This window comes from Brassica napus, chromosome C6 (genome assembly GCF_020379485.1).
Source record: "Brassica napus cultivar Da-Ae chromosome C6, Da-Ae, whole genome shotgun sequence".
Classification (NCBI taxonomy): domain Eukaryota; kingdom Viridiplantae; phylum Streptophyta; class Magnoliopsida; order Brassicales; family Brassicaceae; genus Brassica; species Brassica napus.
In genome coordinates this window covers 13002578-13073991 of record NC_063449.1, presented here as the reverse complement: position 1 = coordinate 13073991, position 71414 = coordinate 13002578, and the positions used below count along the sequence as shown (strand labels likewise).

The 71414-nt window shown below is 37.5% G+C and overlaps 5 protein-coding genes across 11 annotated transcripts; 4 read left to right on the top strand and 1 right to left on the bottom strand.

Annotated features, from left to right (window-relative positions):
- Positions 1 to 18267: 18267 nt before the first annotated feature.
- Positions 18268 to 20975, bottom strand: LOC106390660 (probable choline kinase 3). Of its 5 annotated transcripts, none has more exons than XM_013831173.3 (8): positions 20893 to 20975; positions 19761 to 20150; positions 19346 to 19467; positions 19080 to 19281; positions 18894 to 19011; positions 18748 to 18795; positions 18562 to 18662; positions 18268 to 18474 (listed from the first exon to the last, which is right to left on the bottom strand). In XM_013831173.3, exons 2-8 carry the CDS (start codon positions 20112 to 20114, stop codon positions 18358 to 18360), a joined length of 1062 nt encoding a protein of 353 aa, XP_013686627.1. In that variant the 5' UTR covers positions 20115 to 20150; positions 20893 to 20975; the 3' UTR covers positions 18268 to 18357. The 5 variants fall into 5 exon arrangements, with proteins under 5 accessions (XP_013686627.1, XP_013686622.1, XP_013686624.1 ...); XM_013831168.3 differs by lacking the exon at positions 20893 to 20975 and adding an exon at positions 20714 to 20886 and having other exon boundaries at positions 19761 to 20176; XM_013831170.3 differs by lacking the exon at positions 20893 to 20975 and adding an exon at positions 20714 to 20886 and having other exon boundaries at positions 19761 to 20160.
- On the top strand, positions 20975 to 23833 carry LOC106390661 (probable S-adenosylmethionine carrier 2, chloroplastic). 3 transcript variants are annotated; one of them, XM_013831176.3, is made up of 12 exons: positions 20975 to 21007; positions 21275 to 21329; positions 21670 to 21768; positions 21847 to 21929; positions 22086 to 22162; positions 22241 to 22331; positions 22559 to 22612; positions 22702 to 22797; positions 22934 to 23023; positions 23117 to 23230; positions 23321 to 23401; positions 23521 to 23833. In XM_013831176.3, the coding sequence occupies exons 1-12, from the start codon at positions 20990 to 20992 to the stop codon at positions 23635 to 23637; spliced, it is 975 nt and encodes a 324-aa protein (XP_013686630.2). In that variant the 5' UTR covers positions 20975 to 20989; the 3' UTR covers positions 23638 to 23833. The 3 variants fall into 3 exon arrangements, with proteins under 3 accessions (XP_013686630.2, XP_022566075.1, XP_013686629.1); XM_022710354.2 differs by lacking the exon at positions 20975 to 21007 and adding an exon at positions 21076 to 21165 and having other exon boundaries at positions 23328 to 23401; XM_013831175.3 differs by lacking the exon at positions 20975 to 21007 and adding an exon at positions 21077 to 21165.
- A 6325-nt stretch (positions 23834 to 30158) lies between these two features.
- Positions 30159 to 34880, top strand: LOC106393607 (zinc finger BED domain-containing protein RICESLEEPER 2-like). Its single transcript, XM_022709455.2, has 6 exons — positions 30159 to 30512; positions 30758 to 30933; positions 31026 to 31124; positions 32683 to 34312; positions 34397 to 34721; positions 34807 to 34880. Exons 1-6 carry the CDS (start codon positions 30159 to 30161, stop codon positions 34878 to 34880), a joined length of 2658 nt encoding a protein of 885 aa, XP_022565176.2.
- Positions 34881 to 35684: 804 nt separating this feature from the next.
- On the top strand, positions 35685 to 37912 carry LOC106393608 (zinc finger BED domain-containing protein RICESLEEPER 2-like). The gene is made up of 3 exons (XM_013834294.1): positions 35685 to 36738; positions 36803 to 37636; positions 37836 to 37912. The coding sequence occupies exons 1-3, from the start codon at positions 35685 to 35687 to the stop codon at positions 37910 to 37912; spliced, it is 1965 nt and encodes a 654-aa protein (XP_013689748.1).
- Positions 37913 to 60802: 22890 nt separating this feature from the next.
- On the top strand, positions 60803 to 62824 carry LOC106392433 (tryptophan aminotransferase-related protein 3-like). The gene is made up of 5 exons (XM_013833248.3): positions 60803 to 61189; positions 61290 to 61587; positions 61675 to 61973; positions 62052 to 62332; positions 62427 to 62824. Exons 1-5 carry the CDS (start codon positions 60903 to 60905, stop codon positions 62687 to 62689), a joined length of 1428 nt encoding a protein of 475 aa, XP_013688702.2. The 5' UTR covers positions 60803 to 60902; the 3' UTR covers positions 62690 to 62824.
- The last annotated feature ends 8590 nt before the right edge of the window (positions 62825 to 71414 follow it).

The following is a 71414-nucleotide window of genomic DNA, read 5'->3' as shown; positions in this document are numbered from 1 at the left end:
GCAAAGTTAGATGTGGTTCATGAGCAATGGTCAGAGGAGTAACCGGAGTTCACAGTTCCAGAAACCTTTCAGCAACAACAGCAGAGGCTATGGAAACTCATTTTACCAGAATCCACCACCACAGACTCAGGAAAGCAAGATTGAAGCAATGCTTGACAGAGTTCTGGAAGGACAGCAACAACTCACTGTAGACTTCAATGGGAAGATAGATTCCGCCTACAACAGTCTGAACACAAGAATTGAGACCTTAGGGACTCAGGTGAGGAAGCTTGAACTGCAAGTGGTTCAGACTGGATACACTGTAAAGAGGCAAGAAGCCTTGGTTAGAGAGGCAGGAGTTGAGAAATCAAAACACCACGTAAATGCCATCATAGATGATGATTTCTGGCAAGTGGTGAAGCATGAGAAGCTTGGAGAAGGAGACTTCGAAGTTGAAAGCTCTATGAGTTTCGGCGGATAACAATGGTGTCGACCGATCTCAATGGATGCACATCGCTCGACAGACCATGACGAAGATCGATCGACAGATTACTCTAACCATCGTTCGACGTCATCTGCTAAATCGAATGCGGAGTGTAGTGCAGTTCGGATCATGACTCATGAGGAATTCGCAGAAAAACATCCTCACCCAGCAGTCGACCGACAGAGAGAGACTGATATCGATCGACCCCCTCACCTCTCATCGATCGACGGGCACCTCTCACCTACCGAGTGCGATTACCATTTATTGATAGTGACCGAATCAATGCACTCAGACCACCACCTAAACCTTTAGCAAACCCACCAGAACCTACAACCAACCCTTCAGACACTACACCAGAGCCTATGAAAGTTGATGAGGCAACTGAAGGAAGAAGGTTAAGGAAAAGAAAGGAGAAGATTCTTATGAACCTTAAGAGGGAAGCTAATGAGAAGGAGATAGATGGTTTCACTAAGAGAGTCCTCAGAATCCCAGTGGAGAAACCTTTTGATGAAGTTTATTACACACACCGGTTGTGGATGTTCTTCAGAGAGACTAAGGAGACTGAGGAGGACAGTAGGAGAATGTTTCATCATGTCAGGGAAAGGATGAAACTAAGGATCACATTGAAGAAGAAGAGTGATCCTGGGAAGTTCGCAATACCATGTGTGGTGAAGGGTATTGAATTTCCTCATGCACTTTGTGACACAGGAGCATCAGTCAGCATACTACCTAAGGTTATGGCATACTAGCTTGGTCTGAAAATAGAGCCTTCATCAGAATCTTTCACCTTCGTGGACCTTTCAGAAAGAAGCTCAGGAGGCATCATAAGAGACCTTGAGGTACAGATTGGTAATGCCCTTGTCCCAGTAGATTTTCATGTCCTGGACATCAAGCTTAACTGGAACTCTTCACTTCTGCTTGGAAGAGCTTTCCTGCTAGGAGCTGTATGTGACATGAACACCAACAGATTGTGTCTGACACTGATAAATCCAGACGTCCACTATGACCTAGTTTGAGTTGTGAGACAACAGGTCAACCTCGTGGAGCTTGGAAATGATCTTGGCTACATTGCAGCATGCCATTGTGGAGCAGAGTATAAATAGAGTACTCAGAATCGATCGACACTCACACTGCGTCATCGATCGATTTTAATGAGTCACCAACGACCGATGAACACTATCCCACGTCGCTCGACGGGAATCAACCGGTAGACCACTTCACATTACCAGATCAGTATTATACAGACTTTGCCTTTCAACAACCCAACAAAAGAGGATGTGATGACTATTCAATAGGCAGTTGGGCAGACAGTGGATTCCATGAAAGTTTTGCAGTAGAGACTGTAATTCCTTCATCCAATGAGGATCTTACTGAGGAGTATGATGAGGATTACTAGAAGGAAATAGCTATAGAGATTGCTATGCAGGATGAAAGTTATTCAAGCCATTCCTTCAACAACGCGTCTCCACCATCGATCGACAGAGTCTACTCAGCATCGGTCGATACCCACCCTCATCCAACAAAACGATCTTATGCATCGATCGATACCACACCAGGTACATCGATCGATATTAAAGCCGCCGCCTTTGAAAAGGAAAAAGGGAATATTCCAATTCCAAGTAGGTTTACCAATACCTATATAAGGAGTTTTGCACCCCAGATTACTTCTCACCACACCATAGCAGAAAAGATGAATGCTCCCACAAACAAATCAGAAGGAACATCAAGAAAGAGCATTCGATCCAAAAACCCTAATTCAGCAGACAAACGTCTACCATCGATCGATACTCCAGTATCAACATCGATCGATTCTCATTCTAAACCTAAACTTTCTTTATTTACTAAGAAGAATATGAGTATTTATTACGGTTTTCTAACTCCTGATGAATTTGGTATTTTCAGGGACCCAGATGGCCATGCAAGAGCTATGGATGGGAGAATTCTACAAGTATCCAGAGAGGACATAGCATATATTCTTCAGTTGGCCAATGGACCATGCAACTTGTTTGTGTAGTAACACAGCATTCCAGACAACATCCCAGCTGTTCCAGACGAACATCCAAGGGCCGACACAACAAAAATTAGTTCACACCAATCGTGCCAACCAGTAGGCCAAACATCGATCGACAAGGATGCTCTTACATCGTTCGACAGGGCACCTCCACCATCGATCGACAGACGTTACGAATGTGGACGTCGCGCTTATGACATCTATGGAGCCAGAAAGTTCAGATGGGAACAAAAGGACAAATATGGTGTCTACAGAGATGAGTCTGGATATGCAAGAAGCGTAGCTGGTGAGATGATCCTTGTTACCAAGGACAACATATGAAAAATTCTGGAGAGAGCATCCCTATTTGAGGAGAGTCACATATGTCTTCCAGAACATGCCACTTCTTTCACACCTACAAAACTGGCAGAGATCTACACCAAGGATGAGATTAATGAGATGGTGACTGGTATTTGTGGAGTTCAAGAAAAACTAGGAGATGAACTCAAGACATTGGTAGATGACACTTACCAACCTTTGGACAGAGGTTACAATGAGCTTTTCAGAAGTATGGCAGAGATGAGGACAGAGATTGAGAGTATGCAGCACATTCTTGAGAAAGAAGCTACGACATCACCATCGATCGACGCCAACAAAGCAACATCGATCGATGTCAAGCCACAAACATCCCAGATTCCTGCAGAACCGGAAAGTTTGGCAGAGAAGAAGGATGAATGGGAGATCGCATACATCAACACGAAGATTAACGGCGTATACAACCCTCTCAACAACAACGTGGACTGGTTAAGCACGAGAATTGATCTGCTACAGGAAGATTTGGACACCATTCGCAAGAAGAACCAACAACCAGCCACATCGATCGATATCTGCACCATCACATCGATCGACAGCAAGTTCGCAGCCATGGAAGATAGGTTACAAACATACGAGGATATGCACGACCGTTTCACCTCACCTATCATGCGATACTTGGACACCTTGTCTACACAGATGATGAATGTCCAGAGGGACATTGGCACGCTTTTTGATCAACATGATTTTCAGGAAGAATGTTCAACATCGATCGATAGGTTCCGCAGGGCATCGCTCGACGTCAAGAAACCTACAGAACATCTTCCCTACACAGCAGCAGAAGTTGATCATATCACATCAAAGCTTTACACAGCTATAGACACCATGGAGGACCGGTTTGAGAAGCGGTGTGATGACATCTACTTTCCATTCGACGTCAGACTCAGTTGACTGGATAGCCATGCAGAGTGGTTACAGAAGGAAGTCACAGCCATTCAGAGGTAATTCGTATCTCAACACCAGATATCAGCATCGATCGACAGAGAACGCTCCAAATCGATCGACAGTAAGGCACCAGCATCGACCGATAAACACTTGGTCGCATCGATCGATACCACGTCTACACCAGACGCCGAACAGCTGATACAAAACAAAATGGAGTCAATGCATGAGGAACTGAACGAGCTATCAGCATACGCCTACGACAAAGATAGGATGGCATCAGTTCAGCATTGAAAACACCCAAGAAAGGCTACAGAACATCTCAAATGCAATACATAAGATGGATGAGAGATGGACCAGAAATGATGAGGCCACAAGAAGTTTCATTGCAGCTTGGTCCAGAATGTGCAGAGATGAGGCCAAAAATGATGCTTGTTTCCCAACAAGTAGCTGTCTTTCCACCAACTAGCCACACAGCTCCACAGTCAAGCTAAATGACTATAACAAAATGCTGAGTGGGAGGCAACCCACTATTAGGTAATTTTAATTGGTTTTCTTAGTTACTAGTATTTACTTTCGTTTTCATTCTTTCAGATTTATTGCAAGACCCAAGTAGGATGATCACCATATTGACCGTGGATGAGACGTCGACATCGATCGATCTACAATCACATACGACGATCGATGCATACCGACGCACATCGATCGATTCCCACTCCGGTCAGGTTTATCTTCCTAACTTGTTACACTGAGTACTTATGATTTAGTTTCCACCATAACTCCGACCGTGTTACACTGGGACAGTGTAATTTAAGTGTGGGGGGGGGGGAGGTTTACTGATATAATTTATTCTAATTCTTATAAAAAGATTTTTAATAAATTATGCTTAGCTATGTGAAAGGGACTATGATCTTATTATTGATTTATACTTGAATGTCTAACCACTCTTTAGCATCATTCTAGATTTACTGATTGCAGATAGTACTAAAGATGCTAAAGTGGATCAACCTGTCAACTATACACATTTTCCTTGATTGTTTGAAGGAACCAAAGCTGACCACCAATACTAAACCTGACATAATCGCTTGTCTTGGGGCTTGATATACATGGGATCATATTCTTCAGACAAGTCTGGAAGGTAATGCCTTGTATAGATTCATTTATCACATTTCCTCTCGCTATTTCGACCCTAGAGTGGTTAGTTAGTTAAAAAAAAAATCTGAAATTTATTACCTAATTAGAACTTAGGATTTATTAGGAGGAATCTGAACATGACTTGGTGGCTAAAACCATTAAGGCTTGATTCATAAAAATTCCAATAAAAGAATTCGAACAGGACTTGGAGGCGGCAATCTTCAAGGCTCGCTTCACAAAGAATTCTTGGATATAGGTCAAAAAGAAGTGAACAGAGCTTGGTGGCAACCACCATTAAGTCTTGATTCATGGAAGCCTGTCAAATCTTGGTCACTGATCTTGCAATATAAGCAGGCTTTGACTCAAGAGAGAAATTAGAGAAAGAGAATTTAGGAACTAACTTTTACCTGCAGTTCCAGATACTTGTCTGAAAATCCTTGCATCCTGTGATCGATACTCCCAAGGTAAAGCATTCACTTTTATATTTATGCTAAGAAATGAGGTTAGTAGAGGGGAATGTCAGATAGGATTTGCTGAGTTGTAGACTAGTTGAATTTGGTTGCTAAGCTAGGATAATGCATAATGTGCTTTTGTGATTAGGACCTTTTAGATGTGGTTTACGAAATTGTAGAGGTGATGATTTCTGTGTTTTAAATCTATAAGTCCCTGCTGTTTTCAAACCTCTTTCAGAGAGACTGCCTGTTTGTTTTGCTTGAGGACAAGCAAAAGGGTAAGTCTGAGGGAGTTGATATACCATGGATTTGACCCATTTTCATCTATGGTATATAAGTATTTTACTATCTATATATTATATATTCTATCCTATTAGGTATGTTTTCAGGTTCAGGAGTATCTTGGAGTAAAGTGATGATTATGGAGCATTTAGGAGCTTAAAAGAGATTTCATCCGAGCTGACCATTAGAGGTCGATACGAAGAAGAAGCAATCGTTCGACCCACATCCAGTGCCGTCGATCGATACAGAAGAGAAGCCTCGACGATTGAAGATCATGATCGATCGATGTACATCTTGTACCATCGATTGATGTCGAGACGCGAGATGCACGACTTGGTTCCAGCCGACTTTAAACCCAAGGCTTCACCAAATTACAAGATTACCCATGACGAGTTTTTAACCTAATAGTTGTATACTTGCCTAAGTGTTAGGAGGCAATAGAGTTTTTTGGCCACCATTGTATTCTTATTTTCAGCAGAGAGTTTTAGGAGAGAAAATCATAGAGAGATTTGTGATTGGAACTCCATTGATTCATCTATTCTATTCTATGCAGTTTTTATCTATATTTTGTGTCATGAATTGCTTAGATATGTCTGAGTAGTTCACTTGTTAGATTCAGGGTTCAAATTGGTTAGAGGGATTAGCCTCAACTATAGATTTGCTGAGTTGTGATATTCATTGATTGATTGTTCATTAATGCTTGTTTGATCCTTGCTAACCAGAACATGAACCTAGGAATTAGCATGAGTCAAGCATCCTTGACCATCCTATCTTGAATCTAATCTGTCATGCTAGGACTGCTAGAGAGATTCTAACCGCTGATCTAGGAGACTAGTGAGCATTATCAACCTTTGCCTAGGGCTTATCTAGAAGCATCGATCGATAATGTCTTCTGACAATCGATCGATATTGTCTTCTGACAATCGATCGATATTGCGAAAGGTGTATCGATCGATATCCCTATAGGATCATCGATCGACACTTTCTTGTGATCAAAAGACGACAGTTGAGATCCAAGATATAATTAGTTAACCAGTGAAACATTGTCATCGCTGATCACCGTTATTAAGGAGTTGAGCTTTAATATAATTAGTTAACCAGTGCAACTGTTAGGCATCTATAGGATTATAATCTCCAACACTTGAATAGAAACCCTGCATCTAATATCTTCCAATAAGTTACACCCCCAATCATCATTCCAATAAGTTACACCCCCAATCATCTTGTTAGTCGAGCAATAGTCTTGCTCAATTAGGATTTCTATTTACTTTTAAACCATAAAACAACAAACACTTAGAATTAATAATTGACTAGATTTAATAGGTTCCTTAGCTCCTTGTGGATTCGATCCCTAAGTACTGCAACTGAACCTCTTATTTGAGAGAGTAATTCACTCCTTAGGGTAATTTGAGTGGTATCACTCGTCATATCGCTGGAGGAGTATCATATATGCTAGATATCTGGTTAGCAAAGGACTAATTAAAAGGATGGGAACCGATTCGTCTATTTCGGTATGGAATGACCCATGGATCCCAACCACTCGCTCGAGACCAGCAAACAAAAACCTTCATAATAGTCACCCGGACATCACAGTGGATTCTCTCATTAATATGGAATCCCGAACATGGAATTTGCAGGCGATTCAGACTTTGGTGGATCCCCACGATCCCAAAATTATTGAAAGTATTCCACTGAGTAGAAATCAGCTGGTAGATAGAGATGGATGTCATTTCACTAATAATGGGAAATACACAGTAAAATCAGAATATCAAGTAGAACAGGTCTATCCTGATAAGGAAAAACCACTAGAATTTTGTGGACCCACTGTGGACATATTGAAAGCATTATGTTGGAAGGTGCGGTGCCCTCCGAAAATAAAGCATTTCTTATGGCAACTTCTATCAGGGTGTATAGCGGTACTGAAAAATCTAAAAGCAAGAGGAATACAAGGGGACATTTGTTGTGCAAGATGTGGAGCTCCAGAGGAATCCATAAATCATGTTTTCTTCGAATGCCCTCCGGCACGACATGTGTGGGCTCTTTCAAAAATACCATCGAATCCTCATCTTCCCTCTCAGTTCTCTTTTTGAAAATATGGATCATCTTTTTTGGAGAGTTAGTCCAAAAATGGAGGATCACCAATTTGCATGGATATTATGGTATATTTAGAAAGGTCGAAACAACAAAGTTTTTAGTAATTTGGATGTTGATCCAAGAGATACGCTTAAACTAGCGGAACTAAAATCAACACTTTGGGCGGAGGCACATGTAACAAGTAATCAGAGGGTTGCAAATGAAGTACATGAAAGAATTGTACCAACAATACCGGGAAGATGGTGTTTCATAGATGGCTCATGGAAAGATAAGGAACAATTCTCAGGACAAGGCTTGTACAGCACTTTCGCGGGTTTTGATGGATTGCTAGGGGCACGGAATGTCAGGGCAAGTCTTTTACCTCTTCATTCGGAGGTAGAAGCGCTAATATGGGCAATGGAATGCATGAGGAATTGATACCACTCAAATTACCCTAAGGAGTGATTTATACTCTCTCAAATAAGAGGTAGAGTTGTAGTACTTAGGGATCGAATTCACAGGGAGCTAGGGAACCTAAGAAATCTAATATGATTTTTTAAGCAAAATGTTTTAGCGGTTTTAAATGTAAGTTGCAGTTTTTATCAAGAAAGTGTTTGCTCAATTGATTGGTTGAGGTTTTGGTGCTTAAAAGGAAATAGTTAGACTTAGGGTTTTTATTCAGGAAACTTGAGATTATAATCCTACAGGTGCATAATGAGTTGCATGCATGATAATGTAAAGCTCAACTACTTAGTCAACAAGTCTATCAGCTTTCGCATGTTTGGATTTGTCTATTAACTAGATCAAATGATCTCAACTATCGTATGTCGATCAATTAAAAAGTGTCGATCGATGATCCTATAGAGATATCAATCGATTCACCTTTCGCTCCGTCGATCGATTATTCAATAATGATATCGATCGACGCACTTCTAGTTAAGCCTTACGCGCGGGTTGAATGATAGCTTACTAAGCTCACTAGATCAGCTATCGTCTTACTCATAGCAAGAAACTTAGCTCAAATAGAATGTTTTCAGGATGAGAATGAAGCTCTCGCTTTTATCTATCAATCCTAGGGAAAGTTCTAGGTAGCTAATCTAGAAACAGGCATTAATGAATAATCCTAATGACAATTACCACAACTCAACAATCTATAGTTGGGGCTAATCCCTCCTAACCTATTTAAACCCTAAAATCTAACAATGAAACTACTCAGACATGGCTAAGCATTCATAACAACAATTAGGTAAGAAAACTTCATTAGAATAGTAAATAAATATTAATGGAGTTCCAATCACAAATTATAAGTTTGGATCTTCTCTCCAATCTATTAAAATCCTAGAAAACCTTGCTGTGAAAAATAATAAAACAAGAAAGCACACTTTGCCTCTAACATGGTGGGAAAGCTTATATAATTAGGTTAAAACTCGTCAGGGGTAATCTTGTAAACTGGTGAAGACTTGGGCTTCAAGTCGGCTGTGACCAAACGGGCTTTCTGCGTGCTTCGCTGTCGATCGATGTCAAGACATGAACATCGATCAATTATTCCTCTTCATTATCGATCGATGGTCGAGCTCGATGGTCATCTCGAGTGCTTGCTCCAAATATCGCCAAAATGCTCCAAAATCATCACTTATCTCCAAATCACTCATGATCCTATAAATATTCTAAATAGACTCTATAATATAATAGTTAGTAGTTAAAACATTTATAAACCATGGATAAAAGTGGGTCAAATTCATGGTCTATCAGGAATTTACGGTAATTTCAGGTCACATTTGCGACGGATTGTTCTCAATTTGTAAAGATGGTTTCGGAACCAAAAGAATGACCAGCGTTTGACAATTACCTGGAAGACATTAAGCTTCTGAAAAGAAGCTTTCTAAACTCAGAGATCGTTCATGTACCTCGGACGGAAAATCAAAAGGCGGATAGCTTAGCACGCAGTGCTAGGAAACAACCGTCTTTCGTCATTCACATTGATGCAGAGTTACCGGTTTGGTTTACAGAGTCAGTATGAGTCTGTAGATGATTGATGTCAAAAAAAAAAAAATGGTTGATATTAATTAGTTAAGATATGCATAAATTTAGGAGTGACATTCTCTTGTAAATAACTCCAAAAACTAAGAGAAAAATTCTATGAGATATTTTGCTTTAATAGTATAGATAGTTGAAAGATTGTATGACTCACATCTTGTAAAAACATTCTTGCAATTTCTTGATTCAACTGATCTCTAACTTGATTCAGCTTAGATATCTTCATCTCAACTTCGTTGTTCAACTTTTGCATTTAAAGCTTTGCAGTCATTGTTACCCTTCTACAATGAGATGTCTTATATCTTTTCATTCCAAATAAATGTGTTTAATTCTGGAATATGATGCTTATTGAATCTCATTACAAAAATTGTATTTAAATTTCCAAGTTCTTCTTTTTGGTCATAGTTTCTGCAATTTATTTACATAATTTCATAGTGGAGATTCTTATGTTTCACTTGATGAATTAATTGGTACATCCATAACCAAAACAACTACCAATACTACAATTTCACTCTAGGAGTTCATTTTCTTAACTTTTAGATATCATTACAATTTTGAAAAACTAAATAAAAAATAAAGAGTGCAAGTCGATAAAACAACTGATTAGCTTTGAGCACCATCAACATTATAACAAAAAATTAGACAACTATGTCATGTATATATATGATTCAGAAATCATGCTTAAAGATGTTTTTGTTAACTATAACTTATATGGTATTATACATGCGTTTAATTATGTTGCAAAGAAAAATAATAAAAACAAAAGTTCCATTAAATATAAATAGATTCAAGATGAAAGTTGTTATCAGTTATGAAATCCAATTAACATAATTATAGTCCACTCGAGCATTCCATCAAACCCTATTTAATAACAAACACATTACTATTGTTTGAAAATGAAAGTTTTTTTTATCGATGTCGACTTTGTCAAACTACGATCTGGAGGACTTGCTCATTTTTAAGATAGAGCCACCAAATTCCCAAACTATTACATTTCATCTTGGTATTCCTCTAACCGATTTTAACTCCGACAAATGTATTTCTTCCGATCTACTCTACCTCAACTCTCAAAGAAGAATAACCTTCCATTGAAATTGATTCTAAAATAAATAACCTCAATTTTTCCTTCTTTAACACTTCTACTAATTTTCTTAACCCAACCATAAGCATCTGATCTTTTATCCTGGGTTTTTTCGTTTGGGTTGGCCTTTAGTACTCTTACAATGACATCTTATGATGATGGTTCAACCTACAAAACTCAGCTTTTAAACTCAACTTCTTATTTTGCAGGTCAATAAACATTCTGAATTTAGTGTTGAAGTATCGTATTTGGAATTAAGGTGATATTTGAACTTGTTTGTTATCTCTTCTCATTATTATTTTATCATCAGACATCGGTTTAAGCATCTTCTCATTACAAAGTGAATTATTAAGTTGATTCAGACATGGGTTTAAGCTTCTTCTTGTTCCTGTGAATGAGTTTAAGCATATATTTGTTCATATGAATGGCTTTAAACATTAGTTTGAGTTTTTTGTCCCTTTTTTGCTCCGTTGTGACAAACTTACAAAATTTTCTTGTATTTTCTTGGAACAACAGTCAAACCATCACGTTAGTGTTTTATATCTTTGTTCAAAAACAGTGATTGTTTCTACAAGTTCATATATGTCTTATTTAACATCTTTTGTGTATTTGCAGAATTGATTTGGAATCTTTCAATACAATAGTAATCCTTGATGCTCAAAGGGATTACATGGGCATGAATGAATAATATTCTTTGAACGAAGAAAATGCAATGAGTGAGGGAGAACCAGAAATGCAAAAACCAGAACAAAGTGACACACAAGCAGCTGAAATAACTCAAGCGATACAACCACGTAAGAGACGTTTAACTTCTAAATATTGTAAAGATCTTATATCAGTTGGGGTTGAAAGTGATGGCAAGGAAAGAGGTCAGTGTAACCATTGTGGTAAGAAACTAGTGATTAATACTAAAACATATGATCATAAAGTTGATAGAGAGATGACTAGCGAGATCACAATCCATCATAATTTGCCTTTTAAATATGATGAGTATGAAAAGGATTGTCAACCCATTTGTAGACAAACTGATGTTGTTGATATGTTTTGAAAGTATGAAGTATAAAAGGAAAATCTTAGAAATGTGTTGGCAAAGCATCAGGGTCGAGTTTGTTTTCTCATTCCACTACCATGGGTTGTCTCTATCTAACTTCCTCTTTCATTGTTGATAACTGGAAGTTGAACAATAAGGTTTAGTTTTCTGTGTTCTGAACTGTCCACACACTGGTGGAGAAATTGCTCGCATGATTCTTGAATGTTTGAAGGATTGGGGTTTAGAGAAAAATGTGTTTTGTATCACTTTGGATAACACTATCAACAACGACAATATGGAGAGAATTCTTAAAGGGTACACTACAAAAAAAAAAGATTGTTTAGAATCATTTATTATGAATATTTGCATTACTTATAAATGATGTAAATAGATTTTACATCACTTAGTGAAATGACGTTGAAAATGGTGATGCAAATAATATACATCATTTTATTAATAATTGATATAAAATATTAAATATTTACATCAATTAGTGTAAGTAATACTAGGCGTATCAATTTTAAGAAATGATAGTAAAATTTACATCATTTTTTTAAATGATGTATGTATTAACATTGATTAAACTAAATGATTCTAATTATTTTGATTAATAAAAAAACATTTTTATCAAAATATTAAAATAATTTAAGTAGTTGTATCATTTATAATTGTTAATATTATTATACTAATCGATTCTAAATCATGTCAATAGATCAATTACATATTTTTACATTGGTTTATTTTCCCTAAAATAAAATCTAATGTAAAAGATAAAACTTAAATATTAAAAAATATAAGCCTAGAAAATCAGGAATAGGAAAAAGATACATTTAGAGGAAAAAAATTGTAAAACATTCAAACTTGATTGCCCATAAGACTTTCTTCAATCCAAATTCTCCATCTTCATTTACTTCTTGTTTTATGCACCTAATATATGTCCTCCATCTTCGTTAATTCTGTAGTGAATTTAACAACATTCATCAATGAATTTTCCATCAACCACTATTTCTTGAGATTTTTACTTGTCCTCTAGATATCAGATTTGACTTCATATACTCCATACGAAGAGAATATAGAAAAATAATATCTGGTTAGAGTTATCCCATCATTATCATTTGATAAAAAAGAAAATTAATCCAAATTTTGTTTTTTTACTTGAATAGTCAGTAACAATAAATATTAACAGATAAAAAGGTTTCAGAAAAGAAGAACCCATAAATGAGTATTGAAGATCACGACAGAAAAAGATATATTTTTTGTGGTGAAACAGTTATAGCTAGAGGAAAATATTTCTCTCTCTTTTGATAAAACACCACCATACAAATTTTAAGCCTTATAAATCATAAATGATTCACGTAATCTCCAGTCTTTTAAGTTTATGATTTTTGTTAACTGATTATTTCAAGTGAGTTGTTTTAAATGGAGTTTTTTTTGCTTCGTAATACATTTAAATAAACTTTAGTTATATTATATAATAGTAATAAAATATTACATATATGTGTCAATTTTTTATTGATGTAAATGAATTTGATAGTATATCAAATAATTTAAATCATGTAAATTTAAATAAAATAACATTATTTTTATTAAAATGATACTAAAGAGAAAATTGTTATTTATCAGCATCAATTTTTAATGATGTTAATTATGCATCATTTTAATCAATGATGTTAACCAAATAACAAATGCTTCAATTATTAATCGTTATAAATTTTGTATAGTTACATCAATTTTATTAAAATGATACAAATTAAACGAAACTGTATCATTTTCTTAAAGTAATGCTAAAATAACTAATAATAGCATCAGATATTACAACTGATCTAAAACTATATATATTGGTCTCATTTGAAAATAAGTAATTCAAAATTGTATCATTTATTTTCATGATGTGATTTATATGATGCAATTTAATTTTTTTTTTTTGGTTGTGGTAGCTTAAGATGATAAGTGGTAGTGGTTTGCTATGTGATGGGAAGTTTATGCATGTGAGATGACCACTAGTAAAAATCTACCGCATAGCCACAGAAGTGTCACTACAAAACCGTGGCTATAAACAAAAAGCCACGATACCGCCACGTTTTAGCCACACAAAAAAATTAGCAACGGTAAACCCAAAAACAAGCCACGAAAAAACAGTATCGCTATTAAGCCACGAACTAGCAACGAAAGTTTAGTGGGAAGTGGGATAGCCACAAATTTACCACTAAAATAATAGTGGCTAGGTTCTGTTTTTTTTGTGCCGACATCGAAGTAGTAGTGTTATGTCTAATCGCTTAACCAAATATAACATAGCCACGCTTTTATCATGGATGTATGGTAGCTATGATGTACTTTATGCAGTTCGAGCCAAAAAAATATTCGATTGACAGTGATATTTTTTTTTTAAAAAGCCACTATTGTACTGTGGCTATGTAGTGGCTAGTTTCTAATATATAAATGTTTCACGAGTGAAACATTTAGAACTTTTAATGTTCACCCAAATTTTCTAAACAAAACTATGTCTTTCTACTTTGAGTCAACGGAATGGTTGGATCAAAGGATTGATCCTGAGAGTAATTACGTTTCAGATGTATTTCTCGGAGGCATTAACGCATTTATTCAATTTGTTTGTAATCAAGCATATTACAGGACAAAGAAACTTATACGAGCGCTAGGGTTACCCGTACAAAAGATTGGTGTTTACGTGAAGAATTGTATGATATTTTGGAAAGGAGAAGATGCGAAGTTGGTCCGTTGTTGGTTTTGTGGAGAAGAACGCTACTACCCGAACAATGAAAAAGTTAAAAACAAACCAAAACAAAGAATGTTTTACATGACTATTACAGATCGTCTGAAACGTCTGTACCAACTTGAGGCGACAACTTCCAATATGCGGTGGCATAAGGAACATGTGACTCCGGAAGGCGAAATGCATCACCCATCTGATGCCATAGCGTGGAAACACTTTAATGAGGTATATCGTGCTTTTGCTGCTGAAAGCCGGAATATTTATCTTTGCTTATCAACATGGTTTAATCTGTTTGGTATGAATGGCGAAGCACATTCCCTTTGGCCCGTTATTGTAACTCCATACAATTTGCCTCCGTGAATGTGTATGAAAAGAGAATTGTTTTACCTTTCGGTGCTAATTCTCGGGCCCAAACATCCAAGAAAAAGCTTAGATATTTACTTCAGCCGTTGATTGAAGAATTACAGAGTTTATGGAGGGATGGTGTGGAGGCATATGATATTTCAAGGAAAGAAAGATTCATAATGCAAGCAATGTTGATGTGGAAGATAAGCGATTTTCCAGCGTATGGGATGCTTTCAGGTTGGACGACTCATGGTCGGTTAGCGTGCCCATATTGTCAAGATGGGACAGGTGCATTCTTGTTATCTAATGGACGGAAACATAGTTGGTTTGATTGCCACATAAGGTTTTTAGATGCAGATCATCCTTACAAGAAAAACACTCATGCATTTAGACGGGGAAAAACAATTGTAGATCCTCCTCCACCATGGTTGACCGGAGAAGAAATATTGCATGAAAGGATAAATAATATACAAGGTTTATCAAAATCTGTTGTATGTAGAGGGAATGGACATGATAACCATCCAAGACAATATTTGGTTACAGAGTTACTCACAATTGGGTAAAGAAGAGTATCTTCTGGGAGTTACTGTATTGGGAAACTCATCTTCTTCGGCTCAACCTTGATTTCATGCACATTGAGAAAAACTTCTTCGATAGCCTGATGAACACGGTGTTAAATGCTCATGGAAAAACGAAAGACAACATCAAAAGCAGATTGCATCTTCTAGAACTATGCAAAAGGAGGGATTTAGAGATGAAAGAGGATGGAACGATGCCCGTGCCAATATTTAGGCGGTCAAATGCAGGAAAATGACAATTCTTTTTGTGGCTAAAAATGACATAAAACTTCCCGATGGATTCGCCTCCAAATTTAGTCGATGTATTAACGAAAGCAATTTAAAGCTACATGGACTGAAAAGTCATGATTGTCATGTCATAATGGAATGACTATATCCATTTGCGTTTGCCGAACTCCTTCCAAAAAATGTTCACACAACAATTAGAGGTATTTATTTTTTTGTATCATTTTAAAATTTACTATAATTGATGTTATAACTTTAATGTTTTGTTTACAGATATTGCCCTCTTCTTCCGAGATATCTCCTCGAAGATTTTGAAAGAATCAGATGTTGGGCTTGTAAAGGAAAATATTTGTGTGAAGCTTTGTAACTTGGAAAATATATTTCCTCCATCGTTCTTCGATGTTATGGAACATCTTCTTCTACACCTTCCAGATGAGGTAGCCTTAGGTGGTCCCATCCATTTTAAGTGGATGTATGTATTTGAAAGATACATGTACCATTTGAAGAAGATGGTCAAAAACAAAGCACACATTGCAGGTTCGATAGTTGCACAATGGATAAACGAGGAGATTTCAAATGCATCGTCAAATTATTTTGGGCATCCGAAAATCATGAGCATTCCAGAAGGTATGAGTGATATTCGTTTCTCATACAATTATCCGGATGTACCACCCTTTTTTTACCATGAAGGGAGAATCAGTGGTCAATGCTCAACTGGTTGGTTGAATGATGAAGATAACACCGTTCTTCACACATTTATGATGTTCAACTGTGAAACATTTGCTCCGTATGAAAGGTAGTTTAATATTATGAAAATATAATATAAATACATATTTCTAGTTACATAACTAAGATTTTAATGTGTATAGGATGTTTGAAAAATATATGACGCTAAGTGTTCCTGATATTACTCCAGCTGCAATGCAAAAAGTGAAAGATACCAAGTTTACAGAGTGGTGTGGTACTCACAGAATGCTAAGAGTAAGAGGAGACATGTTTATGGACTGGGCAGTGCCCAATACATGGAGCATGCATGCGTCCCTAATGGTCTTGCCCACAACCTGGAGCTGGAGATGTGTGTGGGCGGTCTTGAAACAAGCCCCCAAGGTGTCACTGCTGATGTTGCTGAGGTGAAGCAGGATGTCAGAGATGAAGCAGGACATGGTAACAACAAGAGCTGAAATCAATCAGCTCCTCCAAACACTTTTTCCCCAACAAAAACCTACTGGACAGACTTATACTCAGCCTCAAACCCCAATTACTCCGCCTAACCCTGTCAATGGCATTTAGAAGTAGGTTGTTCATCTTGTCTTCTCTTTTGTAACAAGGTTCAACAAACTCTAGGTCTTTTGGTAGAGTCTTCTTAGACTCTTTAACTATGTTTTTTTGTAGAGTCTTCTTAGACTCTTTAAAACTCATCTACCTTGTATAATTATCTATATTTTAGTAATGTTGAATCTACTCTTTTATATATATATGAAGTTGTGTTTTCATTGAATGTGCAATGTTTAAATATTTGAATGACAATATAATTTAATAAAATTGGCAAATTAAAACTAATCAAAAGAAAATCATTTGCAAAAATATGGCTACAAAATAGTCACACTAAAGATAATGACTACAACGTGGCTACAAAATACCATGAAACAAGGAGCATTGCCTACCTCCTTCGACTAGAGCCAAGAACAAACTGAACGGATGACAAGCATACGTCAGTTACAGAAATTCCACCAGCAATCTCCAACGAGAAAGAGAATGAATGACTTAATTTCATCACCAAACATAGAAACAAGAAGCTGAACCAACTACCAACAGCAATGCCTACACACTGATGAATGGGAAAAAAAAAGAGACAAGAGCGAGTGCACAAGACATAGCAATAAATGATCCTCCAAGTTACCCAGCAACTAACAGCATAGACCAACAAAACCATTGGTAAGGTCAGCGACAAAGCTCTATCAACACCACGAACAACACATCAAGGCGTATCCATGGATCGCTACTGTCACCATCTCACCACCGAAGGTCAAACTACAAAGATCGAAGACTCTAAATACTACAACCACAAGAGCCAGTGAGCCACTACCGACATAGACCACCATCAACGCAGAGGACGTAGAGCACAGATCTAGAACATCAGAGACCTATACTCAAAGACTCAAAGTACACTCCACATATCTGGCGAGACAAACACCACCACCAAAGAACCGCCATTCTAAACTGCTACGAAGACGAGAGCAATGGCTAGAACCAACCGGAGACTAAACCATAGAAGAAAGACAAAACTCCTTCCTTGTCTAGCTTTCACGAAGAACACCAGCGATCCCCATGTCAAATAAGCAACGACGCCGGCATATGATGCCGCAAAGAGAGAAGAGGAGAAAAGGAATATGCCGTAGAGAAAAGAAAATTACATAAAAGAGAAGTGAAAGAGAAGGAAGAGCCTCCCCGGCGGTGGTGGAAGCCAAACCACCGGGGAGGCTGAGCGAAAGTTAAGGCGGCAGAGAGACTCTTGCGATTAGGTCTCAGCAGGACCACATTCTGATAACAATAAAACTAGCCAGTAAGAATCTAAAAATTGAGGTTTATCCAAAAAAAAAAAAAAAATTAGCATTGATTTTAGAAATTGGTTAGATTTGGTTACAACTTTTCATTACATCATTTTGTGTTTAAAAACAAGAGTTATTCATACATCTTATTGGTAAAGGAACACAAGAGTTGGGGTTTTCGAAGCCGGTACTGTTTGAATCTCTGTCTTGAGTACTCAGCGTAACCAAAAATGATCTTGTTCACATGTCCCTGTACAATCACATTCACATTTCAGAACAATTTTCTTATTTGGCTTGGTAACGTTATATCTGGCCTGGAAAAAGGAAAAGATCTTACAGAGATGATTCCCCATAGTCCCCAGAAGAGATGGCTTGCCAATGTGTACTTCTCAGCATCTTCCAAGAGCTGTTTTATGTCTTCTTCTCTAGGGTCCTCCCCTAACAAAATAAGCAGGCACATTCATTGGTCCACAAGACGTTTTGACTAAAAGAAGAAGGAACTAAGATTCCTTGAGAAACTGACCTGAAGATCTGAGATAGTTATGAATGAATCTCCTCCGTTCTTCTTCTCCTGCAACCCAAAACCAATCTGTCAGAACTCAGAACCACTGAGATACAAATGCATATGTTACTTGTCTATGATCCCAAATCGGGTTAACTAGTGAGTACCTGGGTACAGAGAGTAATCCAAGATATGGGGAGAGTCAGAATGGTAATTTGCAGCCATTTCACAGAAGTGATTTGCTATGTCGTATGCAACTGGGTTATAACTAGCATACTCGTAGTCCTGTTATAGAAAACTAAGGTTAGTTCATGCGTGATGATGATATTTTGTAAGGGTAATGAGAAACTTACAATGATAGTAATGGAATTGGTGTCTTCATCAATCATGATGTTACCATACTGCAAATCATTGTGACAAAACCCAATCTCCTGCTGCTTATACTCATACTGCAGCTCATGTTCCAGCAAGTTGATCTCAGCTTCAATGTTGTCTAGACCAAAATCTGCTGAATCTTCAGGTGTACACAGACTCTTGGCTTGTCCAAGCCAATTCCTGTCAATATGTTTTATGTTATTGATTTGACCACTTACTACGGAGAATCACAAAGATTAGTTACCTCATCCTATCCCAAAGTAGCACATTTCCATCACCAGGAACCTTTATACCATGAAATTCCCTTAGCTTAGCCGCAACGAGAGCAGATAATTGCTGATCACGTAGATCAACGGTCGATAAAGTCTGCTCAAAAAGTCAGAAAAATACAGTTGACATAGATAAACGCAAATCATGATCATCATGAGAATCAGTCATTATACAGTGCACAGCTAAACCGGTATACCTCAATTGGTATTTACCGGTACACTGACCCAAAATTCAAAATATTCAAGAAGAATTACAATCAAAGGGTAAATGATATCTCCTTCAAAGTCAAATTCAGACAAAACACTGTCATGTGCTTGGAGTTAAGATCAGGTTTAGTTAGTGGATTATTGAGCAAGAAAACTGGAATGTTTAAGAGGAACATTACATACCCGAGCATGGATAAACTCCTCGATCCGACCGCTGGCAAACCGACCAAGGAGTCTAGGACCGTGACCGTACCGAGAGACAATCTCGAACGTACGAATCTCGTCTTTCCTGTCGAAGAAGAGATCAACTCCGTCGCCATAAACTCGAACAAGAAGCTTCCTGTGGTGAAAATGGTTATCCTTAGTGGGCCAGTTCACCATGAAAACTTGGTTAGTCATTGCACCTTTCATGGGTTTCACCTGAATCCTCTCGAGATCTTCCACTACGTCTCCCCATTTCCCCGAGAGTGTTTGAAGTACTTTCTTTAGACTGTCTGGTGATGAAACTGGGATCAAACCCAACACTCCTATGCCCATTATTTCTTTTCTATCTCTCCGCAAGTTCTGTGATGTCTGTAAGAAGCTACGACAAAAGCTCTCTGCTTTACGAAACATTTTGGAATTTACAGATTAAGAACAAAAAAAAAAGGGACAGCTTTGATTCTAACGACAGGTTGAAGTTGAAATGATCCAGAATACAAATGAAATGCTGCAGAATTTTATTTTGTTTTCAGCCGAAATTTGAGGCTCATTGTCTTAATTAAAGCTAAAACCCTAAATATTAAAAGGATTAAAAAGTAATTATACAAAACTCAATCTCTGGCCAAATACCTAGACTTCCAAAAAGTCCAAGCTACTCTGTTTATTTTTAAAAGTTGAGTTGTAAGGTCAAACCGTGATCAACATGATATTTCTCAACAGTGTGATAAATATAATACTGAATTTATAGCAGAACAAAAAGAGTAAAAGATACAGATAAAATAACTGGTATGAAGTAAGTATATTTTATCAAAGGGTGGAATGGATAGCAAATCTAAGGCCAGGATTCAGAGAAAGACAAGTTTCTCTGATCCAGTGCATGATGAATTTCAGAATCGACCTTAAAGAAGAAAAGAAATGGGAAGATGAATCTTTACCTAGAAGATTGCAGATACTAGTTACAAAAAAAAAAAGATTGCAGATATGAGGATAACCCTGGAAATATTATTATTGGAGAAGAAAACCAAGAGAAACTCTCTTTGAAGACTAACTAAACTCAAGGACAATAGAAGTGTGGGCAGGCATGTGATAAAAACGATGAGAAGATTTCTTTTACTTTGCTTTATTTTCTTGGTGCCTTTGTTGGAGGAGATATGTCTTTGTCAGAACTCAGAAGCAACGTACTCGCACACATTCGATTCCATCTGAGCTTTATGGAGACAAATGTAAAGGTGTTTATTAAAACATAAAAGATTAGTTAGACCGGTCGTCGAACCGGTTGGCTCGGTTTGAATAATAAATTTCCACTTTTCGAGAAAGGTTTATGACAAATTCCCTCTTTCAGACTCCCACTGTCTGCCTTCGCCTTCTGTTGCTCTAGCTCGCTCGGGTAAATTTTGGGAGGGGGTTAGATCTTCATCTTCTATCGTTTGATTATCTGCTCCTGAATGCGGTATTTTTTTTTTTTTTTTTTCTTTTTTTGTATTTCTTGTAATTAGATGGATCGTGGCATTGCTTCCAGTAGCAGAGATGGATCTCAGATTGCTTCGCCTGGTAAATTTTTTCCACCTTCTACTTTAACCGGATCTCCCATACTTTGGTCGCTCTCTGTATTTTAGATTTTAGTGTTAGAATGGTGGAATCTTGACACATAAATGTTTATACTTTGAATTGAAATTTGATTAACCAGTGCATACCAAAAAAAAAAAAAATATACTAAAAGTGGTTTGATCAAACTCGTCCCATGTCCACAAACAATTTCAAGAGTATCTTCTGATCCTTGTGATCAACACAATTGGCTAGTGAACTCATGCCTTCTTCTCTAAAGAAAATCAATTTTAACTGCAACCTATACATTTTTAATTGATTGGTCATTTGTTTATGTTACTTGTAGATGGATTGGCATTCAAGAATATTAATAATCCTATCAAGAAGCAGACAATCTGTGTTAAACAAGATGATGATCCATGCCATTTCTTGCGTCTTCTTTATGGTACAGTTGCAAAACACACATCTTAATGAGACTGTTTATAAAAATACCAATTTAATCTGATCAAGTGTTGTTTTGTAGAGTGTCTAGTAGCAGGAGGATTAGCTGGTCTTGTGGTAGAAGCTGCTCTATACCCAATTGATACTATCAAAACTCGAGTGCAGGTATGTTTCTCCTCCTTTTCACAGTAGTCTAGTTTCAGGGAGAGTACCACCATGGCCCAGATGTGTTCATAATCTTTCATGGAGAAACCAGTGTTTGACTTTTTCAGTTACTATCTCTATTTTTTTTTTTTTTTTTTTTTTTTTTGACATGGGTAGGTAGCTCGAGATGGAGGGAAGATTATATGGAAAGGGTTATACTCTGGTCTTGGTGGCAACCTTGCTGGTGTCTTACCGTAAGTAATTAGTCAAAAAAGGAAATAAGAAGAAGAAAGCATGATCTAGCTGGTTAAAACGCTTGTGACTATGTGCAGTGCTTCTGCCTTATTTTTCGGTGTATATGAACCAACCAAACAGAAGCTGCTCAAGGTTCTACCTGAAAAGTTTAGCGCGGTTGCACATTTGGTATGTACAAACTTAAGAGAGTCCTATAGTAACGCATCAATATTAGTCTCTCTGACCGATTTTTTTTAGCTAAAAAGTTTCTCTTAGCATTTATTGAGAAAAATAAAGATGGATGACTTCTCAGGCTTTGTACATTTAGTTTTAAAACTTACTGATCTGAGACAGTTGCCCTTAGAATCTAATATGCTCTGTTGAAAAGGGATTTATGTCTTAGCGAGTTGAATCAGGCTGCAGGTGCTTTAGGAGGTGCTGTTTCATCTATTGTTCGTGTACCAACCGAAGTAATCTTCTTTACTTTTCTTGTTTCTTTTCATTATTCTGTATTGGTTTTATATGCTTTCTGTATATCTTGTAATGGAAACTTCAACAGGTTGTTAAACAGCGGATGCAAACTGGACAATTTGCTTCGGCCCCTGATGCTGTTCGACTTATTATAGCCAAAGAAGGATTTGGAGGCATGTATGCGGTATATATGTTCTTTCCTGACTGTTTTTCTGTTTGCTTTTCAGCAGCACTACTTGAGTTTGTAGTTGAATTAATCACATCGTGTAAGCTAAACAAACAATAAAATCTCCATCTTACTTACTTGTCCAAACATGCAGGGATTCGGATCTTTCTTGCTGCGAGATTTGCCTTTTGACGCTCTTCAGTTTTGTGTATATGAGCAGTTACGGATTGGATACAAGTTAGCTGTAAGCTTTTGTTGCTACATTCATAAGTGAAAGAAAAAACACATCTGCTTCTGCTGGCTTATGACCGTTAAGATATCGATATGTTTAGAACAGGCGAGAAGAGATTTAAATGATCCAGAGAACGCAATGCTTGGTGCAGTTGCTGGTGCTGTCACTCGAGTTTTGACCACTCCTCTGGACGTAATCAAAACCAGACTAATGGTTCAGGTATGTTAAAACGAATGAACACACACAATACTGAAAGAACATCATGTTCTTCGTAGATGGATTTCCATTTTTCGTTTTGACATTTGGCAGGGCGCAGGAAATCAGTATAAAGGGGTCTCGGATTGCCTTAAGACAATATTAAGAGAAGAAGGGTCATCAGCTTTGTGGAAGGTGAATTCATTTCTGCACTTACCACATTCAGTAGGCGTTATGGTGGAAACTTTGTGCATATGTTTCTCATATCTGTGCAAAGTTGCTGACAAGTCTGAGACTCTCTCTGTATTGTACAGGGAATGGGTCCAAGGGTTTTGTGGATAGGTATTGGAGGTTCAATTTTCTTTGGAGTACTTGAAAAGACAAAGCAGATTCTTTCAGATCAGAGCAGCCAAAAGATTCATAAGGCTTAAACTGTTAGATTCTACATCATTGATGTAGAGATCTAGATTCTTTACGTATCTTGCTTGATTTTAAGGCCATCTCTTCTATTTTTCTATCAATCTCTACCTTTATTATCCTTTTGCTCCATAAGGACTTGGTTTCTTCCGGAAGGATGCGATCTTGGTGGCTTATTTGTTTAATTTCAAGTCCAATATTATCAAAATCTATCAAATGACCAGAAAAACCTGGATATTACTTAACCCAGTCCTCATCGCCCGTAACCTCTCTCTCTCCTCATCGCCCATTATTCACTCTTCCTCATCGCCCACTCCTTTGTTCATATTGTTTTCTTTTGAATTTTGTCCGAAACACTCTTTGTTTCATTGCATTCGGAGTTGATGTTAATATTTTACGAAGAAAACAAGAAACACTTTGTTTTCTTGTAAAGTTTAACCAAACGTCGGAAATGATTAACTTAAACACCAATATGTTTTTGATTAAACGAAATAATTTTTATCATTTCGTAGACCGAGTGACCAACGACACAAAAACCACATCTTCGAGCAGGTTGATAACTTTTTTGTTAAGGCTGTAAAAACAGGCAAGTCACGAGATAGGCCACTTACGACCTAGAATGTGAAGCAGCTCAATCTTAATGACGGATTACCTTGATTGATGAGGATTATGGAAGAAAACAGGGTAATGGAAGATTTCTGAAATGTGTAAACTAAAATTTCGACAAATAAAAAAAGATTGGAAAAAATGGAAGATACGAATATGTGGGAAATGGCAACATGGCCAACTCTATACAAACAAGTCTGAGACACGAGGAGAAAGAAAAGCTGAGTCCATCATTATATTATCATAGGCCTGCTCAATTAGTTCTAAAAATCGTGGGTGTTATGACCCATAAATTTAAAACATCTTTATACTTGGCCCAACTTTTCATTGCTCAGTTTTTAATTTCGTAACAAATATACAACAAATACACTTACTATTTTAAGTAGCTGTTGAAGTATTTTGCATATTGTTTCACCTGCTCAGGTCTTGACCTAGTAATATATTATTTTCCAAGCTTTATCAGTACAGCACGACCACAATTTCTGTGTGTTCACAATGGGTTTTACTTCGGTCACTATTTTTGTAGCTTGAAGTTATGTTACCCCATAGCTTATGTTTTATCTTTTATAAGGAGAATCTCCTGTTGATTTCAATCAAAATAATTGTTTGGTTTTTTTTTGTCTTTAGTTAATTGGAATAATGTAACAAACATTTTGATATCTCAATAATACGCTTTTTTCTGGCGCAATTCTTTCAAATAACATTTTCTAAGTTTTTGTCACAAAAATAGCCCAAAAAATAAAATGATCAAAATAGTTTTTTTTTTATTCTGAAATTTTTATTATTTATTATTTATTTTTTGAAATTTTAAACCCCATTCCAAAGCCTACCTTTTAACTCTAAACTCTAATTCAAGATTATATTGAAACCAGATAGACGATTGCTTTAATGTATGCGATTGTAAGTAAAGAATAACTCTCTTATTGCCTCAAGGTAAAACTCACACAAAACCTCAAGATCTCACAAACTCATACATTCTATCATAACTCGATGAATGTATATATATATATAACAAGCTAAAACATAAAAACTAGATAACTCCTAAAACATCTCGCCATCTTTATCTTCAAACTTCGGATAGACTAGGATCTCCTTTAGCTTGTACCGCAAGTCTTTAGTCTTGATCTAACATCTTCAAGCTTAACTCAACAATCTCCCCTTTAAGCTTGAAGTTGACTTGTCCCAAATTTAGAACACCGATAAACTCCCTCATTTCTGTAAACTTGATCTTGCCAAGTGCCTTGGTAAGTATGTCAGCTTTCTGCTTGCTCCCTGCTACATGCTCAACACAAACTTGTCCTTTCTCGACGCACTCCCGGATGAAATGATATCTTCTATGGATGTGTTGGCTACGCCCGTGGAAGACTGGGTTCTTTGTGAGTGATATAGCTGATTTGTTGTCTACTCGAATGATCACCTTCTCACATTCTCTTCCGGTAATCTCACTTAGTATATCTTGAAGCCAGATTGCTTGTTTTGAGGTTTCTGTGGCAGCCATAAATTCAGCTTCGCAAGAAGACAACGCCACAGTCTCCTGCTTCTGTGAACACCAAGTGATAGAACTTTCTCCTAAATAGAAAATGTGTCATGTTACACTCCTTCCATCATCAATATCGACGTTGAGAGAGCTGTCACTGTATCCCATTAACGTTGGTATCTGATCGGTGCATCCATAATTAAGACCGTAAGAAGAAGTGCCTCGCAAGTATCTCAGAACATGTTTCAATTCAGAGTCGTGTGACTCCTTTGGATCGAGCATATATCTGCTTAGCACTCCTATGCTGTACGCAAGGTCAGGGCGAGTGTGAATTAGATACCGTAGGCATCCAATAGTTCTTCTGTACCTCTTCTCTTCAATATACTTCTCCTCAGTAGATCTTGACAGCTTCAGGTTCATATCCATTGGCACACATGTTGAATTGCACTCATCCATTCCAGCCTCAGAGAGTATCTTGGACGCATACCTTTCTTGCCTCAATGTGATCCCATCATCATGTTGCATTACTTCAATACCCAAGTAATATGTCAGCCTCCCCAAGTCACTCATTTCAAACTTGGCTTCCATCTCCACTTTGAACTCAATGATCATCGCTAAATCAGAACCTGTAACAAGCAGATCATCCACATAAACTGCTACAATGAGAAGATGATCCTTCCGTTGACGTTGGTATAAGGAAGCTTCTTTAGAACAGCGTGAGAACTTCAGCTCCATAAGAATCTGGTTTAACTTATCATTCAAGGCTCTAGGAGCTTGTTTTAGGCCATACAGAGCTTTGGAGAGTCTGTACACTTTATCCTCTCTTCCTTTGACCACAAAACCTTCAGGTTGTGAGACATAGACCTCCTCCTTTAGATCGCCGTGAAGGAATGCGGTCTTTACGTCAAGATGATGAACCTCCCAACGGTTTGAAGCAGCCAATGCGATGATGAGTCGAATTGTTTCAATCCTAGCAACAGGAGCAAACACTTCGTCGTAGTCAATCCCGTGTCTCTGGACATACCCTTTCTCAACTAGCCTTGCTTTGTACTTGTTCACACTACCATCAGGGTTACGCTTAACCTTAAACACCCATTTAAGTCCAATAGGTTTAGCTCCTGCGGGTAGATCAACTAAGACCCATGTTTGATTCTTTTCAATAGAGGCTATCTCATCTCTACAGGCTTCCAACCATACTTTCATGTCTTTAGCTTCATCAAAGTCCCACGGCTCATCGTTAATGGACATTAGAAGCCACTCACACCCTGTCTCAGCTAGAAGGATGTAATTTGATAGATACTCTGGTGTTGTTTTTACTCTTGTAGACCGCCTTAGTTGAGGTTGATCACCTTCATCGTCTAAAATCTCCACAACCTCTTTATCCGGACTAGTATCAGCTTCCTCACTTCTCTGTTCTGTCTCCACAGTATCAGCTTCTTCTTTTCCTTCCACAGTTCTCTCGAGTTATCTTAAGCCTTTGTTTCCATGTTCTCCAAGGTTGATACTAAACGTTCCAGCGTCGATCTCCTTATCTTGTTTGTTCCATCTCCACCCTTCTTCTTCCATAAATATCACATCTCGGCTTATTATGATCCTCTTACTCTTTGGATCAAACAAGCGATAGGCCTTAGTTCCAGGTTCTGTTCCAAGGTGTACTAGAGCTCGAGATCTGTCGTCTAGCTTCTTCATGTGAGGAGACTCAACTCTTGCGTACCCGACACATCCAAACACACGTAAGTGTGATAGGTTCAGTCTGCTCCCTTTGAAAGCCTCATATGGAGTCATGGCTGGCAGGGTTCGTGTGGCTGTTCTATTGATGAGATATGTGACATGTCTTACGGCCTCGCCCCACATGTAATTTGGAACCCTCATGTGTTTCAAGACACTCCTCGTCATCTCTAGTATTGTTCTGTTCCGTAGTTCAACTACCCCATTTTGTTGGGGAGAATATGGCGCAGTAAGATGTCCTTGGATCCCATTATTTTCACAGAATGTGTTGAATTCTGATGACGTAAACTCTCCACCCCTATCAGTTCGAAGAGTCTTGATGGAGATACCCGTTTCTTGTTCTATTGACGCTCTCAGCTTCTTGAACTTTCCAAATGCCTCACTTTTCTCCTTTAACAGAATAGTCCACATATAGCGTGTATGATCGTCGATAATCACAAAGACATACCTATTTCCTCCAAGCGTTGATGGTGTGATTGGACCGCAGAGATCACCATGTAGAAGTTCAAGCTTTTGTGAGGCTTGAAACGCTGTCGCTTGTGGGGAAAGGTCGTCTTGATTGCTTTCCAAGTAAGCAAGAAACGCATGTCTTCTTTATAACAGTAAACTTTGGCATTCCTGAGACCAGATCTTTGTCAACCATCAGTTTTATGTTATCAAAGTTGATGTGTCCTAACCTCGCATGCCATTTTTTGAGGCGTTGGTCGTTACTACTTGAAGACATGTTACGTTCTCAGCCTCTAGTGCCACCTTGTATAACCGGTTTCTTCCTCTACTTGTTCTCACTAGCAGCCTTCCCTCGCGATCATACACATTCAGAAGATCCTCCTTCATTCTGAGTTCACATCCAACTTCAGTCGCATGTCCCAAGCTTATGATATTGCTTCTAAGAGCTGGGATGTAGTACACATTCAACATTCTCTTCTTTGCACCATCTTTGAAGATGAAATTAATAGAGCCCTTTCCTTTTATGTCAATGCGGGAGTCATCACCAAACTTAACTTTCCCCGTGATCGTCTCATCAAGTGTGGTGAAGTAGGAGCGGTCTCCAGTCATGTGGTTACTGGCTCCATTGTCCAGATACCAAACATTGCTCTTGTCCAGACTTGTCTCAAAGGTATCAAGCTTTACTTTCTCCTCGTTAAGAAACACAACTTCATTCAACATCAACTCATCTGCTTCATGTGTGTTGTCTTCTTCTTTCGTTTCTTGTGCATCTTGTATTAGCTTGAGTAGCCAATCTGGACAGTCACTTGCATAGTGTCCTAGCTTGTCGCACCGGTAGCACGTAATCCCCGTTGCATCTCTAGCAGCACCAACTCGTCCACGACCCCTTCCTCTATTATAGAACCTTCCACCACGACCGCAGCCTCTATTATTTCCATTAAAAGGTCGTGTATACTGCTGATCCGTATTAGCATACATAAGTTTGCTCTGTTCTTCCCCTGTTTCTTTTTCCTCACCTACACGTTCTTCGTATGCCTTTAAAAGACCGATGATATCGTCGAAGCTGGTCGTTTTGAGATCCAGAACTTGCTCCAATGCAGCTACAATGTGTATGTATTTCTTGTGGGGAAGACTCTTTAGAAACTTCCTGACAAGTTTTGATTCTTCTATTTCTTCTCTGAGAGCAGCATACTTTGAGGAAATCTCAGAGATCCTTCCGGAAAAATCATCAATGGTCTCATTGTCTTTCATCTTTAAGCGGTCAAATTCCACCATAAGTGTTTGTAGGCGTGCCTCCTTGACCCTATCAGCACCCATATGCCTTGTTTTGATAGCATCCCAAACCTTCTTTGCCGTGTCCAGTTCTCCTACTTGCAGAACAAGCGACTCGGGTATGAATTGTACCAATAAGGCTAAGGCCATGTTGTTCTTTCGTCATCTCCTTCTTCTGTCTCGATTATAGCCCACGCCTTGTGTACCTTCAAGAGAATTTTCATCTTGATTGCCCATACAGTGTAGTTTGTAGAACTTAGTATAGGGCATTTTATCGAAGATGATCATGTCTCCTTTGGTTTCGTCGTAGCAACCGTAAGATCCCCCATCTTTTCAGTTGTGTGGCTCTGATACTACGTATTGAAACCAGATAGACGATTGCTTTAGTGTATGCGATTGTAAGTAAAGAATAACTCTCTTATTGCCTCAAGGTAAAACTCACACAAAACCTCAAGATCTCACAAACTCATACATTCTATCATAACTCGATGAATGTATATATATAACAAGCTAAAAGATAAAAACTAGTCTTAGAGATAAGGATCATTTTTCTTGTTGTAGATAACTCCTAAAACATCTCGCCATCTTTATCTTTAAACTTCGGATAGACTAGGATCTCCTTTAGCTTGTACCGCAAGTCTTTAGTCTTGATCTAACATCTTCAAGCTTAACTCAACAGATTAGTTAACCCAAAGGATATAATTACATATTTTACTCTTTAATAAAACCTCTTTTGTTCATTTTTTTTAATTTTTGTGAAAATAAACAAAAAGTGCTATTGGTGGATTTTTCTTTTTTCTGTCTCAAGTCTAAACAAAATAAAAAAGATTGCAACCGCGTCCTATGCTTGTATATCATAAGTGTTGTATTTTGTGACGACTAAAAGGGAGGAAAAATCAACGGTAAAGACTATGAAAAGCCTTTAGAGCCAGCTCCTTAATCTCTTAATTATAAAAGCATCATCTCATCATGGCTGTAGATATTTGCTTTGCTTCGTGTAGAAGGATGGATTCAGGACAAGCTAAGACTCCTATCGGATCTCTCTCCTCCTCCCCCACCCAAACCCCTAACTCACTCTCTCTTGCTTCACACTCCAGCCCGCGCCACTTCGAATCCACAATCCTCTCCTTCCTTTTGTTACCTGATTCTCCGTTGTTCTCCAATAGCTCCTCCTTTGACCGAGTGCTTCATGACTTTCTCTCCACATCTAGTGATGATGACTCTGCTCATGATCAACTCATTGACCGCACTCTTCAACGTGTCTCACTTCTTCTTGAATCCACTAAACGGTGCTTTCATAAGCGACTCACACTTTACAATTCCGTCTCATGGTTCCTCCCTCAAGACCTCACAATTAAGGTAACAACACGACCGTACTTAAGGAGAAGTAAACATTTCTTAACAACTTTAATAAAAAAAACATATATTTTTATAATTTGGAGATCTATATCTATGTGTACTATTTATTAAAGAAAATTGGGATCAAGACCAGTGTTTTACTGGGCTGCGCCCAGATCCGGTGCTTCGTTCACTCACAACGATCTTTGTTTCCTTTTTTTTTATTAATGGATCTCTTGGTATATTTTCCATGTCTTATGATTTAGGTGTTTTCGATGCTTGATACAAAGTCTCTAATGCAAGTTGCGGCTTGTTGCACCATGTTTAGCAAATCTGCCATGGACCCTTTATGTTATTCCCACATAGACTTGACAACAGCATCTACACATGTTGATGATGTTGTTTTGCGTACTATGATCCATCGTGCTGGAAATAAACTCAGGTTACAGCTTCTTGTATATATATTTCTTATGTTTTGTATTTGAACTTTGATTATGTGTAATTATTTCTCACTGGTTTTGTTTATGCTTGCAGATCCCTTAAAGTTGGTAATGATGGTTTTAACTATTTCCACACTTTTCCTACAAGCTCTTGTCTTGCTCCACTATTATCTTCTGATCCTGAATTCACTTGGTATGTTTTTCTTCATCACCAAAATGTTCAGTGACATTTCAGTATTTAACATGTTTGGTTGATATTATATATGTTTTTCCATTCGTCTAGGAATTTATTAACATGCCTACACATTTACAATATCGAATCCATGGACATAAGTTCCATATGTTCTGTTTTGTCAGCCAGCCCAAATCTAACCGATTTGAAAATCGCACAACTGTAAGTTGCTACTACGCTAACCTAACTGATCTTTGTATCTTTAAAATTCGTGGCCTCTCCATTTTTCTTCTGTTTCCTTATTTTTTCTGTCAATACTAGATTCTAATGATTCATTTAGGAACTCCTCCATTATAAGCCATAGCTTGTTTTTCTTGACAGATCATATGATTCATTCAATCTGGTGCTTAGAGCTGTAAACTGGGTGGACTGTCCGATGGGCGTCCATGTCCACATACATTTGGGCTTCCACTAATTATGTCCATATTTTTAGGTGGGCTTTAAGTGGTCAGAATTTGGAAACCAATTTATCTATGGGTTTTTATGGAATTGGGCAATGTGGACTTGGGCTGTCCAATAAAGGAAAATTTCTAGGGTTTTCAATTTTGGGGAAAAATTAAAAAAAAATCATCTCTCTCTTTTCACGAAACTCGCGAGTCGGCGTCTCCTTTGGCGATTGCGACGATGACGAAGCTCTCCGTTCTCCTCCTGTCCTCCGTCTGTTTTCCACTTCTCCTCCTGTCCTCCGTATGTTCTCCACTTCTCCTCCTATCCTCCGACCGTTCTCCACTTCTCCTCATGTCCTCCATATGTTCTCAACTTCTTCTCCATGACTCCGTCTGTTCTCATCTTCTCCTCCGGTCAGTTTCCATCCTTTGGGTTTGTTCATATTGATGATTTTGTTTGAGATCTGAGTTGGGTTTTTTTTTTTTTAATCTGAGATGAGTTTTGTTTGTGATCTGAGAATCTAAGATTGGGTTTTATGAGATTTGAGATAGGTTCAAGTTTACTGATCTGTACGCATTCAGTTTGTTTGTATCCGTTCTTTGAGTTTCGTTCTATCCGTTTGTATTGCGTTTGAGATATGTAACTTAATGGTTTTGTTCTTTTGTAACAGGACGCTGGAGGTTCGAGTCCTTGACACTTGACAGACAAGAGTAGCTGAAGTGAGAGAGCGTTTCTGTAGTGACACACAAGGTAACTTGTCTCTTGCAAAACTGAATGTGTGTTTTATTGATTTGTTATGGGATATGATCAGCTGATGATTTGTTATGAGATATGTAGAGGTCATCAATGAGTTTGATGTGTTTTATGAGTTTGCTTGCTACTTTTATATGATTTAAACTATGATCAGATGTGCTTCTCACTATAGCACATATTTAAAAAACGAGTTGTTATCACATTCTGTTTTGTAAAGTCTTTTATGTTCTGTAAAGTGGTCATCTCCTTTATCATGTTATCTCTTTTCTTGCCTTTTTGCTCTCCCTTAATTGATGCTTTATCTGTCACGCTTAATCTCCAGCAATTATATTACATAATAGTGGTCATCTCCTTTATCATGTTATCTCTTTTTTTTCAGGATGAACAACGAGGATACAATGAATCTAAATGACGCAGAAGACTACATGAGTGGGGATGAGCTGATGGGTGAAAACTCAGATGGAGATGAAGCAGTAGCAGTGGAGGATACTCTCACGAGCACAGCTGAAACCCGTGCCAAAAGAGGTAAACGCAGAACCTCTACATGCTGGAAGCATTTTAGTATAGTAGGAGAGAAGTATCCAGATGGTTCGAATGACGTAGTGTGCAAATTCTGCAAACACAACTACTACTTAAACCTGCGTAGGAGTGGAACATCTAGTCTTTTGCGTCATATGAAAGTATGTACTTTGAATCCTGTCCCTGGTACACCTGGATCTGGTAGGAAGATAGATCAGCTTGTGTTTCGTGAGATTGCAATAGCCTTGATTGAGCATAACCTGCCGTACTCTTTTGTTGAGTACAGAAGAGTTAGGGAAGCGCTTCATTATGTGAATCCTGGTATAGAGTTCTGGTGTAGGGTTACAGCTGCTAAAGACTGTTTGAAGGTATATGAGAAGGAGAAGCTGAAGCTGAGACAGCAGTTGGATAAAATTCCAGGACGGTTCTGCTTAACAACTGACTTGTGGAGAGCTCTTACAGTTGAAGGGTACATGTGTCTGACGGCTCACTACATAGATGGAGAATGGAATCTGAAGTCTAGGATTCTCGATTTCTGTGCATTTCCTCCTCCTCATACCGGTGGAGCTATAGCGATGAAGATAGTGGAGTTGTTGAGAGAGTGGGGGTTAGAGAAGAAGGTCTTTACTGTCACTGTCGATAATGCTTCAGCAAATGATAACATGCAGTCCATTCTCAAGAGGCAGCTTCGAAGAGATCTTGTGTGCAACGGCGAGTTCGTCCACATAAGATGCGTTGCTCACATCTTGAACCTCATAGTTCAAGATGGACTGAATGTTATTTATGGAGCATTGGAGAAAATAAGAGAAAGTGTGAAGTTTGTGAAAGTGACTGAATCAAGAGAGAGACTGTTTCAGAGTTGTGTGGAGACAGTGGGTATTGAACCCAAAGAAAATGGTGTGTTACCAGGGTTGGTTATGGATGTGGCAACAAGGTGGAATTCTACCCATCTTATGCAAGATAGAGCCATCGTCTATAGGGAAGCCTTTCGCCATTTAGCTGATATTGAGACAACATATCAATTCTGTCCAACTGAATTGGAGTGGGAAAGGGCAGTGTTGATCCGCGATTTCTTGGAACCATTTGCTGAGATGACGAATTTGATTTCTGGTTCTTCGTATCCAACAACTAACCTATATTTTATGCAAGTGTGGAATATCGAGAGCTGGCTGAGAGCAAATGAGTTCAATGAGGATGGAGTCATTAGTGAGATGGTGGCTTCAATGAAGCCCAAGTTTAATAAGTACTGGGAGGAGTATTGTGACATTTTAGCCATTGCTGCTGTGCTTGATCCGAGGTTGAAGATTGGATTTCTAGAGTATTGCTTCACAACTCTAGATGCAGCGACATGTAAGACGAAATTGGATCATATTAAGAAGAAGTTGAAGAAGTTGTTTGATGTCTACAAGAAGAACAAAAAGAAAAACATGGCTAGAACTTCAGGATCAACTTCAGGAACTGCAGCACAGACTACTTTACCAGGATATGATGTAAGCTCGTTTCATTGCATTCCTCATTAGTGTGTTTATGCTTTCTTAAGGTCTGAGCATTACTGTTTTTATTTCGGGTTGCAGGCATACTATGCTTTCTTCTCACAGAACGCTGGTGGTAATGGGAAGTCAGCCTTGGATAAGTACCTAGAAGAACCGGTTTTAGACATGATGGCCTTCAAGAGTTTGAATGTTCTCTCCTACTGGAGAGACAATGCTAATCGGTTTAAGGAGCTCGCATCAATGGCATGTGACGTCTTGAGCATACCCATCACCACAGTTGCTTCAGAATCATCCTTCAGCATTGGAAGCCGTGTATTGAACAAATACAGAAGCTGCCTTCGCCCTTCGAATGTCAGAGCACTGATTTGCGCAAGAAATTGGCTAAGAGGATTTGAGTCTTTAGACTGTAAGTTCTTGATCATTAGTCTCTGGTTATATCCTTAGATTTGTCTCTGGTCTTGTACTTGAAACTGATAATTGAATTTTCTTAGGTGATGAAGTGGATTTTGAACCCTTGGAGTTGGAGGAAGTTGGAGAAGAAGTTAATGAAACATGTCAAGTCTGAGTTCATGGGTAAGACTTGAGTCTGCTTGCTATACTTATGCTTTCACATTGCTATCTTGTGTTGTGTATGTTTGAGTCTTCTTATACATTGCTATCTTGTGTTGTGCATGGCTAATTAATAACATTATCTCTTGATTTGGTGCAGGCAAGTGACATGTATGAAGTTGAGCACTTATGGAGTTTGAACTTTGAAGTTATGTCTTTAAGTATTTATGATGCTATTTATGAACTGATGATATTTAAGTATTTATGAACTAATGCTATGTACTGATGCTATTTGTGTGATCTTTGAACTTATGTATTGTTGCACTTATGAATTTATAGATGAATTTTAATCTTATGAATTTATATTTGAATTTTTAGGCTTATAAATTGAAATTCAAAATATTCTTATATGGTCCTTAATGGACCCCATGGCAGCCCATATAAATATGGGTGTTAGTGGATTTGAGCTTTAATGAACATGGTCCTTAATGGTAATGGTCACTCTTTGTCCACAAATAGAGATGTCAGCCCAACCCGTGACCCGCGGGTTCGGCCCATGTAAACCCATCACGGGGCGGGCTTGGACAAGTCGTTTGATGTCCAGGAATTTGCGGGTTTGCGGGTGGCCGGGTCATAACCCGTCACGGGTTAGCGGGTTCGCGGGTTGTCCGCAAATTAACTAAAAACCTAAATGTCTGCAGCCTTTTTTTAACCTAATAGTTACGTAACACTAACCACGTTTCCCTGAAGTCTAAAAGCAAAAAACTGCCCGTGAGTTTTGACTGCAACGCGATCTCAAAGGCTGATTCAGAAGGGAGCTATGGATTTTGGGGGTTTCTCAAACTTGATGTCAATAGATTTTGAGACACATGGAGTTCTTGATGCTGCAAACGCTGAACAAGATCGTACCAAATATGATGGATCACAAACATCTCAGTCTCGTAGAAGAAGAATCATTGAAGTTGAAGAAGAGTCAGATGATGATGCAATGGAAGATGATTATGAACCAGTAAGAGTGAGGGTTTCTGCCAATGTTGATGGTTATCTAAATAAGAGAAAGAAACAACATGTTCAGGCTGAGGATGATAATGGCAAAGGGATGTCATCTAAGGCGCAGGAGAGAAAGAAACATGAGGGAAAGGGTGATCATGGTGGCAAAGGGAAGCCGCAAAAGAAGAAACAAAAGACTGCTGATTCTGAAGACGAGTCAGGTGATCATGATAAAGGAAAGTCACCGGCTCAGAAACAGAGGAGACAATACTCACCTGTGTGGCAAGATTTTGTAGTGGTTACAAAGAAAGATGGCTCTGAAAAAGCACAATGCAAGCACTGCAAAATTGAATATGCACATGACTCCCACAACAATGGGACTAATGTTATGAGACGACATCTACTGAAGTGTAATCTTAAGGCTACGACTGGTGATGTTCGTCAGATGGTGCTCAATGCAGAAGCAAAACTGCAAGCAAGGAAGTATGATCACACTGTTTTTCGTCAGATGGTAGCAAAGTGTATCATTCTGCATGATTTACCATTTTCATACGTTGAATATGAGAGGGTCAGATCTGTTTGGACATACTTGAATGCAGATGTGAAGTTTATCAGTCGCAACACAGCTGCAAAAGATGTTTACAAGTTCTATCAGAGCGAGACAGATATTCTGAAAAAAGAATTGGCTAATCTTCCTGGAAGGATTAGCTTTACTTCTGATCTGTGGACGGCAATCACACATGAAGGTTACATGTGTTTGACAGCACACTATGTAGACAGAGACTGGAAATTGAAGAACAAGATTCTTTCGTTTTGTGCTCTACCGCCTCCTCATACCGGTTTTCAGTTAGCTATGAAGATTCTTGATGAAATGGAAGAATGGGGTATTGATAAAAAAAGTGTTTTCAGTCACACTTGACAATGCTACAAACAATGATTCTATGCAAGATATCTTGAAATCTCAGCTTGTGCTGCGAAATGATTTGGTCTGTGGTGGAGAATTCTTTCATGTCAGATGTTCTGCGCATATCCTCAACCTTATTGTTCAAGATGGACTCAAAGTGATCGGCAATTCCTTGCATAAGATCAGAGAGAGTATCAAGTTTGTCAAAGCATCTGAATCTCGTGAGCTGCTCTTTGCTAAATGTGTTGAATCTGTACGTATTAAAGAGAATGCTGGGTTGCTTTTGGATGTTACTACACGATGGAATTCAACATATAAAATGATTGACATGGCCCTGAAGTATCAAGCAGCGTTTGGTCATCTCAAACTTATTGAGAGGAGTTACAAGTTTCACCCAAGCGAGGATGAGTGGAGAAGATTGAAGGAGATGTGTGATTTCTTGAAGCCCTTTGATGAGATTACTCGCCTCATGTCAGGATCGACATATCCTACTTCCAACTTGTATTTCATGCAAGTGTGGAGAATTCAAAACTGGCTGACACAGAATGAAACAAGTAGAGATGATGTTGTCCGAAGAATGGTTATACCGATGAAGGAGAAGTTTCAAAAATATTGGGAAGAAGTCAGCGACATCTTTGCTATGGCTACAGTTTTAGATCCACGTCTGAAACTAAAACTTGCAGAGTTTTGTTTTGGTAAAGTTGACAAGAACTCTCTGGAAAGAAAGATGAAACATTTGCGTGAAAAACTGCAGACCTTGCTTAGCGCCTATGAGAACAAGGAAACATCGAATTCTCCTTCTGCAGAGACACATGAAGCTGCTCCAGACCAAGTTGCAGAGGATGAAGAAAGTGGAAATTTCAGCAATTATGATGTGAGTTTGCTTTTGATTCTGATTTTTTAACTCTCTCTTAAATAGTGATTTAAACAACACCTTCAGAACATATAAGAAGATGAAGAAGATGACGCTTGAGGAGAATGACGCTTGAGGAAGATGAAGAATATGTTGATTACACTACTATAATGCTTCTTAGACTTCATTATAGTTAGCTAACTCATTTTGGTTCAAATATGTAGAGGAAGATGAAGAATATGTTGATGATGAGACATTACCATCCTTTGAATCCATTATCGATGAAGAAGATGACGCTTGAGGAGAATCGTTTTATTAGTGTTTCAGTTTAGCTTGTTGGTTTTCATATTTCCATTTAGAATTTAAGTTTGTTCACTGGAATTTATTTGTTGTTGCTTTTGAACTACTACAGTTTGTTGCTTTCATGTTGTTTACGTTGATTTATTGGATTTATGTTTAGAGAACTAACATGTTTTTTAACCTGCAAATCAAATGTTATAAGGAGAATAAACAGGTGCACTTATTTCTTACGAGTTGACAAAACTTAGACTTTGTCTTCTAAAATAAGCATGTGCGTTAGGTGGACTCGTGAAAATATGTGTAGTTTTTTTCTGAGTTTGAATTTTTCCTACCTCACGTAGGAAACACAAAAGCACAATTATAAACTAACCAAGAAAGATACGAGCAAAGGTCAAAACAGAGGCCCTATTAGTATTAGTATTATTAGACATTGAGCAAAGGTCATAACACGTTTTCTTTTGTAGGTAACCTGCGGGTCGACCCGCAAAAAAAGTAAACTAAGCTGGACGGGTTTGGACAAGACATTTCTGGCCGCAACCCGCCACGGGCCAACCCGCACGGGCTGATGAACTGACTGAACCGCTGCGGGTCCGTCCATATGGACGCGGGTCAACCCGTTTGACAACTCTATCCACAAATAATAAATGGACAAACGGATATGGACTAATGGACATGGGCTCGCCCAGTTTACAGCTCTACCGGTGCTAGACTTACTCACGAGGAAATGTCACTTGGTAGAGCATCTATTCTTAGAAACTTCTTTTGGAGGTAAAAGGTTTCCACTAAAGGTTCTTTCCTTTTGTTATACCGATGATATAACATATTCTACCATCGAAGCGTTTCTGGCCAACTGCCCCAAGTTAACTTGTCTAACACTTAAAGGTTTGAACCTAGATGATGCAATGGCCCAAATTCTTGTGAAGGTATGGGCTCCATAAGTTCAATTTTCGTTTATCTTTCTTCCTTCATTTGGTACTATATGTGCTTTATAAAACCAATACTAGATATTGATCCGCGCTTTTTATTTTTGAAATTAAATAAATTTTTCTTATATAATTTCTATATAAGATAATGTATAGATTTAGGGACATTTGCCCGGATGCACTGAATCGTACCAAACTGGAAATTGTTTTTAAAATTAAGCTGAATTTCATAAATAACCGAGTATATCATATATCTTTGGAACCAAAAAATAGAAACTGAACTGAAAACCAAATGAGCATTTAAAATTTTAAAATACAAATTATATACCTACAAATATTAATTATATTTAATTTCTAAATAGCCAAATATCCTAAAATTACTATTTATAAACCAAATTATGCAAAACAAATTAATGGCTCAAATATTTTTTATTCAAATAATTAACATTTAACTATTTATCCTATATTTTTTTTCCAAACAATCTAAGCTATCTGATTTAAAGCGCAAGATATTTTACATTTGTGAAAATTTCAATAAAACGTATCATATGCATTGTTAGAATTTGTAAAGTAAATAAACATGTTCTATTTAAATCAGTCTTTTTTTTACTAATTCCATTTAAATATCCAACCTGGTTAGACCCATTTGATATTTTGTATGATAAGATTAATTATTTAGTTCATATATAAGATTGTTATACACGAGAGGATTCTCCATTACAACATATATTAAACATAACTAAACCATTGAAAATTTTATACTGTTAATGGAACTATATGTGATAATGATCACGTCATGTGTAAACATGTTTGAATGATATATCATGTATTCATGAGAATTTATTGTTAGAGTAATTATATAATAGATTATGGGAGAATAATAAATGAGTTCATTAAAATTATGTAAAGTATTTATATAGTTAGAGAAATATAAGGTACGACCAAAAAAATAGTTAAGTCTAATGAAATGGTTCAACAACTTTGTTTAAGTAGATTTTTTAAGAATCCTTCCCTTTAATAGTATAGATTTGAATTGTTTTGCGGGGTTTGCTCAAACTTAAGTATGTAAATCTGTCTAGCACATCCGGAATCCATGGAAGTTTCTTGAGGTTATTTTTAATAGGATACAAAGAAAATGTATATCATCGTGGTCTCTGTTAGCAAGTTTCTCAAGATGAAAACTTCTGATGGTAGGGATTTGGGACATAATTGCAAAGACAGTCCGCTTGAGACTCTAATATTGCGTGACTGTTCTCTAGAGGAGGTAAAATATTCAGCATAGTAACTTGTGGTTGTGTATCTCAATCTTGTTGTTACCCTCTTAAATGTTTAATGTTGTATTTCAGAGAGAAGTTGTAGAGTTTTTGAATTCACTAATCGCGGGGGACTTCAGGTTTATTTGGCACATTGTAAGTTTGACATGTATTGTAAGTAACTTTGAAATTGTGGATATTTATATCATCTTGTTGCATGCGTTTTTTCTCTATGGATAGGATGTATCAAGTGGCAACGGTTTAGCTTGTGATGGAGATGAAAGAACTTTGAAACCAAAGTAACTAAATTATTTATTCACCAAGCAAAGTCGCTTTACTTTCTTGCCAGTATTTATGACACTATTGCTGAGTGTGTGTGTGTATGTGTGTCTGTTGTAGCTTTCCTGTGGAGAAGCTGAAAGAAGAAAGATCAAATTTCGAATTGGTGGCATAATTTCCCTTAAGTCTGGAAAGGTACATCAATTACTATGTGTTGTTAAGTTAAGCGTATAATGAGTTACTAGAACTTGATCTGCACGTTACGGTTTTATTTTATTTTTATAAATTATTTATTGACATTTTTAAACGCATAAGTTTTTTTGTTTATTTTTAAGTTTCTATACATCAGAACCGAATCCACCCGGACCTAGAAAAACACGATTCTAACTCCACCCGAAAATTTATAATATTCAAGCGGAATCTAGTTTCCAAATCCCAAAAAGAATTGAACCGTACCTAAAAGGATACATGAATACTCATACCTAATAAACTATGTAAGCAAATAAAAAGTTCTTCATTTAAACATTTGGAATTATTATGATTAACACGTAAAATAAATGATGTTAAATTATTATGATAAAGAAAATTAATGAAGTAGTTAAGAAGTGTGAAAAAATGTAAAAAAATATAAATAATTAAAATAAGTAAGTTCTGTTGTAATGTATAATAAATATTGTCAATTATTTGGAAAATGATAATTAATAAAGTAGTTAAGATGAGTGAAAATAAGAAAATAAAAAATGTAATAAATCTGTTAAAAATAAGGTTAGTATATTTGTACTTTAGTTTTAATAATATAGATAATGGGAAATCTCATAAATAACATTTTTTTTGTTTTTGTCAAAAAATAACAATTAAAGAAAAAATTCTCGAAATATCATTAATCAATAAAAGTACTATATTATTTTTTTATCCTAAACTTTAATTCTAATTAATCTCACCCCTAAATATTTTATTAAGCCTAAACTCTAAATAACACAAACCCAAATGAAATATAAAATATAAAAAGTATTATTAACTTTTAGTTAATACTATTTTAGTGGTTTTTTCATTATGTGCTATTTTTTATTATAAAATTTTGATTTAGTGTCATCTTAAGATATTTCTTTAAAATAAATAATTGAATATAATGGTTTCTGTTATAAACCACATTGTGGATGTCCATAACCGGCCCATCCGTTAGAGAGAGAGTCGGCTAGAGAGAGAGTCGGCCGCTTTCGCATCAGGCCATCTAGTGAACATAGATATTCCTCATCACAATTGCTCACAGGTCATGAGCCAGACATATCCTATCTTAAGACATTTGGATGTGCCGTTTATGTTCCAATTGCACCACCACAGAGAACAAAGATGGGACCTCAAATGAGGATGTGGATATATGTTAGATATGATTCTCCCACGATTACTAAGTACCTTGAGCCAACTACGGGTGATTTATTTAAGGCCAGGTATGCGGATTGTCACTTTGATGAATCCGAACATCCAACATTAGGGGAGATAATAGTAAGCTGGTAAAAGAAATTACATAGAATCAAACATCCTTATCTTGAAAAGATCCTCGGACTCTGGAATGTGATTTAGAAGTCCAAAAGATAATACATTTACAAAAGCTAGCTAATCAATTGTCAGATTCCTTTGCTGGCCCAAAGAGAGTAACAAAGTCATATATACCAACTACTAATGCACCAATTAGTATTGATGTTCAAGAAGGACACAATCAAGTTGCTACAGAGTCTAGAACACGTCTGAAACGTGGTAGACCAATAGGTTCCAAAGATAAGAACCCTCAGAAAACAAAGAAAGGTGCTGAGAATGAATCTGAGGTTGATAAAACCCTAGACACGACCGTGGCCGATCCTAAATCCCGAGACATGGCCGCGGCCGAACCTAAGGCCCTAGACATGGCCGATGAACCTAATGTGCCAAACAATGGGGCTTGGGACGCCAAGCTTCAAGGTACTGAAGGTCCTGATAATAATGAGATCTCAATCAATTATGTCTTGTCTGGGATACAATGGAACATAAAGAATGTCGACATTGATGATATATTTGCATGCAATGTAGCACTTGAAATCATGGATAGAAACGAGGATCATGAGCCCACGTCTATCTTAGAGTGCACTCAACGATCAGATTGGATTAAATGGAAAGAAGCTACAAACGTGGAGTTAAACTCTTGTAAGAAAAGAGATGTCTTTGGTCCAATAATCCGGACACCTTATGATATCAAACCAGTTGGATACAAATGGGTCTTTGTGAGGAAAAGAAACGAACATGGTGAAGTCGTGAGATATAAAGCACGGCTTGTTGCACAAGGATTCTCACAGAGACCAGGAATAGACTATGAGGAGACATACTCCCCTGTGGTGGATGCTACTACTTTTAGATTCCTAATAAGTCTGGCTATAAGAGAGAAATTAGACTTGCGGTTAATGGATGTAGTAACTGCATACTTATATGGTCCACTGGATAATGAGATATATATGAAAGTACCAAAGGGTATTGAATTGAAAAACAAATCGAGTTCTCGAGAACAACATTGTATAAAGTTGAACAAATCACTTTATGGATTGAAACAATCAGGTCGAATGTGGTACAATAGACTAAGTGAGTACCTAGTGAAAGAAGGATATAAGAATGATCCGATCAGTCCATGTATATTTATAAAGAAATTCGACAAAGGTTTTGTGATCATAGCAGTGTATGTTGATGATCTGAATATCCTAGGAACCTCTGAAGAAATCTCCCAAACAGTTGAATATCTTAAGAAAGAATTCGAGATGAAAGATTTAGGAAAAACGAACTACTGTCTGGGATTACAACTTGAGTACATTAAAGATGGAATACTTGTGCATAAAATGGCATATACAGAAAAAGTACTCAAAAGATTCAATATGGCCGAGTCTCACCCATTGTCTAGCCCCATGGTCGTGAGATCTCTTGGTTTGGACACTGATCCATTCGGCCCTAAGACGGACGATGAAGAAGTCCTTGGTCCCGAAGTGTCATATCTCAGTGCCATAGGAGCTTTAATGTATCTGGGCTGCCACACTCGGCTAGACATTTGTTTTGCCATGAACCTACTGTCTAGGTTTAGCTCCTATACGACCCAAAGGCACTGGAACGGGATTAAACATATTCTTCGTTACCTGTAAGGAACGAAAGAATTGGGTCTATTTTATACTAACCAAAACAAAGAAGGATTAGTTGGTTTTGCTGATGCAGGTTATCTCTCGGATCCACACAATGCTCGATCACAGACAGGCTATGTTTTCACACATGGTGGAACAGCCATATCATGGCGTTCCATGAAGCAGACGATCGCGGCCACATCATCCAACCATTCTGAGATCTTGGCTATTCACGAGGCCAGCCGTGAGTGTGTATGGTTACGGTCCATGACCAACCATGTCCGAGTTGATTGTGGGATGACCGAAGGTAAAGACGCTCCAACGATCATGTATGAGGACAATGCAGCATGCATTGCTCAGCTTAAAGACGGCTACATCAAAGGAGACAGGACGAAGCACATCCTGCCTAAGTTCTTCTTCACGCACGAGCTACATAAAGCCGGCGAGGTCCAAGTGGTCCAAGTGCGTTCAAGTGACAACTCAGCTGATCTATTCACCAAATCACTTCCTACCTCGACGTTCAGGAAGCTCACGCATCAGATTGGGATGCGTCGACTGAAAGACCTTCAGTGAGGTACACATCAGGGGGAGTAATACGTGTTGTACTCTTTTTCCTTCACCATGGTTTTGTCCCATTGGGTTTTCCTGGTAAGGTTTTAATGAGGCAACATTCAAAGCGTATTACAATCTCTGTTATGGTTATGACATCCAAGGGGGAGTGTTATAAACCATATTGTGGATGTCCATAACCGGCTCGTCCATAACCGGCCTATCCGTTAGAGAGAGAGAGAGAGAGTCGGCTAGAGAGAGAGTCGGCCGCTTTTACCTTTTCCTATAGTCGGCTGGTTTTCCTTTTATCTCTTGGTTTATGATTTGTATTCTTTCCATATTTGTATTTCATTTTCTAATCTTTCCATTATTCTATGACGGTTTATCTCTCTTGTAATTCCCTATATATAAAGGGCCCCTTATGTTTAAAGATTAATAAGAATACAGAACTATTCTCGTAAGTTTCACAACAGTTTCGTTTGTGCAGTTGGAGCCCATCTCCTTTTCACGAGAGCTTAGATTATGACTATTTGGGTTGCTGTTGGGGAGGATCAAGGCCAAAGTCCAAGAAACTACGCTTCTTCGACATCTAACCAGACCTAAATGATTCTGGACCCTTTAGATGGTGTATTCAAGTAAACGTTTTGAAATCATTTGTATCAAAGAAGTAATATATGTTGGTCAATGTTAAATCTTTTACAACACATTATGTATTTGTAGTTTCATTTTTACTACTAGTCTTTGCGGATGATACTTATAGTATGCTTTCATGTGTATATTTTTTATAAACTTCCATTTGTTTCAAATATATATGTTTTGGAGTTTTTTGCATATATTTGAAATATATTACATTTTGATTATTAATGAAAGAACCTGGAAGTCGGAACCTAAAATCAAGAGATCGGCGCAGGAGATTTTTCTCCTAGATTAATTATCCCCAACAAATCATAACATGGACGTGATCTCCGGCAAGTATCATGCGTCTTTAGGATCACATATACTCCTTCGGTTCCATTACTTCCCAACTTAGAATAGGCATTCACCGTTTATATGCTCATTGTCTTCTTTTCCGGCTTTTGGAATACTGATCTGATTTTTTTGACCGGGTTTGGAGTGGGAAAAGCGGCTTTCAAACATAACTTGTTTTGCTTTACAACTGAAATCTTGTCGGGGTCCAAATCGGTTATGACGGAATCAACGTCAGAAACTTCCCGGGAAATCTCCTCTTTGAAAAAGAGAGATACAATTCAAAAGAAAAGAGAAGTGGAAAAACCTAAATCGAGTTTCGTAACAACTCCGAAAAGTACTCACACGATAAGTCTTCGAGAAAGGTTACTCCAGGCCTCGGACAAACGGATCCCGAACAGCGAAAACAACCATCGTCCAACTCACCGAAGGGGCGAGTTGGACCGAACGCACCTTCCAACTCGCCAAACAAGCGAGTTGGATCGAGCAAGTCGTCCAACTCGCCCGTTCGGCGAGTTGGATCAACTAGCCTGCCTTCATCCCCTCCTCGTAGCTCCCTCCTTCGGGATTGGATCGAACCTGTTCTTGTTTCATCTCGATCGGAGTCACTGTTGGAACTTTACGATTTAAAAACCGCAAGAACTCGTTGTCTCGTATGAAGTTCGAATTGATCGTACAAAACGGCAACGGTTAACTAAACACCTCGAATTTCCTGCATTATACGAGAAATTCGAAATTTCTTCGGAATCAACGTCGTTTCGGAAGAGCTCTTTCGATAAATCGTAAAAACGCTTAAGTCGGAAAACAGCCCGAAAGGGTCCAAAACACGGCTAGAAGCCCACTTGCGATTTAATACGAAATCGAGCCCAATCGTTATGACGGTTTATCTTTTGTTCTGCAGGAGAAGATAAATGTCAAGTTCGAAGATAAATGTGAAGTTTCCAAAGATAAACACGAATATCGAAGGAAGATGGATTATTTCCGCTAAGCGATAAACTCGACCGCGGGCATAAAGGGAAAGAGTAAACCGCCTCTAGGAGGAGTATATAAGGACGTCGAGGTCGAAGAGGCAAAGGGACAATTCTTTTTACTCTTAGAAATCTCTGCACTTAGAAACTTTTGGCATTATTATCGACATGTTATGTTTCTATGTCTGGCACTCAATTACTACACGAACTCGCAAAGGCGGTTTGATCTCTTGTTCTACTCTTTCAATCGAACTACATTCGACTTGATCCTTGAATGGGGTACGTAGGCAGCCTTTCAATAAGGTTCAGTGTCGAAATCAATCAAAACCTTTTTCGTGTCTTTTTGTCTTCTATTATCGAGCTGCGACTCAACTAGGTTTAAGGTTTTAGATTGCTAGAACTAGGTAATTCGCTGACAGCTCTTGCAGCCGAAGCTTTTATAATCTTTTGTAATGATCGCAACGCTCTTACGCGTATTCGAAACAAGATCTAACTTTTTCTAAACTCGTTTATTGTCTTTACATATTTCCGCATTTATTTGGTCACTTGCCGTTGGCTCTCGCAGAGAATCTTGGACCTCTGGGAAAGTCGACAGTGCGAATTTCGGTTCCCACAGTTTGGCGCTAGAAGGAGGGGGGATACGTATTACTCTAACTCATAGCCGTAAAACGCCTGATCAAAACGATGTCTGAAAATACGAAAGACAAAATCGCAGTTCACAACAACGCTGGTAAACAAACTCCAACAGCCACTGCACCTATGGCCAACGCTTACGCAAACGCCGCAATTCTTGAGAAAATGGAAAACCTAGTCGCGACTTTTCGCCACAGGAAGAGCAATGAAACGAGCTCGCGATTTCTCTCTCTAAACATAAAGGGAAACAATAAATTTTATCAAACCCCGTAAGATTTGGCTCATGACTGAGCTAAAGAAGTCTCAACGCGTAAGGGTTTTACCGAAAGATGTTTTCCGAAAACTTATCGGAAAAATAAAACTTGCTCTCCCCCAAAACCGCGGAAAAATCCTAGGTTAATCGCGGAAAAAGGGAGCACATAAAATCGGGTACATAACTCACTGTTGTACTTCTTCCGAATATCTTTCGGAAAAACCTTAGATTAATCGCGGAAAAAGGAAGCACATCAAATCGGGTACATAACTCACCGATGTATTTCTTCAGAATATATTTAGGAAAAATCCTATATTAATCATGGAAAAAAGAAGCACATCAAATCGGTTATGAATCCCCATGGCTGTACTTCTTCCAAATAAATTTCGAAGAAACGAAGTTGATTTCTATAGAATCATTCGAAACCTAAAACGGCTGACGAAGACTAAATGAAGCAAAACGGGAGATCAAATCCCCACCGCTAAAACTTTTGCTGAAACCTAAGATTTCGTAAGAATTCAAGTATCACTCCTATTGTAACAAATTTCGCGAGTTGTCGATTTTTGTCACCTAAATCTTACTTCGGAAAAAACTACTCTAAACTTCTCCGGATCAATCCCACGGATAAAAGAAAAACTTCTGATTAAGTTTGGTTGCAATAATTAACCTCGTCACAGCTCTCGTACAGCCAAAACTTGAAAACAACTTTACGGAACAAATCTCGTAAAAAATTATGCCCGACAACATCTTGCGAAATAAACCTTTGCAAAAAATTAAGCTCGACAACATTTTACCAAACAACTTTCAAAATTAAAATCGATAACATTTTGCGGAATAACTTTCGTAAAATTAAACTCGATATTATTTTTTGGAAAAACTTTCGTAAAACTAAAAGTTGCCAACACTTTACGAAGCAGCTTTCGTAAAATTAAATTCGATATTATTTTACGAGACATTATTGGTAGAGTTAAACATGGTTGTATTTTATGATACAATTTTCGTAGAATAAGTTTGACAACGTTTACGAAATGACTCTCGTAAATAAAACTCAAACTATTCGACAAACTTCGAAAATCTAACAACGATCGTAGAAAAAGACTCTCGGATAAGGAAAGAGATGGAGCAAAATCCGAAAATCAAAATTCGCCCATCCGCCTCTCTCCACAGTCTCACCATCCTTCCTCACGTGCCTTGATCTGCTGCCAAAACCTCATCACCCGAGTCTTCCTGATCATCCTTGGCATCTCTTGATCGTCCCTGGCTATTCCTAAACGCTAAAAAGGTTTCGACGAGATGCTTATTCATTTTCGTAAATCCAATGATACTAAGATTGAAACATGGACCACGAAAACCGCAAGATTGGCGTCAGCCTAAACGCGGCCAGGAAAGCAGATAAATCCAGGAATAATCAATATTCTTGCTATTCGAAATGGGCAGATAGACACACAAAGAGTAAGGGAAAATGAGCAAGCAAAACGGAGAAGAGGCAAACCCGAATCTTAAAGAAAACTAAGGTATTTCCGACTTGAAATTTTTGAAATCAGGCTTGGAATTTTCGTAGGAAATTACTAAGAAATAAAAACGCTTTTGAGACTGCCATAGAACTTTACGGAACTTAAAACCTAGGTGGATAGTTTAGCGAACTAAGTCTTAGGCGATTTTTCCTGTCTCGATATATCGTTCCATAATTGTTCTGCCAGATCTTGCAAACCGATCTAAACTCTCTGAAAATCGAGAAACGATCGCCACGCATATTCAGCTCGCTTCCTAAAGAAAGAAAGAACTAGAGACACGAACGTCGTCTTAAAACTGATTCGTATCTAGTGATTTTCTTAAAACCGACATATTCCAAGACATATTCCAAGCCGTCAACGAGGAAACAACCAAATCACAGCCCCAACGTCGTCTTTAAATCGACCCAGATTGTCGACAATTCCAATCCTCTGAAGAAAAAACGTACACAACCCTTCAAAATATCGGTTCAACCGTTTTCTTTCGTAAAAAAAAAAGGGGGGGGGGGGAGTAGATACTTATACTATACTCGTATACTCCCAAACTTCAAAAACTTTTTCCTCGTCATCAAGAAAACGCTTTCGTTAAAGCAAACTCTCGCAGCAATAGGTAGAAAAACATTTAGGCAATACGATGCCTCACTAAAATTGTCCCAAAAAGGCAAACGGCAATCTAAAATTTGTCTAAACGCTAGCAACATATCCAGACGATCATGAACATAATCTCAAAGACTATACAGCATTTCTTGTCGCAATCATGCGTATAGAAAATCTTTACCAATATCAAACCAAAACTCGACGATTAGCCAAAGTCTTGAAGCCCTTTCCGGCTTTATAAAGCCGGTTTCGTATAAAAATCAAAAATTATAAGAGAAATCTTCGCGCATCAAAGCATTTCATTTAGTTTCCGTTGAACCAAGTGAGTCACGGAAAAGCATTGAAAACATATGCGACAAATAAAAATCGGATTAAAAGTAGCAGAGAGCACAACAAAGGGAACACTTTCTTTCTGATCATTGGCTAGATCTACCGCTGGTTGACCAATTCCTTCCGCTCGAGAAACGAATATGTCATGAGAATCCTATCAAAAGCCTACAAAAATGTTCTGCGACTAGATTGTAGCGAAATAAACTTCGGTAACACTCCACGAGTAAATCCAAGTAAATTTCACCAAAGATCGAAATCAAAGCAGAAACATTTTTCATAAAATCTGCAGAAACAACGCTACTTTGACTTGTGTATACATGTCACTGATTTACAACCTTCATAAAACTGGTCGCCCATTACTTACGCGAAAAATCATTCGTACAATCAGATCATTTTATACGAAGAAACTTTCAAAAGTAAACATAACAGGTTTTACGAAGAAGTATTTTTCATATAGCAAATACAAAGCTGTAAGATCTGACTTTGAATGATCAATCTAAACTTTATCTCTTTGCATTACGATCTAATAGACCTCATTTTCAGCCATGCGGCTCGCTGTCTTCTGCCTTTCGTTCCCCTCGGTCACATCCGAGCAGGCAATCATCCCGCAACTGACTCCGTACTGGTTCTGTATCAAACCTCTTAGGCTTCGTCTTCTTCAGACAAAAACAAATAAATTTTCATACGTATACGAAACATTCATCATATAACTGGAATCTAAAGCAGAGAATCGTTTTCTACGACTATCGGCCATCTTAACAAGGATAACCCCGGGAAACTTGGCCTATCAATCTCGGCAAGTGCTCTTTGGCCCTCGGTGAATTACGCCTTCCAATAAAGGTCTGAACCAGATTTCGGCATTCCCTTTAAGAACAATCCTAACTAACATGACCTTAATGTTAACACGAAAGTACCATGGTCTAATCCTTGACCTACAACGTCCTTGGGTATCCGAATGAACACATCCTTCATGCCGAGCCAAAGTATTTGAGCAACATTCGCTCTGTCACTTAACGGCTAAACGACAATCTGCGATTCGTCTAAAAAAGTAATGTGACTATTAAGAAAATATTTATCGTATAACCCATAGTCGGAAATCATATGATAAATTCTTCATAACAAAACTCAGTCCTAACAACCACACGGTTAATGGAAAACCTAAACTTGTCGACAATCGACCAAGTTCAATATGTTCCATGATTCACTTTCAAGCCCGCTATTTTTACCCGTAAAATGCGGCATGTAAGGAAAAATCGTAGCAGAGCTCCTACAGCTATACGAAACATCTTCAATTAATATACACAAAATAGATCTCGGAAAGCCAACACTTCATAAAGCACGACGAAGGAAAACACTTCTTCACAGGGACAAATTTACGCGACCCCTCGGTCATAATTCCTCGATCGCAAATCGAACTATTAGCATCCAAACAGCAACAACAGTTTTGGCTGCAACATTCGCAGACAAACCAAAAATGTTTCTCCGACGTAGGGATACGACTAAACTCTTGCAACATTGCGAAACATCTTCAAGCCCGCAAACATTTCAACCACGAAACGCGACATGCAAAAGAAAAACCAATCTTCAGCATCGCGAAACGTCGCAGACGCTTGAAGAATAAGTTTTTTCGACAAAAATATCTTCCTCGATAAAAACACCTTCTTGGAAGACGAAACAGTCATACGCACTAACATTTTTTGCTGATCACAACAAACTCTCAACGTCCTAAACTGACTAAGCCATCTCGTAGAGATTGCTCTCGAACACCCGACATAAGGGTAATAGCGCTATATAAAAAATCCAAAATTTTGGTCAGCACTTTCGGGAGACTTAAAAATTGTCCTCGAAGAGATGCTCGATTCCTACCATACAAGTCACGTAAACCGAGAACATATCGCGGACGCTTGAAGAATAGTTTTTTCGACAAAAATACCTTCCTCGATAAAAACACCTTCTTGGAAGACCAAACAGTCATACGCACTAACATTTTTTGCTGATCACAACAAACTCTCAACGTCCTAAACTGACTAAGCCATCTCGTAGAGATTGCTCTTGAACACCCGACACAAGGGTAATAGCGCTATATAAAAAATACAAAATTTTGGTTAGCACTTTCGGGAGACTTAAAAATTGTCCTCGAAGAGATGCTCGATTCCTACCATACAAGTTACGTAAGCCGAGAACATATCGCAGACTTTAAAGTGGGACGGAATCAGGTCAAAAACGATATGGGAAACGTAAGTCGAAGTAGTCATCGCACCCCCTAAAGCCGTTATTAGACCTAGGGTCTTGTCCTAAACCCAGCACACTGGTCTCTAACATCTCTAGGCATAGTATCAAACACCCTGATACGAGATCCCAAAATTTGTCTCTTGGCGAATATTCGAGCGTCTTCAGAAAATTCCGCAAGTTTACGCACTGCGGAAAACTCTCGAAACAGATCACGGATATAGCAGTTCACACAGAGTTAGATTACGAGATGACAACTCGTAGTCTTCCCTCTACACGACATATAAACTGGACCGTAAAGGTCTCACTGAAAAACAGGTCTTAAGAATCTCAACTCCAGGATGAACTACAAAAGGCTTGATCCCTTCGACAAGGGTACGTGGGCAGCCTTCACAAGGCGCAGCCCTAATCTTATCGCACTCCACTTTTAGTAGAGTGAACAGACCACTTCCAACCATTAATTCCGCCTAAAATACCTGACCTGCCTAACCGCTTGCAAGAACATCGCAAAAATTCTAGCGAGCTGGGGGCTAACTATTCGGGTCAAAATCGGTTACGACGGAATCAACGTCAGAAACTTCCCAGGAAATGTCCTCTTTGAAAAAGAGAGATAAAATTCAAAAGAAAAGAGAGGTGGGAAAACCTAAATCGAGTTTCGTAACAACTCCGAAAAGGACTCACACAATAAGTATCCAAGAAAGGTTACTCTAGGCCTTGGAGAAACGGATCCCGAACAGCGAAAACAACCATCTTCCAACTCACCGAAGGGGCGAATTGGACCGGACGCACCGTTCAACTCGCCGAACGGGCGAGTTGGACCGAATGCACCGTCCAACTCCCCCGTTCTGCGAGTTGGACCGAACGAGCAGTCCAACTCGCCCATTCTGCGAGTTGGATCAACTAGCCTGCCTTCGTCCTATCCACGTAGCTCCCTCCTTCGGGATTGGATCGAACCTGATCTTGTTTCATCTCGATCGGAGTCACTGTTGGAACTTTATGATTTAAAAACCGCAAGAACTCGTTGTCTCGTATTAAGTTCGAATTGATCGTATAAAACGGCAACGATTTACTAAACACCTCGAACTGCCTGCACTATACTAGAAATTCGAACTTTCTTCGGAATCAACATCGTTTCGGAAGCGCTCTTTCGATAAATCGTAAACGCTTAAGTCGGAAAATGGCCTGAATGAGTCTAGAACGCGACTAGAAGCCCATTTGCGATTTTATACGAAATCGAGCCCAATCGTTATGACGGTGTATCTTTTGTTCTGCAGGAGAAGATAAATGTCAAGTTCGAAGATAAATGTGAAATTTCCAAAGATAAACACGAAGATCGAAGGAAAATGGAATATTTCCGCGAGCGATAAACTCGACCGAGGGCAGAAAGGGAAAGAGCAAACCGCCTCTAGGAGGAGTATATAAGGACGCCGAGGTCGAAGAAGCAAATGGACAATTCTTTTTACTCTTAGAACTCTCTGCACTTTGAAACTTTAGGCATTATTCTCGACATGTTTTGTTTCTATGACTGGCACTCAATTACTAGACGAACTCACATAGGCGATTCGATCTCTTGTTCTACTCTTTCAATCGAACTACGTTCGGCTTGATCCTCGAAAGGGGTACGTAGACAGCGTTTCAATAAGGTTCAGTCCGAAATCAATCAAAAACTTTTTCGTATCTTTTTCGTCTTCTGTTATCGAGTTGCGACTCAATTAGGTTTAAGGTTTTAGGTTGCTAGAACTAGGTAATTCGCTGACAGCTCTTGCGGCCGAAACTTTTATAATCTCTTGTAATGATCGAAATGCTCTTACGTGAATTTGAAATAAGATCTAACTTTTTTTAACTTGTTTATTGTCTTTACATATTTCCTGCATTATTTGGTCACTTACCGTGGGCTTTCGCAGAGAATCCGGGACCTTTGGGAAAGTTAGGGTTTCTTAACTTTCCTTATTTTGACGAAAATCGACAATGCGAATTTCGGTTCCCACAGATATAGAATTTTAAGAACGGCTAAGATAACTTGACGAAATGGCAAAATGTTTGTTTCAGAGGAAATTTGTGTGCTTTTGAGTCTCATCAGATATTCAGATCACAGGATAACTTTGATCTTATTGATACGTTGAATAAGCTAGTCTCCCAAGAAGCTGAGAGAGCTGATTCTATCTAAAACTTGTGATCAAATGTATTTAATGCAATCATATGTAAGGACGTATTTGAGCCTATGATCAAACCTCAGAAAAGCTCAGTATACAGTATTTGTAGAAGCTTTATAAATAGTTGAGGCTCTTAAGATTAAGAACTCACTTGGTCCAATCTTAATTAAGGACCAAACTTACGGAAAACAAAATTAAATAATAATGGTACAAGATTTATCTAAACTAAAACATTATTCTCTAAACCTAAACATAATAGACTATGCATTTGATATAAGTTATATTTTTCAAAGACGGTCTGATTTTAAAATATTCTCTTGCTTTGAAAGTCGGGTTTCACCCTCAGTCTAAACCGTAATTCCGACCTGGTTATCCGAAATTTATCATCTTCTGGAAGCTCATTAAAGATCGAAAGTTCATATTATATGAAGCCAATGAAAAATCAAGTCAAAAACCTTGACCAAGTTTTGTTCAATAATCTTGGTCAAGGGTCTCTGTCAATAGTCTTAAATGGTCATTAGTATGGTCATTTATTCAAATTAATGATCATAAATGACCTTTATCTCCACCTAGAAATCAACACAATAATAGAGCAAGGTTCTCTCTGAAACATGACACCTCAGCTTTTAAAATGACTGAGGGATTGACATGTCATTAACTGAAAAAACTGTGAAAACCAATCAAAACATTTTGTCTCTCCACGTCACTTTCTTCTTCTACTAGATAGCAAAAAAAGAGAAACTACAGTCGGCGCCGAAGAGAACGGAGGTGGGGGAAACACGGAGGAGGAGGACGGCGTCTCTTGGGTGGATGTAGTTATCCACTGCCCAGCGGACGGCGTAGGCGCTTTCTTCAGAGAGGTCGATTGTGATTCCGGTTTTGCGGCGGGCTCCGGCGGTGGAAGTTGGGGTGGTCCACGGTTACAGCCCGCGTTCCTCGCTCAGTCAAGCTCGAACCGAAGTCTCGGCCATGAAATCAAGCTCCTCCGGCGCGTCTTTGCTATCAGCTCGTGGTCGTCATGCTCAGCTCCGTCGTCGTGTCGGTGCCCAAACCATGGCCATGCCCACCTAGCCACCGTGGTTCCTCCTCCGACTCATCCGTCTTCTCGCAATCCTCACTCGCCGTCAGATAACGCCGCCGTGACCTCGGCTCGAGTCGTGGCAGCCAGTTCTGAAGCTCCGGAGTCGTTGCCTCTCACCGTCGCAGCCATCTTCGGATTAAAAAGCTCGGGAACTCCACAATGGTTGATTTTCAATTATTTGCACAGTTGATCCTTGACCCTTTTGGTTCTTCTCGCATTGGCCCTAAGCCTTTTGAAATTGCAAAGATATCCATTCAACTCAACCCTCGACTTTCAGTTGTACATTACAGACCCCTCATATTTGCAGAATGGTCCCTCGCCTCTTGATGGTTCTCAAATCGGCCACGAACTCTGAAATTTGCAAGAATAACCTTGCGATTTCTCCCCAAACTTCTCAAAGTCCACTTTAACCCATGTTAAATGCAAATGAACACTCTAATGCAATATCTACATCTAAATGCATCCTAAAATGATTAAATTGTACTAATAACAAATGCTAAAACTCATAAAAATAGTAAGATATCAGCGGAGAAGCTAAGCTAAAAATCACAAAACATCATATTTAAAGCTAAGCTAAAAATGTTCGATTATTCAAACGAAATAAACATGAAATGTTAGTTGTATCAAATAACAGAATCCAATAGATATTTTTCCGCGGCGTAGCGCGGGTGTTGACCTAGTTAGATATAAAAGGAGAAGTGCTGCCTAGCTAAAAAAGGCTTTACAAGATATGAAAGGAGAAGAGAAGAAATATATGAAAAAGATTCCACACATTCGTCATCTAATTCAACACAAGATCCACGTATTCATCAACAAAGGAAAGTCATTAATTCATTATTCATATCTTTGTTTATTCAATATTTGTACTTTCTATCATTTAGCTACTAGCTGCACGTGGAAGTCCCCTTGGTTCAGTGGTTTGACTAAGGATTCATTAATACTTCTACACCAGGAGGTTTGGATTTCAATTCATGGAAAAGGCGAATTATGCAGAATACTGGAGAAAAAGTTTACAAAAGATCTTCGGCATGGCGCAAGGAATATCGTCAAGAATGGATCTCATAGGACGGCTCAGGTGATGTAGTCAGACGAAAATCCTTATAATGCAGTTAGAATTGTCGGCTGTAGTATTGGCTCTGTAACATTTCCCATAGTTTGTAATAGCATAATTAACCAATGTTAAAAAAAAACTACTAGCTGCATATCTCATAGATGTCTGACTGTCAATCTATCTAGCTCTCAAGCTGTTAAGCTGCCCAATTTTCTAGCTGCCTTGTTGTCTAACTGTCAAATTGCATAGCTGCCTTGCTTCCTAGATGCCAAATCGCCAAATTACCAAGCTGCTGATGCGTAGCTGCCTTAGTCCTAGCTGCTAAATCGCCTAACTGCCAAATCTTCTAGCTGCCTTACTGGCCTGGAGAGCTGACGATACAGACACGACTTGGGGAGCTGGAAACCTAATTGTATATCTCAAGAAGAGACCTCTCTCCTAGGTGCCTAGCTATCTAAAGAAGAGACATGGTCGCCTATCTCAAGAATGGATCACTCTCCTAGCTGCATAGCTATATGAAAGACCTAATCTCCTATCTAAAGAAGATACCTCTTTCTTAGCTTTCTAACTATAGGAGAGACCTAATCCCCTATCTGAAGAAGAGACCTTATAGATTTCTAGCAAGAAGAGAGACCAAGATGACTAGCTAAACAAGAAGCTATCTAGGAAAATCACACCTTATACCACACACACAAGATATTACCTAAGAACTATGTTTGGCTTGATCTCGATAAAGGTATGTAGGCAGCCTTGCTAAAGGCACAACCATAATATATTTTATCTCATCAGTGGCTAACCCTTAGAATCTTTCTCATTGGACAAGGATTGGAGATCTCTGATCTCGAAAACACAACGCACTTTAATATGGCTCGAAGTTGAAGAAACTCCTCGTTGCAAGGACATAAGATAACCAATGCGGAATGGAGATCAAGGGACCTATTGAAGGCTTCTTTACAATGCAATCAACCGGAAACCCTAACCCTATTTCTGAGTGGATTTTATGATCCATTTATGAGTGGATTTTATGATCCATCACCTGTTAATATCAAAAGTTCGCTTATTATTGTTATGATATAACTTGTTATTGATATAACTCAAAAATGTTACTAATGATGAATTAGTTTTGAATTTTTGAAGTTGTGTGTGAGTTGTGATTGATATTGTTGAGTTGCAATTTTAGGTTATGATTATAAAAGTGATAACTCAAATGCTAAATCAACAAAATTCTCATGTATTAAGACTTTAGTTAAAAAAAAATTGGGTTTTCTTCGTCTATTTTGTATTTTTTAACAAATTCAACAATTTACAGAACACATCTATCTATCTATTTATATAAAGAACAGTTTGTTCTCTTCTCATAAGGACACGTCAGATGACACATAGATAAGTCGACATACCTCAGTCTGACACGTGTCACATACGGCTTAAACTCTATTTATATAAAGAACAGTTTGTTCTCTTCTCATAAGGACACGTCAGATGACACATAGATAAGTCGACATACCTCAGGCTGACACGTGTCACACATTAAAACGCCTTCAGTATATGGGCTTTCTTCGTCAACCCAATAGCAGAGGTCCCTTTTGTCTTCATCAGCTCGACGCCGAAATTAGGGTTCGTACTCACCTTCAATCTCCATCGCCAAACAATGTTCTTCTGTATTGAATGAGCTATTTTGAAACTATGATGGCAGCCACCGTGAATGTCCACCGGCTTAGAAGACTCACTTTAAATCTCATATCCTCTTTCATTCACCTTCACCTCCTCCTCCTTCAGACGATTCCATTTCCTCAAGCCATGCTCTTCCCTCAAACAAATGAAGACGCAACAATCTTTTCGCCGTTCTCCGCTTTCTTCCACCGCCCCTCTTCCTAAGAGTCTCCGATGGTTCTTCAATCCCAAATCCAGCGACGACGATAACGAAGATGATGCCTACAGTTACATGTGTGTTTTTGTCTAAAGTTACTATACTCACTTTTTAAGAATAAAGCAATGTTAGGACTTGAATCTCACTCTGAGTTATTGTTTGACAGAGTGAAGGGCGTGATGCTTATCAATTCTGATTGCAAGCACCTGGTGCACAAGATTTTATCGGGAACACGGTATGGTACATAAGTAGTCTCCTGATGCATTCTATATGATTTACATATCTGGAACAAATTGTTGTTAAAGATAATAGTGCTTGAATAACTTTACATCACGTGATCATCTAGATAGCTTGAAATTCAGCACTGTCAATGTTATCTCCATGCTTATCTTTTCTTCAAGTTAGGTTTGACCCTTTGTCTTATGTTTTATCTACAGTTTGACGTCTAAAATTACAATAATGGTCCACACCCGCTTATTTAAAACAGCTGCATCATTATAGATTACAAGACTACCAATCGTTTGTTGATTGTGATGCTGCAAGATTGTGTTTTTGTTTGTATCTCTTGCAATTTCCTCACATAGCCCCTCTAGGTTATATACTTGGATGGGTTCTTTTCTTGCAGATTTCGGAGGCTTTAATTTCACATGATAGCCTGAGGTGATTTCACCAGGTTTACGGCTTTAGATGATTGTTGTATCCGTTCTTTAACCATGGGAGATTGTGTCATCGGAGCTTCATCAATATTTTTGGAAGCATTGCTATTAATTTGAGAACAAGCCTTCACAAATTTGGGACATAAAAAGGTCTGCATTTACCTTCCGCAGTACTGTTTGTTAAGATGTGTCTTCCCGAGCCTTACTTTGTTGGTTTTGTGTATATCTGAGAGAAAGATTAGCTTTACAGGATAATGATCGAGGAGAGACGCCGTTGAAGCTTCTTATACAGTTTCAGACATGGAGAGCTAATAGCAACTGTTGATGAAATGAAAATACTAAGAGTAAATAAAAATATAAAGGTGCCAACACGTCATTCTAATGTTTTAGTAATTACCTTTAGATCAGGCTCTGTTTTCTTAAATGATTGTCTTTCAAGTGTTTTTCTTTATTTCTGCACGATGAAAAGAAGTGTATAACCGGCGGTTTTTGTGACATGCTCTTCATAGCACCGTCAGACAGGAGCTAAGGTTCATAATTTAAAAGAAACAAAACTTTCTCATATTTTTCACTTCATAGTGGATGAGTATTAAGTCAGCTGGTAAGTTTGATTTTATACTTGCAACTCTTAAAGTCTCCCCAATCTGTTTCATGATGTTCTTGGAACTGCTTGCAGTGATGGTATGTAGGGTTACTTGACTCCACGTTCAGGGGAGACTCGCCTGCCTATATTCAAGCATGGAGGGTCTGGAGGACATATTGACCAACCAAGTCATGTGAGATCACTGACCTAGATCACAGGTTTCTTCTAATGGAAAGAATGTACTCAACTCATCGAATGATACTTTAAAAATAGAAGAAAAACAACATCTAATAGTTTACTTGAAGATCATAATACTCCGTAGAAGATACTATTTCTTATGTTTATATTTTATATTTTTCTGACATTATATGTTATACTATAAATTCTTTAGATCAATCTAACAATTACTTTATACGGTAATAAAATAGTTCAATTACACACTCGAACAAAAAAAAAGTTTAGTTACACCAAACTTTGTAGATAAATTCTTGTTATTATTCTCATATCAAATATCAGAAACGTATATTATTACCTTATATCTAACTTAAAAAGTTAAAAAAATTTAAATTTGAATAGTATATTCCAGTTAATATTAAAATTATCTGATTCATCAATAATATATAAAAATAAAAAGACTATTTAAATAATTTGTATGTAATCACTCATTTGTTAATAAATTCAGAAAATAGTCATTTATTGTATATTTGAATTGGAAAAATTGTAAATATAGAAAACTTATTTACCAAAAACAATATGAACATTGATTATTTTCATGAAAATTTACAGACATCAACCAAATTAAATTCTAACAAAAGACTATAATCTCACCGAAGAAAAAGGTTGTGAGAACATGTTAGAGAAGGCTATAAATCTACAAACTCACTACTTATTACATGTATCTATTTTACTACTTTCATAAAACATGAAGAATGGTATTTTTTTAGAAAAGCATATTTTTTTAGAAAAGCATATTATAATAAAATATATGAATTCTCTCCACTACTCACAATAAAGCATATTATAGTTAAGGTTCTCTCTCATAATAGTAAAATCAATAGAATTTTTTAAAAAAGTATATTAACAGTAAATTCAAAAGAAAATGTATAAGAAAAGAATAATTCATATTTTATGTGCTGAAATTCAATCATAATTTCGAATAATTTTGTTTATTTATTATTATAATTAAGAAGTATTAAATATAAAATAGTTACATGATTAAAAGTAAAATTTCTTTTTAAGTCTATGATTTGTAAAAAAGTAACAAAAATAATTTGTAAATGTTAACATTAGTTTAAGAGTAAACTAAATATTTTAAATATGTCTCAGAATTTAAAATATTTTTATATTGCTTTTCACTTGCATACCCACCCGTGAGGCGGGTTTTGCCCTAGTGATCATATAATTTAGTACGTTTAGCTTTATTAATTTGTACAATATATTCAATCTTTTAATATAGCTATGTACTTGTTAGCTAAAGATTTATTTTTATATTTTTAATTGTTAATTTTGTTTGGTAACTATTATGTACATAAATTATTTTATATATATGGAAGATTTATATATATATATATATATATATATATATATATATATGTGTGTGTGTGTGTATGTGTGTATATTTGAATATCTGTAGTTAATTTTTAAGTTAATATATTTATTTTTCTCTGAATATTTTTATTAACTGTATACTTGATTTTATTATATATTTTTTAAATAATACGTACTATAATTTATATATTGAAAAAAAGTTACCAATCAATTATGTTGGTAAAATAGTAACTCATATTATTTAAGCGAAGACGAAGCCTATACCCGTTTTGAAAAGTCTATGAGATATATGGGTTTGGTCAACAAGTTGAGCGGTCTTATTCAATACATCGTCAGAGATTTCAATAAAATAATCCTGAATTCCTTCTCTTTACACATGAGCAAGCACGATAAAAGTCCACTCTTTAGTTTCCTACAGATCAAGTAAAAGATGATGCACAAGAAGATGCTACTCGTTGCAGCGTCGATCATCTTGAATCTCGTATTGATCATTCATGTTCTTTATAATAACTCAACCACATGGAATCCGTCATGGACTAATAGAGCCGCCAAGGAGGCAGAGGACGTAGCCTCTGTTTCATGCTCAGGCCACGGCAGAGCTTACTTAGACGGTTTAGGTATCCTTGACGGCAATAAACCTCCTTGTGAGTGCAACAACTGCTACACAGGAAAAGACTGTTCCTTTCTTCTCCCAGATTGTCATGCTGCTGCTAACTCGTACGCAACAACTTTTTATTAGTTCTCTTTTTAGATCATTATAAAACTTTGGATTGAGTTTGTATTTTTGCTTCTTTTTTTGTTGTGGATTTATTTGAAGAGGAGACCCTTTGTTCTTGGAGCCGTTCTGGATGCAAAACGCAGAAGGAAGTGCGGTTGTTGAGTCCGGATGGCACAGGATGAGTTACCATTTTTACGAAGATGGCTCATATGTGTCAGCAGAGCTCGAGAGGATCATTAGGAAGCTGCATAACGTAGTTGGAAACGCAGTTACTGATAACAGATTCGTAATCTTTGGAACAGGAGCCACGCAGTTGATTGCAGCCTCTGTTCATGCCTTATCCCAGACAAACGCAGCATCTCCTTCAAGACTTGTGTCTGCTATTCCATACTACAATGTAAGAAAAAAAAATGCTCTGTTCTTGGCTTTATGCATGTAAGAAACTAACTTATGTAATGGTTCTGATCAGTCTTTATGTGTGTAGGTCTACAAAGAACAAACTGAGTTCTTTAATTATGCAAATCTTAGGTTTGAAGGAGACGCGTCTGCGTGGAAGAAGAGTGAGCACAATGATAATACGACACGAGTAATAGAGATAGTGACTTCTCCTAATAATCCAGATGGGAAGCTGAAAAGAGCGGTTCTTGAAGGTCCCAATATCAAAAGCATTCATGATTACGCGTACTACTGGCCTCATTTCACACCTATTACACATCCGGCTGATGAAGATGTGAGCTTGTTCAGTCTCACAAAGACTACTGGTCATGCTGGCTCAAGATTCGGGTGATTTACTTTCTGCCCTCTTGTTTTAGTCCTCGAGTACAGAGATATGGATTGGTCATAACAATTCGATTGTTTCAGATGGGCATTGGTAAAGGACGAAGCTGTTTATGAAAGAATGAAAAGGTATTTAACTCTAAGTAGTATGGGAGTTTCAAGAGACACACAGCTTCGTGTTCTGCAGTTGCTCAAAGTAGTAGTTGGTGATGGAGGCGAGGGGATATTCCACTTTGGTTATGAAACAATGAAGAAGAGGTGGGAGATATTAAACAAGATCTTTTCGATGTCCATGCGTTTCTCGCTCGAGACTATAGAGCCTGAATACTGCAACTATTTCAAGAAACGCAGAGACTTTACTCCTTGTAAGTAGAGTTTTTTTATTTGCAAGAAAGTGAGACCTTGCTTTGGTACTATCTAAAATTCATAACTTGTTTTTTGTTGTTTTTCATTTGAAAGCTTATGCGTGGGTGAAGTGTGAAAGATTAGAAGATGCAAACTGCTATGAGATATTTAGTGCGGCAAAGATAAAAGGACGTGAAGGAAAAGTATTTGGATCAGAGGAACGTTTGGTTCGATTAAGTCTCATCAGGACACAAGACGACTTTGATCAGCTAATTGATATGTTGAAGAAGTTAGTATCCCAGGAAGTTGTACGGCCTGACTCCATCCAAAAACTTAATGTTGACATCAGTTCTCTTCAATTCAATCATATAAAATAAGTATTCATAAGCATACATTATGCCCATTCTATGAAAACATTTGTGATTGTTTTTGAGAAAAAAAAAGGATTTTTGATTGTTGTTAACTCTAAAAATATTTACGAATCAATCTCTATGATATTATTTGAGAAGTCATTTTCTTATGTGTTGCGTTCACGAATTACATAAACAATCTTAATTAAATAAAAATATATATGATTGTCACTAATAACATATATTTCTATATCTTTTTTTCTTAATAAAATTTAGAGTATTTGCGCTGCATAACGTAAAATGAAAGTCTAATTAGGTATCTGGTTATAGTATTTTTCATATTTGGGTAATCAGCTATGGAACGTTACTGCGTGGACGATAACCTTGTTGAGACACTGTCTTTTGCTAGGTTTATCAAACACAATTTCCCATGTTTGTAGGGATGTCAGGTGATGATTATTTTTTCCTGACAGAAATGTGTCAGGAGTTCCAGCAGTGAGATTGTGTTGATATCAATGAGAGAATTGGTGTGGTATCACGAAAGCTCTTTTATTTTATTTTTTATTTTTATTTTCTATTTCTTCTCCAACACACAAGTTAATAAAAAAGCAACTAAATTTATTTATTATTTTTATTATTTTATATTTTTTTAAGTTTAGAATAAAAAATTTATCCAAATATTATAAAAATATAAGAGAATATTTCATTCTTAAATTATTTCTCATAATTAAAAAATTTATATACTGTAAATAAAACACGCGTATTTATTTAGCATTTATAATGTTTTACATTTTCAAAAAGTTAGTCTACCTTGACAAAAATATATTTCAAAAAAATATGTTACTTTTTAAAAGGTTTATGACTATATTCTTAAAAAAAATAAAATATTGAGGTTAAAATTTATTATATGATATTAAGATTATAGTAGCAGAGATAATTCATTTTAGATATATTGACAAGTTTTTAAAATATTTCAATAATTTAAAATCATTAAATATTAAAGATAAATTTTTATTGATATTTATTTTAATTATTTTTAAAACACATAACAAAGACGTTAGTAGAAATAATATTTTGTATACATTTAAAATATTTAAAATATTTAAACTATATTTAAAATTATATTTAAATATATTACTAAATGCAAACCCCTAACTCACTCTCTCTTGCTTCACACTCCAGCCCGCGCCACTTCTAATCCACAATCCTCTCCTTCCTTTTGTTACCTGATTCTCCGTTGTTCTCCAATAGCTCCTCCTTTGACCGAGTGCTTCATGACTCTCTCCACATCTAGTGATGATGACTCTGCTCATGATCAACTCATTGACCGCACTCTTCAATGTGTCTCACTTCTTCTTGAATCCGCTAAACGGTGCTTTCGTAAGCGACTCACTCTACAATTCCGTCTCATGGTTCTTCCCTCAAGACCTCACAATTAAGGTAACAACACGACCGTACTTAAGGAGAAGTAAACATTTCTTAACAACTTTAATAAAAAACATATATTTTTATAATTTGGAGATTTATATCTATGTGTACTATTTATTAAAGAAAATTGGGATCAAGACCAGTGTTTTACTGGGCTGTGCCCAGATCCGGTGCTTCGTTCACTGACATCGATCTTTGTTTCCTTCCTTTTATTAATGGATCTCTTGGTATAGTTTCCATGTTTTATGATTTAGGTGTTTTCGATGCTTGATATAAAGTCTCTAATCAAGTTGCGGCTTGTTGCACCATGTTTAGCAAATTTGCCATGGACCCTTTATGTTATTCCCAAATAGACTTGACAACAGCATATCTACACATGTTGATGATGGTGTTTTGCGTACTATGATCCATCGTGCTGGAAATAAACTCAGGTTACAGCTTCTTGTATATATATTTCTTATGTTTTGTATTTGAATTTTGATTATATGTAATCATTTCTCACTGGTTTTATGTATATTAATTGCATATTTTAAAACTTACTTTATATTTTAAAACGATTAAAGTCACAATAACTAATTATTTGCCAGCACCACCAAAAACTCGAAAAACCCTATACAACCGAAATTTTAACTTAAATATTATCCTCACCCTAACCCTAACCCTAATCCTCACCCTAACCCTAATCACCGACTCCATCTCATCGTGATTCTCTCCTCTTCATCTCATCTTCAACTTAAATATTATCATTTTTGAATGAAAACATTATTATTATTGAAATATTAATTATTTATCCAAAACTCTAATAAAAAAAATATACAAGTTGTTAATGCACTCTATTGTTTGCAAAGAAGCTTTTCATATTATTTCCCTTTTTCATTTAATGCACAAATACAAATGTAGATTTTTCCTTTTATCTAGAAGATGTTTTTTAATTTAACATACAAATTATGAGCCGTTTGACCATGTTTATCATAAATTTGGTTTTATAAATATATTTAGTTTTAATATATTCTTCATTATTTACATCTTATTAGTTTTAAACCATACAAAAAACATATATTAATTGCATATTTTAAAACTTACTTTATATTTTAAAACGATTAAAGTCACAATAACCAATTATTTGCCAGCACCACCAAAAACTCGAAAAACCCTATACAACCGAAATTTTATTTCCATATATAATTAAATTTTATTTTTGTTTATAATATGTTTTAAAAACAAACCAAAAAAAAAAAATTGTGATAAAGAAGGAAAGTTTTGATAGAATGACCAAAATGTTTCATTTAATAGGTAAAATGACCCTTATACCCTAGATATATAAAATTTAATTAAAAAATATTAAAAACATTAAAAAATGGAAAAATAATTAAGTAATAGTCTTAGATTATACGTTTTCAAAATACAATTTTTAAATAATTTTTTTAGTTGATTTTTTAATTGCAATTTTTCTCTATTTTTGTTTTCAATTTATCTTTTTGTAATTCTAGCCGAAGTTTACAACAAGTGGAGCGACAACCTCGGACCGCAGCCAATTATTGCTAGGATCATTAGGATGTGGCCCATCATAAATCACACAAATGAAAATGCTTTCCTAGGAACAACTTTCATTTGTCTCGACATCTATGTTTGTCTAAAAAATACTTACTTTTAATTATTCCAACAACATTTCAAATAATTGCTTTTAACCACTCAACATGAACAAAAAATGGAAGGGCGGGTGCCTATTTCTACGTATGACACAATGTACCAACGGTTCGAGGAAGGAAAAATTTATCACATTAGATATTTTAATCTTCTTCCCAATAACCGACGGTACAGGCTTACCGTTCAACCATACATAATCAATATCAATGAGACAACAATTATAACACTAATTCAAGAAAACATTCCACCGATTTCTTCATACATTTTTCGGCCCCAACGCTATCCCCAGTTGATCAGCTTAGCAAGTGCAACCAACTTCCTCCCAGGTCAAAAAAAAAACCCATACCTATCACACATACAAATAAATTCTCTATTTTGTCGCTAAAAACAAATTATTCCCACAGATGTTGTTGGCCGCATATACCTCATCCAAGGAAGTGATTTATATAACCACAACACAAATACAAAAATCATCATTGGATTGCGTTAAGCAATAAATATATAATAAAATAATTTTTTGTAGATCCAAATTGGTCCGTCTAACTATATGGGACAATGAGGCGGCTAATTTCAGGGAGTTAAATCGCATATCTACCAGGAAAAACCAAATCGTAATCATCACAAGTATCAGTCCAAGGTTACATGAAGGTAATCAACTAAACATAAAGTTTATGTCTAACTAAATGCTTACAAATATTTCACTTTTCAGAGAAACTATCACTCACAACCACACCAGCGCTTTTACTTTGACAAAGACATAGATATCATACAACGCTTTCAAAAGAGGAATAAACTGCTATCCTAAGCCTGATGGCATACCTCCACATGGGATCAAACTATAAGACGGAAACCGACACTAGTCAACTGTTTTAAAATTTACACTTCAATGCAAACAACCATATATTTTTTAAACTTACTATTGTTTAGAAAACAGAAACTGATCACCGCATCACATTCGAACAAAAACTATATGGTTAATTCTACAACGAACAAAAATTAAGTTCCAATATCTGATACTTAAAACTACAAAATATAAAAAATTACTTTAATAAAACATATTATCCGCGCGAAGCGCGGAACCCGGTTCTAGTTTATTTGTAATTGCAATGATCTATCTTTACTAATACTCTTTGAGGATGATACTTATAGCATGCTTTCAGGTGTATCCCTTATTTATTAATCGAAGAACATTAGGGAAGAGTAATCTTTATTTTGTAATTTATTTACATCATTGTCATTTTACCTACGGGTCAAGCTCATTTTCACCTAATTTATTTGAAGAAAATTTACTACCAACGCCCCTAGCCTTAGTAATTTCCTCTGACATGATCACTTTAATATAACAATTATTCTTTGTTCACTGTTAATAACCGACAATTAATTAGGATATTACCAAATCGGTTTGCACATTATTTTATCAGACCAAACCGATTGAAAACAAACGGTGCTTCCGTCCATGCCATATTACATTTGTGCCTACACAACGACAACTAGGCCGGGCCATTCGGGTCCTCGGGTCGGATCCTTTCGGGTTCGGGTTTTCCGGGTCTTAGAGTTTAAGACCCAATAGGGTAATTTAAAATTTTTGGTTCGAAGTTGGTTCGGGTCCTATCGGATTCGGGTCGGTTCAGATCTTAGATAGTTAGACCCAATAGGGTAATTAGAATTTGTCGGTTCGGATTCGGTTTGGTACCAGGTCGGGTTTGGTTCGGGTTCGGCCAAAAAAAAGATCTGAAATATTTAAATATCCAAAATTTTATCCAAAATTTGTATTTTTATTGTATTAAAATGTGTATATATACATATTAAAGTATGCAAGATACAACAATTATATGTTGTCTCCTAGTGGTCCACCCCCTTGCCCTTGGACAAATAACCTGACGTCCCCATGATACATTTTATTTAACTCGCATTATTAATCTTGTTAGGAAAAAATTCCCACCTCGGTTAGACAGAAAAAAATCTTACTCTATATATAGTCCATCATAATTAGATCGATGGACATAGAGTTTGAGCTTTTTAATTGGGCTTAAAGCATCTATGGTGTTAATAATTTAGGTACCCATCGGGTATCGGGTTTGGATCTGGTCGGGTACAAGACCCGCAGGTCTTCCATAACAAGACCCAATAGAGTAAAAATATAGGTTCGGTTCCTACCCGAACCAGGTTTTTTGGGTCGGGTCGGGTCTTCGGGTCCGGATAAAATGTCCAGGCCTAACGAAAACTTTATTTTATTCTTCTGATCAAAGACTTTTCGCATGATAGTGCTTGGCCTGAGCATTTTATCCGGACCCGAAGACCTGAACCGGAACCGACCCGAAAATACAGGTTCGGGTCCGGGTCCATGCTAAAGTACCTATTGGGTCTTTTTTTTTTGGACCCGCGGGTCTCGGTTCGGGTCCGGGTCCTACCAGAGACCCGTTCGGATACCCGAAGTACCCGCAAATAATTGTATATATTAGGTATATATGGGTGATTGGGTATATTTTTGGTAATTCGGATTTTTTAAAAGTTTCGGGTTCGGGTATAATTGTAGGTTTTGGGTAAAATTTTAGATTTTGAGAAAATATTATTCGGGTATTTGGATAAAATTCAGGTATGTTTTGGGTTTTTTGGGTATGATTTTGGATAAAATTTTGAGTATTTTTGCGGTTTTTTGGGTATTTTTAGAGTTTTCGGGTCCAGTTCGGGTATTTCGGATCTTTTTCGGGTCCTAAATACCTGAACCGACCCGGATCCGAAATATACCCAAAAATTATGGGTATTTTATGGGTATTGAAATTATAGACCCGAACCGACCCAGACCCGACAAGATCCGACCCAGAGCCGACCCGAAAAATTATAGGTACCTATATGGATCAAAATTTCAAAGACCCGAAGAACCCGGACCCGACAAAACCCGATCCGAACCCGATCCGAAGACCCAGATGCCCAGGCCTAGATAGTACTATTAAATAATAGAGAACAGTGTCCATGATAGTGTTGTTAAAACATGTGAGAAAGCTGTACCGAACGTTTTACAAATCAAATTCTCCACTATTACAGTATATTTGCTTCTTCTTTTTTTGACGACGAACGGCTGATATATTACTCAAGCTTGAGGTGGTCTGGAGAACCAGACCGGAATAGAACAACCAATATAGTACATGTTCCTATGAAAGGATCTCGCCATCTTAGCTAACGAATCAGAAGATACACTTTCAGTTCGAGGAATAAAAACAATTGAGAACTCTGGGAATCTGCTCTTCAGCTTCTACAGCTCATCTAGTCCAGTAGAGATGTTGGGCCATGCTCCTGGGTCTTGAATCATTAAGACGAGATCCTTACAATCGGTACCAAAAGTCTGACACGTTGATAGTTGAAGCATGCACTCCATCGCCCATAAAAGGGCCTCAAGCTTCGAATAAAGTGGTGAGATTCTTCGGCGTTGGTTTCTTGCTCCCAATAGCTGAGTTGTTCCTCCTGAGGTTTTCCATGTCCATCCATAACCACTAAAAAATGCATCATGTGTCCATGAACCATCTATTAGACATCTTTCTGAATTTGTTCTCTGCTCCGGGATTATTTTAACTGTTTGTTCCTCTTGTTTGATGTTTGCTTCAAACCAAGCATGACATTTTGATTCAGCATGTCGGACAGTTTCCAAGGGGTCTCTGTCTATTCCTCTGAAAAGTTTATCATTCCTTGCTTTCCAAATATACCACAAAATCCATGGATATGGGTCTTTATCCAATTCAGGGTCTTCTATGTCATTTTTCCTCCAAAAAAGATAGTTAATGTTCGCATAATGACTCGTGGTAGGGAACAATGGTGGCGGGGTTGGGGTTGCTGCATACGCCCATGTCTGTAATGCTGGGGGATACTCAAAGATGGCATGATTTATGGTTTCATCATCTACTCCACATCTGGGACAATGATTGTCGCATCACATGTGACGATGTGTTAGGTTGTTTGTTACTGCTAATTGTCCAGAGATCGTTTGCCAGATAAAATGTTTTAGCTTTGGTGTAGCTTGTATCTTCCAAGCAAAGACTTGGAGTTTTGTGATGCTCGGCTCTTTCTGGATTTCCACTGTCTCTCTGTTGAGGATGTTCCTGACTACCCAATATTCCGATTTAACAGTGTATATCCCATTCTTAGTAAAGCTCCAGCAATATTTATCTCGCTGATATCCTTGGCTTATGGCCAAAGATTGAATTAGAGGGATGTCGTCCGGGTGTACGTAATTTTCAAGCATCTCTGAGTTCCATGTTTTTGGCTACCCTATCATAAATTCACGAGCTGACATCATTGGATGTACTACCGGTTCTATTGGTCTAGCTGGTCTTGCAGGTATTGTTGGTATCCAATGGTCTTCCCAAGCTCTAATCCCATTTCCGGAGTGAACCTTCTGTCTGATCCCCAACATCATCAATAGTTTTGCTGCCATTATACTTTTCCATCCATATGAGGTTCTATCTGTCGTGTTACGCCGCAAAGGCGTGCTACATCTAAAGTATTTTCCTCTCAGGACTCTAGCTACTAAAGAATTTGGGTTTTGTACCAAGCGTCATAATTGTTTGCCTAGTAGGGCTAGGTTGAATTCATGGATCAATCTGAATCCAATTCCTCCTTCCTCTCTTGGTTTGCATAGATTTTCCCATTTTACCCAATGTATACCCCTTTTAAGAAGGTTCGAGCTCCACCAGAACTGTGCAATGGCACTGGCTAAGTTTTCACAGGTCTCTAATGGTAGGAGCAGGGTTAACATCACGTAAATAGGAAGATCCAGTAGGATAGACTTTATGAGTACTTCCTTTCCTCCCTTTGTCAGCCAACGTCACGTCCAGCCATTTACGCGATTTTTCAACCGCTCCTTCAAGAAGGCAAACAACTTTCTTTTCGAGCCACTAATATCCTCAGGATTACCAAGATATGTCCTCATCCCTCCCTCATTTACAATCCCCGTTGTGGTTTTGATACTTTCTTTCACATTCCCAGGTATCTTCTTACCAAACAGCAAGGAAGATTTTTCAAAGTTAATACACTGTCCAGAAGTTTTCTCATATGTCTTCAGAACTTTCATGACTTCATCGCATTCACGGGGCTCCGCCTTACAGAAGAACAAGCTATCATCAGCGAAGAGAAGGTGTGATACCGGGGGACTAGTGCGTCATACGCGCATCCCCGTTATCTTACCTTGATTCTCTGCATGATTAATAAGGCTAACGAGCGCTTCCGTGCATAAGATAAAGATGAAAGAAGACAAAGGATCTCCTTGGCGCAATCCCATGTGTGGGATTATATTTCATATGGGTTGGCCATTGAACAGGACATGATATTTCACTGATGTTACGCATCGCATTATTCATTTAATCCACATATCTGAAAAGCCCATTTTATTCATGATCGGTTGATGAAATCCCATTCCAGTCGATCATAAGCTTTGCTCATGTCCGTCTTTATTGCCATCCTCCTATTTCTTCCTCCAGGATCTGTACAGAGAGCTTGAAACATCTCCTGTGCTATTAGTACATTGTCAGATATTTGTCTTCCAGCAACAAAGGCGGACTAGATTTTTGATTTCCGATCCGGAAGTACCTTCTTTAGTCTTTGTATAATACTTTAGATATAATCGTGTAGCTAACATTGCAAAGACCGTTGGGACGAAACTGAGACATTTCATTTGGTTTGTCTT

Excerpts from the sequence above, each read along its gene's own strand:
- LOC106393608 (XM_013834294.1), top strand. The coding sequence starts at position 35,685 with ATGGATTTTGGGGGTTTCTCAAACTTGATGTCAATAGATTTTGAGACA. Across the intron at positions 36,739-36,802 it reads TGATGAAATGGAAGAATGGG|ATATCTTGAAATCTCAGCTT; the intron begins GTATTGATAAAA and ends ATTCTATGCAAG. Across the intron at positions 37,637-37,835 it reads TTTCAGCAATTATGATGTGA|AGGAAGATGAAGAATATGTT; the intron begins GTTTGCTTTTGA and ends TCAAATATGTAG.
- LOC106390660 (XM_013831167.3), bottom strand. The coding sequence starts at position 20,192 with ATGTTTCGTAAAGCAGAGAGCTTTTGTCGTAGCTTCTTACAGACATCA. Across the intron at positions 19,012-19,079 it reads CCAATTCCATTACTATCATT|GACTACGAGTATGCTAGTTA; the intron begins GTAAGTTTCTCA and ends TTTCTATAACAG. Across the intron at positions 18,475-18,561 it reads GACTATGGGGAATCATCTCT|GGACATGTGAACAAGATCAT; the intron begins GTAAGATCTTTT and ends GTGATTGTACAG.
- LOC106393607 (XM_022709455.2), top strand. The coding sequence starts at position 30,159 with ATGGATTCAGGACAAGCTAAGACTCCTATCGGATCTCTCTCCTCCTCC. Across the intron at positions 30,934-31,025 it reads CGTGCTGGAAATAAACTCAG|ATCCCTTAAAGTTGGTAATG; the intron begins GTTACAGCTTCT and ends TTATGCTTGCAG. Across the intron at positions 34,722-34,806 it reads AGGATTTGAGTCTTTAGACT|GTGATGAAGTGGATTTTGAA; the intron begins GTAAGTTCTTGA and ends GAATTTTCTTAG.
- LOC106392433 (XM_013833248.3), top strand. The coding sequence starts at position 60,903 with ATGATGCACAAGAAGATGCTACTCGTTGCAGCGTCGATCATCTTGAAT. Across the intron at positions 61,974-62,051 it reads CATGCTGGCTCAAGATTCGG|ATGGGCATTGGTAAAGGACG; the intron begins GTGATTTACTTT and ends CGATTGTTTCAG. Across the intron at positions 62,333-62,426 it reads ACGCAGAGACTTTACTCCTT|CTTATGCGTGGGTGAAGTGT; the intron begins GTAAGTAGAGTT and ends TTCATTTGAAAG.
- LOC106390661 (XM_013831176.3), top strand. Across the intron at positions 22,163-22,240 it reads AACCTTGCTGGTGTCTTACC|TGCTTCTGCCTTATTTTTCG; the intron begins GTAAGTAATTAG and ends GACTATGTGCAG. Across the intron at positions 23,231-23,320 it reads AAACCAGACTAATGGTTCAG|GGCGCAGGAAATCAGTATAA; the intron begins GTATGTTAAAAC and ends GACATTTGGCAG.